This window comes from Lampris incognitus, chromosome 9 (genome assembly GCF_029633865.1).
Source record: "Lampris incognitus isolate fLamInc1 chromosome 9, fLamInc1.hap2, whole genome shotgun sequence".
Lineage (NCBI taxonomy): Eukaryota > Metazoa > Chordata > Actinopteri > Lampriformes > Lampridae > Lampris > Lampris incognitus.
In genome coordinates this window covers 50190809-50262897 of record NC_079219.1, presented here as the reverse complement: position 1 = coordinate 50262897, position 72089 = coordinate 50190809, and the positions used below count along the sequence as shown (strand labels likewise).

Here is a 72089-nt window from a genome sequence, read left to right as displayed (position 1 = left end):
GCTCGACACAACCTCTCCGTGGCATTCTTTATTTAGACTGACACAGCATCAAAGGCAGACCCGATGAAACAACCCAGAGCCGGCAGGCATCACCAATCGATCCCAGCACAATAGAACAGCACCAAATCAAATGCAGCACTGTCGATGTGTGCATACATAACAACGGGTTTCCGGAAAGAATACATTCTGACCAGGGCACAAACTTTGAGAGCAACCTGATTGCAGAGCTTCTCAAGTTGGCGGGTGTAGCGAAGTCCCACACGACGGCCTACCATCCTATGGGTAATGGCGGGACAGAGCGTTTTAATCGCACGATGGGGAATATGCTCCGTTCCCTTCCGCTTCAGCAGAAGCAACAGTGGCCTCAGCAGATCCATTCTCTCACGCTCGCGTACAATGCCACTGTTCACGAGACCACGGGTTATGCACCTTTCTTCCTGATGTATGGGCGTGTCCCAAGACTGCCGGTGGATGTTATGTTCAGGCAGGTTTTGCATGATCCTCTTGTTGTTGACTATGACTCTTATGCTCAGTCTCTGCTTTCCTGTCTAAGGAGTGCAATGGAGATCGCTCAGAAGCACTCCACGGCTGAGCAGCAGCATCAGGCGCGACAGTACAACAGACATGCCAAGGGCACTGTCCTGTCTGTCGGGGATCGTGTTTTGGTTGCGAACCAGAGTGAGCGAGGGAAGAGAAAGTTGGCTGACAAATGGGAGAACGGAGTGTACACGGTTGTCGGTGTCAACCCCAATATCCACGTCTACAAGATTCAGGATGCAGAGGGGCACACCAGAGTGGTGCACAGGAACCGTTTGTTGGAGGTCGACTTCTTGCCCCTCCCTGAGTTAGATCAGGGTGAGGAGTCCAGTACAACCAGTCAGTTGCTTGACTGCGCAGAGTCCGATGAGGAGGACAGTGCAGATGGCCTGACGGTCTCAGGGGATGCAGTGGGGCTAGCAGTCTCATCACTTGGAGACTCGCCTAGATCTGAGTGGGCAGAAGCGGAAGAGTTCATTCCGTCTAGTCTGGTAGTCAGTCCTGTGGGGGCCACTGCTCAGACTCCACCCAACACACACGCACCACACAACACACATGCACCACACATAGAGGCATCACACTCACTCGATGTTGGTGTTATATCTCACACTGATTCGCACACAGAAGCACCACACTCACTCGATACAGATGTTGCAGCTCGCACTGTCTCACGCACACAAGTAGAGAGCGATGGTCGGGTTAGGACACGCACAGGGAGGGTGGTGAGGTCAGTGAACAGGTTAATAGAATCTATGGCTCAGATGCCATTTCTACGGAGTGTGAGGGTTTGAACTTTGATGGAGGTTGGAGTCATTCAAACTAGTTTAATGTGAGTTATTAGGTGTCTATCAGACAGGGTTGTTTTGGGCCAAGTGCACGGTGTGGCGTATCAGGCGTCACATTGATCTAGGGGAATACTGAGACTTGATCAACCTCATTATTTTCTGAACCTCGTAACCGAGGTAGCTCCTAAGCTGACTGGAGGACTAGGTCCTTCTTTTCACTTGTGCCAGTAGTCAGTGATGGGCTTTTCCTTTCCTCTCTCTCTTTTTATCCTGCTGTCAGGATGTTGGTGAATTTCAGGAGGGGTGAATGTAACCACGTTAAAATTAATGTTTTTATTTTATTTTGTTTGAGTATGAAATATCACCAAATCCTGTCTGTGTGCTGTTATTTGTGTTTACTACATTTTATTTTATGTCATTATTTACTTTTATGTATGTTTTCCAACGACCGTCATATACGTGTACTGTCGCTTTAAGAGAGAGGTCTTGTGGGTACACGGAATAGGGAACGCGGGAGAGGCCATTTTTGTTTTGTGGGAGGAGTCTCAAGCAGCAATCGAGCCGAGCCACACGTGTTTCTTACCGTGGGACAGTTTTGCTGGTTGAGGAGAACGTAACCTTGAGTATCCCTGTAAGAAGATACTGCAAGCTGTGGGATAAAATACTTGTTTATCCTTTCTTACATCGGAGTCCCGTGGACGGTTTCTACTTCTAACGCACACGAGTGGAGTCCGGGCAGTGGTTGAACTTCGACCCCCACGTCCGTAAGAAACACCGCTCCCGCTGGAGGATTGGACGGTTGTCGAAGGGTTTGAAACCAAAATAAATGGCAAGGTGGGCCAAATAGAGTCCTGTGTGTCCCCCCTCCTTCCTTGATCATGATGATGATGATGATGATGAGAGACTGAGGGCCCCCCACAACACCTGGGACCCCACCGAAAATAGAACACAACGCAGAGCTAATGATGAGAGTGACGGGCATGCAGCAGGCTGACCAGCATAGAACAGCATAGGACTGCCCCCGTTACACCATGCAAGGACCCATACACATGTGCAATGTTTTCTTTTCTCTATTTTTACTTTTTTCATTTTATTTTCTTAATTTTTTTGTCATTATAATTATTATTATTGTCATTTTCATTTATTTATTCATCTTTAATACTCTTCTAAAATCTACTATTCACTATTTTCGGTATTTGTTTGTTGTTATCTCGGATATGTTTGAGTATTACTGTTATTATTGTAAACATTTTAGGAGCTGGGTGTGGGGTGTGTGTGTAATGATATAACGCCGTGTATATCCACTGGAACTACACTAGGTGTTATGTACTACCCGGACTGTTATTATGGTTACACCACTACCATGTATGGTTATTACGTCTGCCTACTGAGCCACGATTAAACCTGAGTTCTATAACCCGGTGTGGTCATTGATCCTCGACCAATACTACCCCAAGTATTACTTCATGGTGGCAGCGGTAAAGTACTCTCTATGAAGAATGAAGATAGACTGATAAAATTGTCCGTGGATAATTTCTGTCATCATTCAAGCAAGAGTGCGCCGGAGCTGAGCTAGCCGCAAAGCTAACTAGCTAGCTAGTAACAGGAGAGGTCATGGCATCGCATCTACCGACGATGAATTGGTCAGACCCGGACCTGAGTGAGGCAATTTCACTGTATAAACAGAAAATGACTCTGTATTTAGAAGATGAAGAAATAAATGGCGCAGCTAAACAAGCTAAGAAAATATGTCGTGGAATCGGAGATGAAGGATTAAAAAGACTGAACGCCAGTGGTCTCACTGATGATGAAAAGAAAAAGCCTGACAAACTATGGGACTTCTTTGAAAAACAGCTAAAGTTGAACGTAAATTTCAGAATCCATAGACTGCAACTGATGCAACACAGACAGAAACCAGATGAGAATATTGACGATTTTGTGACCAGAGCCAGAACACTAGCACAGGAATGTCAGTTTTCAGAACATAGAGCGAGAAATGCTGGCCATAGTCTATGGAATGCAGCGATACCATACCTACCTGTATGGGAAGTCATTCATTGTAGTTACAGACCACAAACCCCTCGTTACCATATGCATAAAGCCACTGCATGCCGCCCCGCCACGGCTTCAGCGAATGCTGATAAAAACACAAGGATACAACTACGAGGTCACGTATCGACCAGGAAACCAGATGGTCCTGGCAGACACACTCAGCCGACTACCCAACCCTGAGAACAACAGCAACATCGAGCTGGACGAGCGCATTGACGGAATAGAGGCAGACGTCGAGGATCCAGAGATGCTCACTGTTGCAATGATAAACTTCTCTCCCGAGAAACAGGACGCACTCCGCACGGAAACCACCAGCGACCCCAGACTCAATGCACTGAAAGAGCTGATCCACCAGGGATGGCCGGACAACATCAAAGCTCTACCAAGACAACTACGTGAGTACTGGTCATTCAGAGATGAGCTCGCAGTTGAAGCAGGAGTCATATTCAAAGGCAGACAGGTGCTCATCCCAGACTCCATGACTGATTCTATACTCGAACAGCTGCATGTAGGACACCAGGGCATCGAAAAGACACGGCGACTGGCGAGAGAAAGTGTCTACTGGATCAGAATGAACGATGACATCGAAAAAGTCTGCAGGTCATGTAGTGTATGCGTGGAACATCAGGATGCAAATCCAAAGCAACCTCTCAACCCACACAACACACCGTCAAAACCATGGCAATCCCTAGCTTCTGATCTATTCGAGATCGATGGACATCAGTATTTACTGATTGTGGACAGATATTCTAAGTTCCCTCTAGTGGATGAAATGCCCATGCCTGTGTCCAGCCGGGCAGTTGCACAAAAAATGGAAATGTACATGTCTCTTTTTGGAAGGCCTGATGAGATACATACAGATAATGGACCCCAGTACACAGGGCACGCGTTCCAGAAATTCACGTCTGACTGGGGAATCAGGCACGTGACAAGCTCACCCCACTATCCAAAAAGCAATGGATTCATTGAGAGGCATGTGCGACACATCAAATCCATTGTGAAGAAAACTATGAGACAAGGAGGTAACATACAAGTGGCCTTACTACAGGTCAGAGCAACACCCATCGACAGTAAACTACCATCACCAGCAGAACTGATCTTCGGAAGGCCAGTCACCACCCTGCTGCCGAGTTGAGGGGACCCAGGCAAGGAGGAAAACCGACTCCACCTGGAGCAGAGAACAGCAAACATGAAGGAACATCATGACCGCAGCAGCGGCAGAGAACTACCTCCACTCGGTCCCGGACAGCACGTATCTGTCCTAAACAAGGAAAAAGGGACTTGGTATCCAGCCACCGTCATACAAAAGTGCGATGAGCCAAGGAGCTACATTGTGCAAACATCGAATGGGAACAAACTCAGACGTGGCAGGAGCCACCTGCGGGAAATTCACCACCCCCATGCACTAAGGAGCGCAAGAACCCCCTTCACAGAACCTCAACAGGACACTCATGCAGCTGGAACTTCTTCCAGCCAAACCTATGAAACACACAAGACAGTACGCACAAGATATGGTAGAGCTGTTTCCAAACCAGCTCACTACAAGGACTATGAGTAGAGACAATCACACACAAAAGGAGGGCTCTGAATATGTTTATTGTTTTTTGAGATGGACAATTCTGAGTGTGTTGTCTAAAAAAAAAAAAAAGAGAGAGAAGGCAACCTCTGTGTAATGACTGTACAATGCTGATCAATGATTGTACCACATTGGAATGTTCTAGAGTATTTTGATACTGTAAAAATTGAAAACTAAACAGGGGGGATGTAGTGATATAACGCCATGTATATCCACTGGAACTACACTAGGTGTTATGTGCTACCCGGACTGTTATTATGGTTACACCACTACCATGTATGGTTATTACATCTGCCTACTGAGCCACGATTAAACCTGAGTCCTATAACCCGGTGTGGTCATTGATCCTCGACCAATACTACCCCAAGTATTACTTCAGGGTGGGGTTCGGGTGGATGGGAGGGTGTGGGGGGTATTGGGGTTCATTATTGGAGAAATCTCTGTCATTGTGTCATTGTAATGCTCTGTAATGACTCCTTAAAAAAATAGAAAAGCCAATAAAATGTGTCTATAAAAAAAGAAATAGGACAAGTAGTTGTTTTGATTAATATGCATAGTATATTGATGTAATTCCGATTGCTAGCTAACGCATTCGATAGTTAGCTAGATAACGAAGCTAACAATTGCGTTACGTTAGCTAGATAACGTTAGCCAACAATGTTAGCAATTGCGTTACGTTAGCCAGATGTCTAACAACACTAGCGAATGCCAGCTAACGTTCGCTATGGATGGTTAGAATGTGGGCTATTTTTCTAACGACTCGACCCTCATTAATCAGTTATTATCGGATACAGAAAGTCACTGCCTGAGTGTGTAACAATTATGGTAAGATTTACAGAAGCCCATCGAGGGCAAAATAACCTAGACTCAATGGCAAACAGATGCCCCTTTGAGCAAACACTGTGAGCACAATACACAGGCTCTGATAACATGGTGCCTTATGTAACCACAGTTTAAGCACACCCATAAAACCTTCCATTATCTACTACTGGGACAAATGAGACGGGCTATCTACCGAAACTTACAAACACACACAAACTCGCTTTGTAGTATAGGGCCCAGGTGAAATAGCAGTTAAGTCAACATAGGCTTTTAGTATTCAATGTCTAAAAGTAAAATATCTTCAAAACCTATCAAGCCGATCCCTAATGTGATGTGTACTCAATTGAGAAATTTGGCATTTCTTCTCATACAGTCAAATCTTAGAATTACCAGTGCAGTTGTGCACACAGTCTAAGATACATATGACAATGAGACTATTTGTTTTAGCCATAATAACAGTGGGATATCCCACTCTATTAAGGGTTAATATGCATGTACAAACAGAATAAATTGGGTTAAATATAACAATGATCTTTATTAATGTGACATTGTGCGCAACATTTGACATCTTCACATGGTAAACATCTGTGACCAGGGGCTTGGTGGGGGTCCCCGGGGTGGAGGGCTGGATGGAGGGCCCCCGAGGCAGACCCACATTTCTAACCATTACATTCATGTTGTCTAACCATGTAAATAAACCAATACACATATTTGTACATGTCGTTATCAAAGCACCTCAGTATTGTGTAGAGACTAAACTTAACCAAGGCTACTGTGTGAAAGAGCACGTTCACATATGCTTATGTGATGTGAATAACGGTCAATGAACAGGCTTGTTAAACTAGTTAATGTCAAAGAATAAAATTAACACACTAAACAATACATTTACACATGTAAGTCACCCCTGTAACAATAGGAACTATTGTTAGGAACCATTGTTTAGTTCCTTGTTTACACAGGGGTCGTTTAGGTTGTTGCACCTGGAATAACGGACCGAGCGTGATGCATAACCTTACGTGCCGAAGTTATTATTAAAGTTTATAGCCCCGTGGGGTGGAAACGAGTTGTAACGTCTCATTAGTAGAAGGTAACAACACACTTTAACATGGTGGCAGCGGCGGACGACTCGGTTTGAAGTTTGGTGCGGAAAAGTTTCTAGGAGCGGGAGAGCGGTTAGTGTTCCTAAGCAACGTTCAGTATATGTTAGCATTAGCTGCTAGCGTGAGACTGCCGTGTGACATGGATGGGCTTAAACCACCGCAAACGTTATGTCTGGACTCAAGCAACCTTTCGAGGACATGGAAGACCTGGAGGGACGAGTTTGCTCTGTATGTGGATTTAGCCATGGCTGACGCCGATGACAAACAGAAGGTGAAACTGTTCAGCTATCTTGTCGGGGAGAGCGGCAGGGAACTTATGGACACGTTACTGGGCGACACACCGAAGGATGCATGGACGTTAGATGACGTTATCGAGAAGTTTGATGATCACTGCGACCCCAGCGTTAACGAGACTGTGGAACGTTATCGTTTTTTTACAAAAAACCAGGGCACCAGTGAAAATATAGACCATTATGTCATGGAACTGAGAGTGTTGGCAAGAACATGCAACTTTGGGACAGTGAGAGACTCGCTCATTCGGGATCGGATTGTGTGTGGCGGTAACAACACAATCGTAAGAGAAAGACTGCTCCGAGAGAAAAACCTGACACTGGACACATGTTTGCAGCTGTGCAGAGCCGCTGAGCTCTCAAAGGACAATGTGAAAACCATCTCGGGATCGATGGTGGAAGAGGTACATGCAGTGCAAGGAGTGACCATTCCGCCTCCTCAAACGTCTGTTTTCCGAGTGGCCCTTCTACTGCCTCCAAAGTCTGTTTCCGATGCAGTCTGTTGCTGTGTTGCCGGCCGCTCCTGTCGTGTTGTTTTTTCCTGTGCCGTTGGCCGTCTTTGCCAATGGGCATTCTGTTCCAGAGCTGTCAGTTGCCCCACTACCTATGAAGCCTTCTCCTCCAGCGGCTACCCGTCGCCTCCGAAGTATGCTCTCCAAGCGGCTGCCTCGCTGCCTCTGATGCTTGCTTCTCTGAGCGGTGGCCCTTCCGCTGCCTCCAAAGCCTGCTCCCCGAGGGTGGCCTGTTGCCCCCTCAAGCCTGGTGCCCGAGCGGCGACCCTTCCACCACCTCCAAAACCTGGCCCCCGAGTGATGGCCCTTCCGGCCCTTCCGCTTTCTCCAAAGCCTGGTACCCAAGCAGCAGCCCGTCCGCCACCTCCGATGTCTTGTCCTCCAGTGGCGGCCGTTCCGCTGCCTCCGAAGTCTGGTCCTCTAGCGGCGGCCCTTCCGCTGCCTCCGAAGCCTGGTCCCCGAGCAGCGGCCCTCCGCCTCCTCCGAAGCCTGGTCCCCGAATGAAGGCCCTTCTGCCGCCTCTGAAGCCTGGTCCCCCAGCGGCGGCCCTTCCGGCCCTTCCGCTGCCTCCAAAGTCTGGTCCCCAAGCGGTGACCCTTCCGCCACCTCCGAAGTCTTTTTCCCGAGCGGCGGCTTTTCCGAGACTGCCGAAGTCTGTTTCCCTTCCGATGCCAATGAGGTCTGTTCGCACAGGTAATGGGGACCCTTCTGCCGCCGGTCAAGTCCAAGTTCAAGGCCAGTACCCCGGCCCTGGAAGCCAAAATCACCCAGCTAGAAGAGCAACTGGACAGAGACTAGGGGGAGGCAGGCCGCCTCCAAGTTGGTTAGAAGCACCAAGAAGAAGATGAAAGAGGTCATCCTGCAGGTGGGGGGACGAACGACCCAACACAGAGCAGATCAAAGACCAGGTAGAAATGTTGAGCTCTCATATGAAGTAATTGAAGAGGCAGCTGGAGGAGGCTCAGGAAGAAGCACAGAGAGAAATTTGAATCAATATCTCGAGGGACAAGTTGTGAATTATTGGTATTATTGCAATAAAGAGGCTTTCTGCAAAAAAATAGCTGAAAGAACCTTTTTTTAAATAATTCTTTATTTCAAACTATCAACATACGTATATAATAACAAAAGCAGACAACAGAATCAAACGAATAATGTATAGAATGCAACGACGAGCAATGTCAAACAGAAACAAAGAAAAAACACATCTAGGATAAAAAGAAAAACACCCGAGTATATGACAGGAAATTGACTTAAAAACATTAAAGACATTGCAAGCGTTTATTGCTTTGATAGTTTTTTTCTTTTGAGAGGAAGAAATCGTTGGCACATATTGTCCCATTTCTTTCATAAATACAAAGAAATGAGGTTTTTTGTAAATTTACATTTGTGACTGTGGAATTTGGCAAGAGGTGGAATTAGTTTAAACAGAAAAATGCACTAATGTCTTGCTCACTACAATCATAGCAACCGAATATAATATTTCTATAATAAAGGGCAAAATGTTGTGGTTGCACCGCCCAGAGCTGCCTCCCTGGCACGTTCAAGCCACTCTCCCAGCTCGGACGTGCTGGAAACATCCAAGCGCTCGGCTCGCGCTCTGAGGAGACAAATGCTGTGCTGCACCAGATGTTTGCCATTATCCATCAGGCACATCTGCGGCAATCAGGCAGCCCTCTACAAGAAGAAATATGTCTATTTCTTGTATATGTCTATAGCTGGGTTCCCCGTTCCTACCTGGCCGACCCCGCACCTCTGGAGTAGTTCTATCGGGCCCACCCCAACGCTATCAGACGGTCGCCCGGTTTCTCCCGTAGGAGGGGGGGTCCTGTTGTGGTTACACCGCCCCGAGCTGCCTCCCCGGCACGTTCAAGCCACTCCCCCAGTTCGGACGTGCCGGAAACATCCGAGCGCTTGGCTCGTGCTCTGAGGAGACGAGCGCTGCGCTGCACCAGGTGTTTGCCATCATCCATCAGGCACACCTGCGGCAATCAGGCAGCCCTCTACAAGAGGCCTGCCAGTACGTCTCTCCGTGCTTCGACGTACTGAACCCTGTGGTAAAGCTCTGACAAGCCCTCCAGCGTTCCTTGCCCTCTTGCTATCCCGTTTATTCCCAGTGTCTATATTCGTGTCTCTCTTTTTCCCCTCCCAGGACTCTCCCTCCGCGACTTCCACGGCTCCCCGCGTCTCCCTCGCTCCTCGCCCCCAGCGATCTTCACGTTTTCCCCCCGGACTTCTCCAGCGATCTCCCTCCGTGTCTCTCTACCTGGACCCCTCCTATTCGGACTTGACTTCCTGGATCTCGGACCCGGACTTCCTCGGACAACCCCTTGCTCTACGGATTCGGACTTTGGTAGCCAGGCGCACATCGTCTCAACAACGTCCACCTGAGACTCACCTGTCATTATCCCCTGTGGTAGTGTTGTTTGTTTTTCTTCCCTGCATTAAATCGCCCTTCGGGTTATCCCGGTGCTCTGTTGTCTGTCTGTCCTTTTGGGTTTTGCTACACTGGCCTCTGGTCTTCATTCGTGAAACGTAACACAAAGTCTGAGAAAATGCTGTTAACCATAAAATGATTAAAATCTTTCCAAAACTTATATGTAAACGTACAAGACCAAAATAAATGGGAGCAAGTTTCAGCATGTAATTCACAGAAAGAGTAATTTACATCTTTGTCACTCTTTAACTTTTGTAAGAAATTTTTAGCTGGATAGAATCTGTGGATCAAATTAAATGAGGAACAGAAACGATGCTGGAGGAACAGAAACGATGTTGGCCTGAAACAAAGCTCTTATTCTGGAATTCATGCCTCTGTGAAAAGAAAAGCAATCTTTTCCTAATGGAGATTGAATTGGGTCAGGGGTGACATTGACAAGGGCAGAGAGTGGTCAACATTCCGAAATAACAGGCATATACCAGAGGGGATAGCGTCAAAACTACAGAACATTCTTTTGGGGTTATTGGTATATTACACCTCGCAAGAAATTCTGAGTAGTTGTACAATAGCCCTTCTTTATTAAACAACTGACTCACTAGGATAATGCCATTGTTAAACCAATAATCATAAAATAATGACTTGTTCTTATGTACAATATCACAGTTGTTCCAAATATAACATCTCTGTGGTGAGAGAGTGTACTTGTAAATCAGCGCCCAAGCCAAAGGAACCTGTTGGTGAAAATTTGAAAGTTTGAGTGGGATTTTTTTAATATTATAGTTACAAAGCAGAATGAATTTTAGACCACCTAAATGTGAAAAAAGTGATGAGAGATGAAATTCCAAATAGTAGGGTTTTTTAGATATTATTTGATCCAGTTTATTTTGAATGTATTGTTAAGCGAGCTGAAGTCTATAAAATTTAGCCCACCATTGTTGTATGTATTTAGAATGACAGATTTTTGCATATAGTGGGTTTTGTTTTTCCATAAGAAATTGTCAAGCATCCTGTCAATAGATTTACACACCGAGCCATTAACAGACACTATGTACAAAAGTATTGGGACAACTGGCCATTACACCTACATGAACTGTTATGACATCCCATTCTAAATCCGTAGGCATTAATATGGACTTGGTCTCCCCCTTTGCAGCTATAAAAGCTTCCACTCTTCTGGGAAGGCTTTCCACAAGATTTTGGAGTGTGTCTGTGGGAATTTTTGCCCATTCATCCAGAAGAGCATTTGTGAGGTCAGGTACTGATGTTGGACGAGAAGATCTGGCTCGCAGTCTCCGTTCTAGTTCATCCCAAAAAAGTGTTTGATGGGGTTGAGATCAGGGCTCTGTGCGGGCCAGTCAAGTTCTTCCACGCCAAACTCACCCAACCCTATCTTAATGGACGTTGCTTTGTGCACTGGGGCACAGTCATGCTGGAACAAAAAAAGGGCCCTCCCCAAACTGTTCCCACAATGTTGGAAGCATAGAATTGTCCAAAATGTCTTGGTATGCTGACGCATTAAGACTTCCCTTCACTGGAACTAAGGGGCCTAGCCCAACCCCTGAAAAGCAACCCCATACCATTATCCCTCCTCCACCAAACTTCATGAAATCTTCAGCATCTGCTACAATGCCCATTTTTGTGTCTGTGTCTGGTTAGACACAGTCACAAACATGGGCATTGTAACAGATGGTGAAGGATTTGTGAATGGGAAATAGGCTAAATCAGTCCTCTGTTACCTACTTCAGTGAAAGATAGTGGTAAATTGTGACCAAAATCAACTTTATTTTTTATCAAAAAAAGTTAAAGAATGCCACTTTAACCATCAATTATTTAAAACACAATTTCTATTGTGTTAACATACTCTACTGTAAAGATTGTATAATGATATTATACAAACAGTCTACCATACAGATTGGGCAAGTTATATTGTATTCACATACTATACAATACAGATTTTTTTTGGGGGGGGTCAAATATTATAGCCTTTTCATAGCCTTTTCATAAAGGAAAGGTTACATAGTAAGGCTTTAGAATTAGATGTCAGTCTCCCTACAGAAACATTATTTTTTGTAGATATGAAGTTTCATTGTTTGATTTATATGGGAAAAGTCAGAAGTGAAACTACTGTAACAAAACAGGCAGAAACAGCACATTCACCTGGACTATCTAACGTTATGTACCCCTGCTTATTCATGCATTTACTCCAAGTCTCTTTAATGATAATCCCCTTGAGATGCATCATCTCGTTTTAGATAATCATGGGCTAACAATGCATAGAATAATGCAGTTTTCCGAGTGTGTAGCTGACATAATGCTTGCTTACAGTAACTGTATGTCTTCACAGACAGGGTTGTAGTAGTAACAACATAAGTGGCTAACCGATGCTTGTTTACCCTCCACTACACTCTGATTAAAGCCTTATTGAGCAGAAAAACATATGGAAAAGCACATATATTGATCCTCGCTTGTTGAATTAGCTAAAAATCTAAATACCTGTCTAGTATGTAACGTGGATTACGGTAACAAGACGGTAGCTACCGGTAGTAGCTAGTCTGCACTTAGCACAAAAGTCGGCGCAAAACTTCGATTTTCAATGCATTTCTTCAATAGCAACTTACCGTATTAACTGCAGCCACCTCTTCTTATCTTTGTCTTTCGGAGGAAAGCGATAGAAAGACAGTTTGGTCTCAGTTTTACTCTCTGATCGATTTAAACAAAAGGGGACACAGCAGTGAGGCATATTGTCAACAAGTCGATGGAGCCGGAAGCAAATTCGCGCGCGCGCGCCTACGCAACAGGGACGTGCCTACGTCATAGCTTAAGACGCGAGTTGGCACAGTGCAGTCAGGCAAGTAACCTTCTCCTTCGCCAAATCCAGACTCGTCCATCAGACTGCCAGACAGAGAAGCATGATTCGTCACTCCACCGAACATGTTTCCACTGCTCCATCCAGTGGCAGCGTGCTTTTCTTTCTTTTTTTTATCAATATATTTTATTGATTTTTCAATAATAACAACAAAAACAATATGCATTACAACAATACCGTCTGGGAATAAAAGCAAAAGAGGAAATGTAATACACATTGTGCGTCTGTGTACCTAAGCTTAGTATACAGCATATGAAATATCAAACAATTTCTTAAAGATACATTCTAATAGCAAATATGTATAAAAAATGCTAAAACAACAATAAAAGAAAACCATAACACAGAACAAAAGTTTCTCTTTTCCTATACAATTTCTCCTACATTCTATATGGGTATCCAATGCTCAAGATACATCACCTTGAAAAAAAATCACTTTGCAGGCTCCCCCCCCCCCCCATTCATCTTCTGGTTCATCTAAAATATTTTCCAGGTCATTATGTTGAATAAAATGTATAAACGGGCCCCATGTCTTTTTAAACATGTCCTGTTTATCTTTTAGTATATGGGTGATTTTTTCCGAGGGTAGGGTTAAAGACATTTCCCTAAGACTGAAGAAGAGGGGAGGGGACTGAGTCAAGGGAGCATGTGGTGGGGCAACTGGATGTGATGAGGTTGAGGACCTCGTCAGGGGAGAGGGGAGTGAGGTGGGATAGGGTGGGATGTGGAGAGGTGAGGGAGGGTTCAGAGAGTGGTCTAGTGTAAGGAGCACTAACCGGGTGGTGAGAAAAGGAGGATCTGATGTCGTTTACCTTCTTGTCAAAGAAGTTAGCGAAGTCATCAGGGAGGAAGTAGGAGGAGGAGGTTGGGGTTGAAGAAGTGTAGAGAAGGTTTCAACGAGTTTCTTAGGATTAGAGGCAGAGGATAGGATTTTAGAGCAATAGAAGGCAGCTTTAGCAGCAGAAAGGGAGGAGGAGAAAGTGGAAAGAAGAGATTGGAAGTTGAGAAGGTCCTCTGGGAGTTTGACGTTTCTCCATTTGCACTCTGCCACTCTCAGGCTCCGTCTGTCAGTATGTACTGAGTCGCTCAGCCAAGGGGCAGGTGGAGTTGGGCATGCAGGCCTGGAGGTGAGGGGACAGTGATTGTCCAGAGAAGAGGAGAGGGTAGAGAGAAGAAGATCAGCAGCAGTGTCAGGGAGTAGGAGAGAGAAAGATTCAGGTGTAGGGAGGATAGAGGTAACAGGAAGAAAGATCAGTGGCGGAGAGAGAGCGGAGGTGTCTACGTGTGGAAACCATGTGGGTAGAGGGAGAGGCTGAGGGGGGAGAAGAGAGGGAGAGAGAGCAGGGCATGAAATAGTGGTCAGAGAGCTGGAGGGGAGTAACAGAGAGATGGAAATAGGACAGTGTCTAGTAAAGATAAGGTCCAGCTGGTTGCTGGCTTTGTGGGTAGGAGGAGAGGCTGAGAGGTGAAGGTCAAAGGAGGAGAGGAAAGAGAGAAGAGGATCTAGCTTGTCAGTGTGGATGTCTAAGTTACCGAGAAGGATGAGTGCAGAGTCATCAACAGGGAAGTGTGAGACAAGTGTGTCAAGCTCTTCCAGAAACTCACCAAGGGAGCCTGGTGAGTGGTACACAACCACACTGGTGAGTTTGGCTGGATAAGAGATAGTAACAGCATGAAATTCAAAAGAGGGCGGAGAAAATTGTGGAATGGAAACAAGAGAGTATTTCCATTTCGGGGAGATTAGCAGGCCTGTACCACCACCTCGCCTCCCAGCTCAGGGAGTGTGAGAAAAAGAGGACACATCTGACAGAGTTGCGGGTGTGGTAGTGTTTTCTGGCGTGATCCAGGTCTCAGAGCAAGAAAGCTGAGGGAGAGCAAGGATGCATAGCCTGAGATAAACTCAGCTTTCGACCACTTGCTAAACGTGAGTAGAGAGAGTGGGATAGATGAGATTGATAGGGTCACAGCACCTAGGAGTGACCTACCGTCTATGCCAGCCCTGGGAAGAGGAAAGGACAAGAATGCAAAGGAAACACATAGTCTATACTAGGTACACAAAATACAGATGACTGACCGGATCTAAAAAGAGCAGTCCTTGCTTGACGAAGTCTTGGCTTTAAAAAGTTGCACTTGCCAAGACTTCGTTCACGCTAGCCTTCATTCAACCTAGACCTGTTTGCCCTCAGCTGATTGCTAATCGTCTGCCAGGAGTGCAGGCCACAGCCTGGCCACTTAACACCCAATTGGCCAAAGAGCTAAACTGAAACTAGGCCTATTGCCCAGAAACTGGTCACTTATGTAAAACTCTATCAAACCTCACACAAAACTATTAAAACTGCAAACAGCAAGTTACCAAGGAATATATTTATAAGCTAAAAGGATAACTAAGTCAAAACAGCTAGGCAACAAGAAATATTTAAGGACACAATAGGTGAAAAACAGCTACAGCTAGACTAAGACAGGTACAGCTAGAATAAGATCCCACTAGTTCCCACTAGGATCCAGCAGCAGACCTATAGAGAAAAGCACTAATACTCAAGCAGCTGGAATAAAACTAATAGCAACTTGTAAAACAAGAAAGATGATACTTACTCTATTCTAGATGAACCAGCAATTCAGAATCACTCCAGAAGTTAAAATGCACACTGAGATCCATACTGCTTATCTCAAGATATTTTGGTAAAAATCCTTCCATCCCTCTGGAAGGTAATACTGCTTGTTTCAAGAAAATGTACTTGTTTCATGATTATAAGACTTAATGAATTTTAACTAAAAGAAATCCTAAAACAAGAAATTTGATTTGAGATAATTCTTTTTTTTTTGGGTCAATGTCTTGAAACAAGCAACATTATCAGCTTGTTGGATACAAAATAATACAACAGATATCTTGAAATAAGGATTATAAGACTTAAATAAAGACTAAATAGCAACATTTTTTGCCTTTTACATAATTCTACATGTAGCATGCCTATAAACTCCACAGTAAACCGGTTAAGTTTTACACCCTCCAACTGCTTTAATCACCCTTATGTGCTAAGTTACAACTGAGGTCATCAATTGTGTATGTTATAAGTCCTCGCCTGTAATTTAAAGTGTCCACACCATAACTCCACATTCCTCCTCTTCTAGATGTAACACAAAATACATTACAACAACACAAACAACAGCTATGTTGCATAACTTGAGTGGCACAGATCCCTTAACACAACAGCATGAGTGGGGTACGGCACATAACAGGAAACTGAAAAACTCACACGCCAGAAAAAGATGAGACGGCATGTGTAACTAATAAGGTACAGAATAATTAACAAGGAAATTCAGTAATCAATCACTGGAAGAACAATATTTCTCAGAGTGCACGCATTAGTTTCATCAGTCACTGGGGCTAAGTGGTGATGTAATCACGATAACGCTGGTTGGGGTGGCTGACTCTTTCTGAGTAAGTCACCACAGGTTGTCTACCACCTGAATCACTTGAGGGGATTTCTGGTGTGGCAATGGACGGTGTGAGTGGTGCGGTGTCAGCGCAGATAGCTGTTGTATCAGGTGCTGCTGAAGCGGGAATTTGTGGCAGGTCATCCTCAGAGATGGATGGTGGGGGTTCATCAACTCTGAGAAGATGTTGCCGATTCCTGATGTAGTTGGTTCCTTGGGACGTTATTATGTAGCTGTTAGGCTGAGGGGCTGGGCCCTCTACTCTTGCTAACCTATCAAAACTACGTGCAGTCTGCACCCTGATGGTTTGACCTGGACTTAATGCAGGGAGGCGTCATATGCTTTCCCCCTTATCCTCTTTTTTGTGATAGTGGTTTTCATGGAGCATGGCTTTGGTCACTGATATGAATGTTCTGGTCTACATGGACAGAGGGCACTGAGTGGGAGAGGGGAGTCCGTCACAGGGAATGTGCGAGCGTGGGGGAGAGCAGCTTGGATGTCCGTGCCATCACGGTAGCACTTTTCCAGGAGGTGCTTAGCGGATCGTACAGCACGCTCAGCTAGGCCATTTGATCGCAGGAAATGAGGACTACTACACATGTGTCTGAAGTCCCATGTGTGTGTAAAGTCTGAGAAGTCCTTACCAGTGAATTGGGTCACATTGTCAGTCATGAGGGTATGAGGAACAATATGTGTTGCAAAGTGTCGCTTCAGCTTTGCAATGACTGTGGTGCTTTTCATATCAGAGAGGTAGTCCAGCTCCAACCACCCCAAGTAAGAGTCCACAACCACTAAATGCATTTTGGCATACCATTCGAATATATCTGCTGCCATGAATGACCACAGTAGGTCTGGGATTTCATGAAGGTGCAGTGGTTCCTTTGTGTGGTGAGGTGTGAGAGCACTGCAGGCCGCACAACGAGACACCTCCCTCTCAATGTCTGTGTACACTGAGGGCCAGTACATGGTTTCCCAAGCTCTGTGTTTGGTGGCATCAATACTGGGATGGCCTTGGTGCAGCTGGCCAACATAGAACTTTTGCAGTTCAGGGGGTATTATTAGTCTTTGTCTAGTAGAAGTCCATCTTCAACAGTCAACTCTTCCTTTATTGAAAAGAAGGGATGCAGAGCATGGGGTAATTCTTTTGAGGTGTTAGGCCAGCCGTGCAGGATAACGTCAGAGAGCTGTTGACACATTACACCCCTCTCCACGGCCTCAAGGGTCAGTGCTCAATCCTCTTCTTTTCTCAATATACACCACCTCACTTGGTGCAATCTTCCGCTCTCATGGTTTCTCAAACCATTGCTATGCTGACGATACCCAGCTCTCCCTATCATTCCTGCCAGATGACCTCACAGTCTCGGCACGAATATCGTCATGCCTTGCTGATATATCTGCATAGATTAAATAACACCACCTTCAGCTTAACCTATCTAAGGCTAAGCTCCTTGTCATCCCAATCAGTCCATCTTCACTACAACAGATCAGTACCCAGCTTGGATAAACTCAACTCATGCCCACAAAGGCTGCCTGAAACCTGGGTGTCATGATTGATGACCAACTAACCTTTAAGATTCACGTGGCCTAAATTGCTCAGTCATGCCGATTTGCCCTGTACAACATCAGGAAAATTAAATCCTACCTGTCTGAGCATGTAGCACAACTCCTGGTACAGGCTCTTGTATATCACGCATTGACCACTGCAACTCCTTCCTGGCAGGTCTCCTTGCATGCACTTTCAAACCTCTGCAAATGATCCAGAACGCAGTGGTGCATCTGGTCTTCAAACAACCCAAAAGACCACACGTCACTCTGCTGTTCATATCCCTCCACTTGCCCCCAGTAACTGCCTGCATCAAATTCAAAACCTTGATGCTTGCTTAGAAAACAGCAACTAAAACGGCTCCTGCCTTCCTCAACTCCTTCATTCAGGTCTGCACCAGAGGGGACCTTAGTGACCTTTCGGACTTTAGAGAAGGCCCAACATATCAGCATTTTAAATGCTATATTTAAAGTCTTTCATTTAATAATAATAATCTCTTCTAACTCTAATTTTAGCCCTAGTTTCTATCAAGTTTGCTTCAGTAATGAAAGAGTTACTGTCCTTACACCATAAAAATCGAGTTATCCAGTCAGATTTTGTTGTTGTCTCTTGGCAGAGAAAGGATTAGCTGGCTGGCTCCCTTATTGGTTAGGACTGCTAGAAGTCCTTGTGCTTGTGTTTTTATTTAGAAAGTGATGGGTGAATCAGCCAATCATATTTTGGGACAAACAAATATCACCCTAGGACGTCTAGAAGTCCAGACCTATGCAGAGAAGGGCTCACTCATATAAAATAATGATGTGCGGTTGCTGAGGAGTCATTACTTGTGACTGACCAACTCTTTCACATTGGCGATCCAAATCTACTGGTTCACTGAAACCAATCGAACCACAAATCACTAACGTTAGTCTGTGTATCAGACGAGTGCGATGAAGTTTAGTTTAGTTAGAGAAAGAATTTAACGATGAAGCATTGCTACAGGAGGAGATGAGAATGGCGTTGTAGCTAGCTTGTTAGCGTTACCCTTCCCAAGATGTGCTTTTGGGGAAAAACAACAAGTGATTGGAAATGAAAGGCCAACTCCCACTCTTGTCTCACCTTTGCTTCATCACCTCACCTTTCTGGTGTTGACCATCCCCGTATCCACCTCTTCAGTTGAGTGGTCTTTCTTGGCCCTGAAGCGCATCAAGACGCACACCAGAAACACAATGGGACAGGATCGACTGGGAGCTTTGGCACTGAGGTCCATAGAAAAAGGCCTTCTGATAGAACTTAAATCCAAGGACAAACTGCATGATGCTTTCATTGCCCACTTCACAAAGAAGGATCGACGGATGGACTTTCACAGTGTCACACAATGTCACAATTTCATTTAGCAGACGCTTTTATCCAAAAGCGATGTCCATCTGAGCATTAATACAACACAAGCAAGGGTCTAGTCAGGCAACAACAATATACACTCACTGGCCACTTTATTAGGTACACCTTGCTAGTACCGGGTTGGACCCCCTTTTGCCTTCAGAACTGCCTTAATCCTTCGTGGCATAGATTCAACAAGGTACTGGAAACATTCCTCAGAGAGTTTGGTCCATATTGACATGATAGCATCACGCAGTTGCTGCAGATTTGTCGGCTGCACATCCATGATGCGAATCTCCCGGTCCACCACATCCCAAAGGTGCTCTATTGGATTGAGATCTGGTGACTGTGGAGGCCATTTGAGTACAGTGAACTCATTGTCATGTTCAAGAAACCAGTCTGAGATGATTCGAGCTTGATGACATGGCGCGTTATCCTGCTGGAAGTAGCCATCAGAAGATGGGAACACTGTGGCCATAAAGGGATGGACATGGTCAGCAGCAATACTCAGGTAGGCTGTGGCATTGACACGATGCTCAATTGGTACTAAGGGGCCCAAAGTGTGCCAAGAAAATATCCCCCACCCCATTACACCATCACCACCAGCCTGAACCGTTGATACAAGGCAGGATGGATCCATGCTTTCATGTTGTTGACGCCAAATTCTGACCCTACCATTCGAATGTCGCAGCAGAAATCGAGACTCATCAGACCAGGCAACGTTTTTCCAATCTTCTATTGTCCAATTTTGGTGAGCCTGTGCGAATTGTAGCCTCAGTTTCCTGTTCTTAGCTGACAGGAGTGGCACCCGGTGTGGTCTTCTGCTGCTGTAGCCCATCTGCCTCAAGGTTCGACGTGTTGTGCGTTCAGAGATGCTCTTCTGCATACCTCGGTTGTAATGAGTGGTTATTTGAGTTACTGTTGCCTTTCTATCAGCTCGAACCAGTCTGGCCATTCTCCTCTGACCTCTGGCATCAACAAGGCATTTTCGCCCACAGAACTGCCGCTCACTGGATATTTTCTCTTTTTCGGACCATTCTCTGTAAACCCTAGAGATGGTTGTGCGTGAAAATCCCAGTAGATCAGCAGTTTCTGAAATACTCAGATAAGCCCGTCTGGCACCAACAACCATGCCACGTTCAAAGTCACTTAAATCACCTTTCTTCCCCATTCTGATACTCGGTTTGAACTGCAACAGATCGTCTTGACCATGTCTACATGCCTAAATGCATTGAGTTGCTGCCATGTGATTGGCTGATTAGAAATTTGCGTTAACGAGCAGTTGGACAGGTGTGCCTAATAAATTGGCCGATGAGTGTAAGTAAGTGCCAAAAAAAACAGCTTCAAGTCCGACTTGAACCTGGTTGAACCTTAAGAAAAAAATCACTTACTCAAAGACTTTATATTCAAGTAGCCTAATAAGGTCAGCTGCCTAATTTTATTTTACTCCAAATTAAAGCTGGCATATTCATTTTACATATTGTGATGGCACTTCATAGCTGGAAGGTTTGGCATATTTTGCATATAATTGTATTGTGACTTTGCTCATGGCATATTCTGCACGTGAAGGTTGGTTTTATCGTTATTTCTATTCTTTGCTCATGAACTGCTCTGACTTGGTCTGGTCGGTTTGTAAAGAAGAGGTTGTATGATGCTGGATGCTAGCGCTGTCCGTGGTGATGTTGTAGGCCAGAAGCGGAGGCTATGCCATGTGCCTTTTCATTGTTTTCCAAGTATGGAGAGAGACAAAGGCTATTTGATATCCAATAGATTTGATATTGGTGGATCTTGAGGCGCTGAGTTACTGGTTGTGTGTGTGTGTGTGTGTGTGTGTGTGTGTGTGTGTGTGTGTTAGAGCTGTGCATCAGAGCTGTTGACATATTAAAAATACCCCCAAAAATTTGGCTGATTACAATGTCATTGCGCCGATGACGGCCCACTGCCAGACCCCACGGTTCGCTACTGGACTCAGCCCCACTCATTACGCTCTGCCAAAAAAGGCGCCTGGCATTCTGCCACAACAGGGCCCTAAGTCACTAGCCAGACTCTTGTCTTCTGTAGTTCCCTGGTGGTGGAACGAGTTACCAAACCCCAGTCAATCCGCTGAGCCCTCTCCATCTTTAAGAAGAAGCCAAAGACCCAGCTCTTTCTTGAACACCTCCACACCTGATGGTATTAATAAAAAAAATGCTCCTATGCACCCTGTGTACATATGTACTCCATTATTATCATTTATTTATCTAACTGTCTGATACCCTTATTGCATTCTTTTGATGTAGTTGTATAATTATATTGAACCCGATATGTGCTAATACCCTGTTTTTCTGTAACATTTTCTATTGTTAAAAAAAAAGAGAGGTCTACATTGATTTTGGTACCCGCTCCAGTTTTTTTGGAACCTCGACAATGGTGGTACCAGAAAAGTGGTGACAGTTACCAAAATGCCAGTACTTTCCAGTAACGGGAAAAAAAGGGCGAGGCGAGTCGGGCTGAGCCGGTACCATGTATTGGAAAAGGGGCATAATAAGTAATCTCTTCAGTCTCAACTGACTGCAGGTATCCCCGCCCTTATAAACAATACAGCTGCATTACGACTGAAACCAGCAACCAGTTTCATATGTGACCATTAACTAGAGTTACAATGGCCATGTGTACTATTCACAGAGGATTTGGGAATGTTTGCAATCACAGCATTGTAAGATAGCGACAGATGTACTCTTACACACCTTTAATTTGTACACTTTTCATTTCTCTAGGTAAACTGAGGCATTCACAAGCCTTCAAAGGGTACATATACATCCATGTTATGTTATAAAAAGAAGATCGCAGTGAGCCGGCATTGACAAACTAGTAGTTGTTATTAATGCTGGTTCATTTCCACACCTAAATCAAACAGACACGTCGTTAATTTTACTCTACTTCTGTGTTTATCCTGCTCTGCTTACATCATTTGGCCCCAAGATCAGCTCAGCACTTATGGAAGGTCCTTCACCTTCAGATGGTGTCAAACTCACAAAAGTGCTGCAGGCTTTAGCTTCTTTTTAAAGCCAAACGGTTTTTTTTTCTTCTTCTTTTTTTTGGAGATGGTGCTCTTTTAGGCGATGACAACTTTAATCTCCTGTGCCACACTAACTGGTTTTTCTGCGGTCCACAGGGATACGGACTCTCTCAGCAGAGGGATACAAAAGCATGGCAGTGAGCAGGAACAGCAGAACGGTTAGAGGAGTCTGCAGGATGGCCACGTAAAGGAGCCATGGTTGTGGGTAGTCTGTCTTCTCAGGCTCTGGACAACAAACACATATGGTATGACGTTAAACCATGGATTAGGTCACTCACACACACACACACACACACACACACACACACACACACACACACACACACACACACACACACACACACACACACACACACACACACACACACACACCGATGTTACATTCTTTGTAAGTCAGTCCTTGCTCCTCCTGCAGCTACTCGATCAGGCTTGTGCCGTGAGTGATAACGCAGTTATCCTGGGTAAACAAACATGTTACACATTTCTCCTTCAATCATATGTAGGTAGAAACTTGGTTAACTGAAAGTTACTCAGACTCTAGCACAACCATAAAAGCCTTACCCTTTATGAAGTCAGGAAGTTTTGACCCGGTTCTAATACTACTCGTCAAGGCCATGTGTCGTAAATATACAGTTACACACATCACACACCTCAATATAGTTACACACATCACACAAAACCAGTCCTTCCACTGTCTTTATGCATGCTCAATAATCAATGATAATAATAATCAATAACAATCCAGGTAAGAAAATCAAAGGTGAATCAGTTCATCTGGACACAATGTTTATTGACAGATACGCTTCATCAGTCATCTAAGTGACCACTTCAGTCTCAGCTGACTGCAGGTATCCCCACCCTTATAGACAATACAGTGGCATAACGACCCAAACCAACGATCGGTTTCATTATGCATATGGGCATGACCATTTACTAGCGCTACAATGGCCATGTGTACTATTCACAGAGGATTGGGGAATGTTTGCAATCACAGCATTGTGAGATGGCGGCAGATGTACTCTCAAGAGGGAGTCAAAGAGGCCATCTATGTGAACAGGGAACGACATCCCTGAATGGTGAGTGGGGGGGCTAAGAGTCCTTCTGTTACCATCTTCCAATGCTGTCACTGCAAACATTCGCCAATCCTCTGTGAATAATACACATGGCCATTGTAATTCTAGTTAATGGTCACGCCCATATGCATATGAAACCGGTCTTTGGTTTCGGTCGTTATGCCACTGTATTGTTTATAAGCGGGGTGGAGGGGGGGGGTATCTGCAGTCAGTTTAGACTGTAGTGGTCACTTAGATGAGTGATGAAACGTATCTGTGAATAAACGTTGTGTCCAGATGAATTGATTCCCCTTTCTTTGGCAGTCTTCCTGCTATTGTGCACTGCACCCGAAGAGTTGTAAATTGGGCTTTTATTTGGTCAAAGGCGCTATAATGGCAGTTGCTGAGGGACAGGAATCCTCTTTCTTTTTCCTCCCCCTACCCGGTTGGTTGTTGCTGTTGGGGATTTGAAACAGAAACTCTCAGCTCACAAGCCCACCACTAACCATTTAAAGCAGTAGCACATGTAGGTGTACAGGTGAGTGTACACACACACTCACACACACACACACACACACACACCATATTTTCTTAAGGATTTATTTTGGGGTCAAAATCCTATTTCCCTAACCCCATACCCTAAAATTAACCCTGACCTTAACCTTAAATTGAAAAAATAACCCAAATCTAATCCTATCCTTACCCTTCACCGTAAGCCTACCCAACTTTAGGACTAGACCTAAGCGTAACCATAAGCCTGGTTGTAACCCTAGCCATGTACCCCTAGCTCAGAAAAAAAATCATTTGGGATCAAACATCGTCCCCACTAGGTAGATGGTTTTTAATTTGACCATCTTTAAGAGGATATTTGGTCCTAACGAGTGTAGATAAATGAAAACACACACACACACACACACCTACCTAAAGAATAACACACTACATGAAAGAATTATTACCAGGTGGGTTGTGCTGAAAAGTCCTTCTGTCTATCAGCGTGTCGTTCAGGTGGAGTTGACATTCATAGTCCCCGAATTTGCTCAAGGGAACACTACCAGCGAGAGGAACGTACGGCAGATCTGAAACGTTGTTTCCTGCGATGGAATCGATGGTTTGCTTGAGTCCATCGTGGGTCACAGACAGAACAAAGCCAAGGTCGTGGGATACCCTCACAGCACATTGGAGCTGGTTGTCATGCTCAGCAGTGGCGTTGAAGAAGATGGCGTCTGAAAAGCAACGTGACAAAACAAAGATGGGCGTGCATGCATTAGCACACAAAAATACACATTCACTATAACATATACGTATGCCATATTAACCATGATACAACACACCTCATGAATAAGGAACAACTAATCACAGAAATGCGGGGGGGGGGGGGATAAATCAGCATGTTTACCGAACACCCTCAGCACAGTTCCTCTCCCTTTTATCCTTCCATATCCTGCGCTTTTTGTTTTGATGGACAGTTTACACTGATAAACCCCACTGTCCTCCCACCGGACGTCCTTCAGAAGTATGGACTTGTTCTGGGCTGTGGCATTGGTTTCCAGTTGCTCCACCCGTCCCTCATACGGTTCTCCCTTGGGCCACAGTCTGGGTGGGGGGTCTCGATCGGAACTTAAGAGCTCCCAGTAGAGAATAGGTATGTTGGTGGGCTTGTCTTCAGAGGAATAGATAAGTTCACACTTCAGGGTGACATTATGACTCAGTGGTGACACAACTACTGGAATCTGCTCAACTTTGATGAGGGAGTGACTTCCTGTGACAAAAGAGAACAGAATCTTTGTCAATGGGGCCATTTTAGGGTCATTGTATGTTCAACTATCAGCCCTTACCCACTGTCGGAACTTAACAACCCGTACCCTGTTTCCAGAACATCTAAGAGCTTGTGTTCTGGTACAGGTTCTTGTTTTTGTTTCTGCTATATTTCAAGAGCCACAAAGCTTGGAAAATACCACACAAAAATCGACGATCACATTGCCAGTGCATGATGCTGTTGTCGTGCACAGCAAACAATAGTGGACCTCCCGCCACTGTTTTCAAAAATGGTGGTTGCAGCTGGCGCGTAGTGGTGATGGTTCAATGACGGATAACTTGACTGATCATTATCGACGGTGCCGTTAGCTCTGCCACAATCTTCTCGCTACTCTGATTCGTTATTTCCTCCTGAGCAGGGCCTGAATTAGAATCCAGGAGCTATCTCTCAAATCAGGCCATCGCCGATGGAAACAGAATCAGAACCCTAAATTGAATGAACCCGTGAAGTTTCAGCATGTTAAGTTCTGACAGTGGGTAAGGGCTTAAAAAGTGTGTCAGGCAGGTTGAGCATCACATGTGCTTAACAAAACATGTATACAGTGTGCTAGGACCTTACAAACTCTGACAGATGACACAGCTCCCTTTCCACCTCACCATGCAAAGCTGCGTTGTTGATTTGTTGGGATTCATTTTACTCCTGGTGGGAATATCAGAGCAGACCCTATTCCACTAAAAATCTATGTCTTTCTTTCATATGTTGCATGGAACACTTACAGTGACACAAGCTATTCTTCATCAAACAGCTATAAACGCCCTTTAAGCAGGTTTTTTTTCCAGTCAAACATGATTCACAAGGTCGTTCCCTCCTTGATGCTAGATGGTGTGCTGAACAGTGATATCCGGCGGTGGAGTGTGCGGTTGGAATACCAACCTGCATAAACACAGCAGCTCTCAATAACACATTGTTGTCAGACTCTGTTGCCAGATAGCACCGCTAATCCTGATGTTGATCGTACATGGTATCGTTGTTTTTTAAACAGCGTGAAGCTTGTGAATTTTTGATGCATCACAAAACTGACAGAATCAAATAATTTTTCCAGTATCATTTAACCCCAGTCACCACAACTACTGCTGCTGCAAAAAAAATTAAAAATCCAACTATTACAGAAATTGCTATAATTTTAATGGTTCCATTTGGAATTGTAATTTATTGTTTTAAGGTATGTACTATATTTGTCTGATAGAAACCATAAGAGCATGTTGTACTCTATTGGAAACCATCAGGATCTGGTTAACGGTTTCTGATGGAAACCATGAAAACCATTCGATCAGTGTCAAAAACACACAAGAATCTGATGGTTTTAACAGTTGCCTCTGTTGAAAACCTTCAGGATTCTTCTAATGATTTCTGGTGTGTTTTTTTCCCCCAGCAAGGTTGAGCCAGGGTTTTGTTTGATGACCGTTATTGTGTGACCTGATTAAATTAAAATGAAGTGCAACAGAGTCGGGAGCAATAATAAATATTAATTGGATATAAATGCTAAGGCCAATTTTCAGACTGTATGTATATAGGTGTAGCTTAATTTTACCAGAGAAATTACCACAAACACTGATTTCAAGCGTTGTTCAGGTTTTAGTAAAGAAAAAAAAAATATCCTGACCCTGAGACCCTGAGAGCAGGAAAACGGTTTGGATAATGGATGGATGGAGGAAAACAAATGTTTGCGTTCCTGGATGAATTTGTAATAGACGATAGACATTATCAAGTGGAAGCAGATGTTAGTGTGAACAGATGTCATTTCTCACAAGTAAAAAAATAGCTGCTTATAATGTTTTTACAAAACCAAGAATGACCAGATAAAAACTAGAAGAACTGTAAAACCAGGCTCCATATCTCGAGCAACCCCGAAAATAGCACGCTGATCAGCTTGCTGTTCACAGACATTTTAAACCAGTCACTGAAACTCTGGACCATTCTGGCCCATTTCAAAAGCTCACCCATAGTAACCATCTCAAAACAGCCTTGGACCACAGACCTAAATGACTACCATTGTCCTGACCAGTGTGGTCACGCAGACCTTTAAAAGACTGTAATGCCATTTGTGTGTGCATTAATGTTTAATATGTGGAATATCCACAAAGTTTTATACATGAGGCTCCAGGTCGTCGCTGGTCCGCTTCACCCTCCACACCAAATATTCAAAGCTCTCATTTCCAAGAAAATGTACCATGTAATTTAAGCAAAAAGCAGGCATAAGGACAGTGCCTGAAGCAGAGCCGTGTCCCTCTCTTATAGACATTTTACAGGAGGGACATGCAGAGGAGCACTCTGAAATAACATGCAGAATATATTGAACACCACACAAAATAGTTTATTGTTAAATGCAACACCCAATCAAAGTTCCTTCTCCAGAAACATCCATTCATTTTCTCATGACACCCTGGCAGGGCTTGAAAGCAATAATCAAAGGGTCAAAGGGTGTCCAGGTTAAAGTCACACAAAATTTAAAGAATCATGTAGATCGCTATTTCTTGGCGTTATCACACTACACCTACGTATATATAAATGGAAAATTAAACACAGGTTGACTGCACAAATCTCACACTTTAAGTTATTTATTGTAAGTTATTTTATCTAACTGCCTTTAAGAACTGTGTCAAGGTTCACCTGAGAGCATGAAGCAGAGGAAAATCCAGGAAACGCCATGTTTTCTCCAGATGATTGCGCGATGCAAGATAATCAACAGGGCCTTGAGCATTTTGTATAAGAAAAACAGTCCAACGTTGTTCTTGTTTTGGCAGCCTGCATTGGAGTCTGTGGTCACAAAGTGCACCACTTCCTGTGTTCATACCTCATAACTATGCCAAAAAAAACCAAAAACTCTGCAGAGGTGTCATTAATGTAAATATGACTCAATATATAACATACATGTGACTCAAGACAGATTATCAGAGACATATCAGATGCATCAGTTGCATGTTTGTAAGATATCAAACCACATAAAGATGAGATAATGAGCTGTTATTTAATACAACTTTGATATGGTTTATAATAGTGGTGGAATAACAGCATATAAATTTGATGTAAAAGAGAAAATGTAGCAAAAGTATTCGACACATACTTCATATATTAATAAAAGTAAAGAATAGTCTATTTTTAATGAATGGATTGACTGTTAATAGTAACAGTCATGTTCAGTTATTAAAGTTTAAGCCTGAAAGTTTCATTTAAATGAGCATACAATATTGAGGACCACGGAAAAACATCTGAAGGTGATGATATTTACGTAGGGGTGACAACCCATTGGCAAAGGAAATATTGAATAATGTCAGTTGAATAGTCAGAACAGGAAATTTCAAGGTAAGAGCGACTGCAGGATGGCAGAATGTGGGCAAAAACCGAACTTGTAACTGACAAGTGTTGTCTGACAGAGGCAGAGGAAAATTATGTGTTAAAGACATGGTGATGACTCTTTTTAGTTCAAGTTCAAGTACTTTACTTGTCAAATGCACAGAAATACAGAGTAAAACATGCAGTGAAAGGAAGGGGGCTACTCCGTCTGTCACTGTGTGAAAAAAAAGACAGGTCTAGTATATAGAGATAAAAGACAAAAGATCAGTGCATTCTTAAGTCAAAATAAACAATAAATAGAAAATAAAAAACCTAGCTGTCTCAAGTATGTGAAAGGTCGTATATGTTGAGAGTTCTTATGGCTTGTGGATAGAAACTTCTCTTTAGTCTCTCTGTTTTGGCCCTAAGACTACAGAAGCGTCTACCAGACCCCAATAGTCTGAACAGTCCATTGTTAGGGTGAGAAGTGTCGCTCATGATCTTCTTGGCTCTTGTCTTCACCCTTCTGGTGTAAGTGTCCTGCAGGATGGGGAGGGATGTTCTGGGGGGGGCACCACTCTCTGCAGGTCAACTCAGTCACGGGCAGAACAGTTTCCATACCAGGCGGTGATGCAACCTGTTAGGACGCTCTCTACAGCTGAGGAACAGAATGAATGAACAGCTTTCAATGTGGGAAACGAAATGTGGATTTCCTGAAACTAGTAATTTTACTGTAAAACAGCTGCCAAAAAAAACCCCCATACAATATACTATACGCTGAAGGGCTCCATGCCTGAACTCCAAGACATACACCACTACTGACCCAAAAGCACAAGAAAAGTCAGCTCCAATGTGCCCAAACCCATATAAATAAGCCAAAGAGGTTTTGGGATTCTGTTCTGTGGAGCGAGGAAACAAAACTGGAACTTTTCGGGCCTATGTATTAGTGGTCTGGAGGAGGAAGAATGAAGCATATGCTGAAAAGAACACCCTGCCTACAGTGAAGCATGGCGGTGGCTTGGTGATGCTCTGGGGCTGCTTCGCTTCCTCTGGCACTGGAAACCTGCAGAGTGTGGAGGGCAAGATGGATTCAATCAAGTATCAGGAAATCCTAGGAGAAAACGTCATGCCATCTGTGAGGAAACTGAAGTTTGGGCGTTATTGAACCTTCCAACAGGACAATGATCCCAAGCATACCTCAAAGTCCACCAAGGCTTGGTTTCAGAAGAAGTCCTGGAAGATTCTTGAGTGGCCATCACAGTCGCCTAACTTTAACCACATAGAAAATCTCTGGTGGTATTTGTAGAAGGCGGTTGCAGCACGCAAACCCAAGAATATTAGTGAACTGGATGCCATTGCCCATGAGGAATGGGGTAAGATTCCTCAGGAACGCTGACAGAAGCTGGTTATGCATCACGTTTGCAGCAGGTCATAACAGCAAAAGGGTGCTCTACTAAGTACTAAAGATGCTTGTCATGAAAGGGTTGAATAATTTTGAGACTGCAGTATTCATAAAAAGTGACATTTTGTGTTGAATTTGGAGAAACCACTAGTAATATTAGTTGTGTTGAGCTATTTAAATTGTTCTTGTTTGATTTGTTTATTGCAAACACCTGATAGTTTGTTAATTTTGCCAATAAACCTAATTTGCAGTGGAGGTTAAATAATTTTGATTTGCAACTGTATATAAAGTAAGAGTGTATTTTTGTATGTTCGCTTGAAACTCCAGAAATACTCATTGTAGAACAAAAAGAAAAGTATCTTTAGAATCGGCACTTTCCAAGGATTGCACAGTTCGAAAAAATATTTCAAAAACCAAGTAAAAAATTTGATTTACTTGCGAAATTTAGTTTTTTTTGTGGCAAAATGTGGCATCTTTTTGATATTCAATGCCGTACGTTGTTACGTCATATCAATCAAAAGAATTTTTCCACCTCAATGCCAGGGTTATTAGTGAAGATCGTCACCCTGGATTCGAGGTTGCAAGCTTGAGAGTGATGAGCACTCTTAACTTATCACAAAGCACGTGACAATTTTTTTGTTGCCACAAGACATGCAGCATGGTTAACCCTGAGGTGCTTGAGTACTGAGCGATTAATACATACATTGACAAAGAAGCTTGATGAATGGATTGAAAATTATGACATTTGATAATTTTTGTTAATAACATTTGTTTATTCGACATTCGTTTATCACATGTATCATATCATGAATTCCCGAGTGGCCGTCTTGCTTCCTCCAAAGCCTGGTCCCTGAGCGGCCGTCCCGCCGCCTCCAAGTCTGGCCCCAGAGCGGCCGTTCCACCGCCTCCGAAGTCTGGTCCGCGAACGGCCGTCCCGCTGCCGCCGAAGCCTGGCCCCCAAGTGGCTTTCCTGCCGTTTTCAACTTCTGGTCCCCGAGTGGCCATCTGCCTGAGATCCCTGGCCCCAGTCAACCTCCCCCAGACCCCCTCCATCAGTCCTGCTTTGTGCTCCTGGTTTGTTCGTTTGGGACGTCTGGAATCTGTCCTTTGGGGGGGGGGGTCCTGCCATGGGTGTGTGATCTGGGTTATCAGGGCTTGCCCATCCCCATCCCCTGATTGGTGTTTCAGTTTACCTGTGCCCGTTTGCCTGTGTGACCCTGATTTCCTGGCTTCACTCACCTGTTCCCCTTTCTCTGATTGGCTGCGCGGTTCCTGCGCACCTGCGCCCAATCTCCCTTCCCTGCTGTCTGTACCTGATGTTTGTACCTTCTGTCTGTAAGTTCGGTGTTTGATTAGCTTTGTTCTAGCCCAGATTGTCTCCACTGTCTGCACTTGGGTCTTCTTCCTGCTCCCGGCATGACAGGTAGTGTTAACGACCACAGATGTGTAGACTCGCTAACCCTTGGCTAACGGGTCGGACCCTTTAGTCGACAGGTTAACGTAGTCGCGCGTTGTGCGGGAGAACCGGGTTCGTGTACCGGCTGCGGCGGTTTCCAGCTGCCCCCCGAACTCACTACAATATGTTAACACTGTAGGAGCATCAGGCATTGCAGTACGAGAATTATATACCACACCATTGCTGTCACGTAAGATGGTGACGGGGGGGGGGGCACTTTCCTCTGTGTAACCTTTCTTCGGCACTATTTATAGTGTATTTACTATTGTGTCTCTAGGAGCCTAATTTCTTAAGTGTGGTAGATGGTACAGCCCATTAGAGTTACTTTACATGACCTTATTCTGGCTAAATGATGTGGTGCCTCCGTTTGGAATAACAAAATACCCCCTATTTTGTGTAATTATCTCCCAGGAAATCTAAGTATAAATTCTTAGTAGAAAGAAAGAAAGAAAACTCTAGAAATAGAACATTGCGCCTATACATATTGTAGCGAAGAGGCTACCCTGTTAGAATTGTGCCCTCCTGTTTTACCCATCAGGCACTGCGTTCAGATTGTTAGTGATGTTATTAAATGTTTTGCAAGTGTTTTATGTGATTTTATGCGTTTATGTGATTACTATTTAGTGTGGTATATTTGTAGCTATCATTCCGTTATGTTGTGTAACTTTGGTACTGAAACGATGATCAACATTGTTGTTCAGGTAGATCACCTCCTTGTATTGTTTTGCATGTCTTTCAAGTTCTTGTCTCTGCGTGAGTTCAATAAAGGATACTGAAAGGGTATCTTTGTCATTACTTCCAAGTTCGCCACACTGGTGTCGGAAGTGGGATCGCAGCTAATACCCACAAACCGAAGATGGCAACGTCAAGAAGTACATTCGACGAGGAGCTCCGCGAGATTGAGGACTTTATTGGGCGTCTTGAAACAGAGCTTGCCCGGGAGAAGAACATCGACATTCAGAAGAAGATGCACCGCGGAGGAAGGGCTCCCCGTCCTGCGGGGCCCGGCACGGCTGGCTGGCTCAGGGGCTCACATGTCCGCCGGCCGCCGCCGTCTCCGCCGCCGGCCATCCACTACCAACAGCCGCCATTCCGTCACCGGTCACCACCACCACTTCGCTGACCAACGTCACTACAACCCCAGCACACTCTGCTAACGCGATGCTGCCACCACCAATGATCTTCAAGCTCCCCCGGTATGCTGGCATCACGGCCCTGGAGGCATACCTAGCTCAAGTAAAACAGGCAGCAAGACACAACCAATGGAGCACCCAAAACACTGCTGCTCATGTTGCCCTGGCGCTCGAAGGGACTGCACTGCAGGTGTTGCTCGACCTTACGCCATCAGAACTGCAGGATTACGAGACACTGGCCGCTGCTTTAGAACAACGCTTTGGTCAACGGGTCTCTACTGACAGTGAGACCGACTGGCCCGCTGGCGGCGCCAAGAGGGAGGGACCCTGGGAACCTATGCAGCAGACGTGCACTTCTTTGCACATCGTGGCTACCCCACCTTTGATCCAGCAGCTCGTGACGAGTTAGCCCTGAGTGCCTACATCCAGGGGCTCACCCCAGAGAGCTTGAAGGAGCACCTCCACATCACGGCACCTACGACCTTCAAGAGCGCGTTGGAAGAGGCAGAGAGGGTGACGACTGTAAACTACTAATAAGACACGTTAGTCCCTAGCTAACGGTTCTGACCCTTTAGCCGAGCGGTTAGTGATGTCGCCTTGTGGTGCAGTACAGCCCGTATCGAATCCCGCACCGGGCAAGAAAATAACCGGTTACATTGGTGGCAGCGGTGGGATGGTGAGACTGTAAGGCCATCGGAAGCGTATGCGCCCTGAGGCGTGAAGGAGCTGCTATGCTAAAGCGCGGGGCGCGCTTCCCGAAGGAGGGGGTAATGTAACGTGCATGGATAAGTAGACACGCTGGCCACTCGCTGGCAAGTCTGATCCTTTAGTCTAGCGGTTAGCAATGTCTCCTGCGGTGCGGGCGATACGAGTTCGCTTCCCGGCCGCGGCAGTTCCTGTGGATGCGTTGTCCCCCGAATTCGCTACAGTATGTTTCTCGCATTAATCAAAGGTTAATTTACAGGTAATAAGCTACAGTTGACATTTTAATGATGACCACTTTACAAGCACGTTTGAATCAAATTAACGATGTAATTTAAAGCGTGATAGCTCATCAATTTCAAACAAAATATTAGTTTTAATGTTCCTACACATGCGCATAGAATATGTGTGACGTTGGAATATATGTATATCTATATATAAAAGTAAAAATCTGAAAATATTGGTTAGTAGTTACCAGAAATCGCGGCTAAGCAGTTCATTTAAATGACCCGCCAAGCTTCGTTTGGAACTATTCGGCGGCTGACAACGGCTGACAACCTCTCTCGTTCTGACCCCTCATTGACGTAACTCTCTCTTTCTAGGGCTCTGCATCTACCCGGGTAGTATGTTTTTGTATTAAGTGTGGTGTGATCTCAGCGCTTATCTGCCCGATGAAATGAAGACGTGGAGTAGAACAGTTCCGGTTGCTGGCGAGATGTTCCTCTTCACGCCCTCTGCTTGTCTGCCGCGCGTCTGTTGGCCATTTGTCCAATGGACTGCCCCAAATCATCTAAAAAATAATAATAAAAAAAAACAACCTGCATAGCAGGGCAACATTCAATGACTTATCAAACTAAACATGACCAGATCTGACACTAATATCACTCAAAAATCCATACCCATGAACATATTGTCACGCCCTGTCTGAATAGTTAAGTTATTTTTTTGTTTCTCCCAGTGTTCTTTGTCTTGTACTTCGTTTTTTTTAAAAAAAATTTATTAACTCACCTCTTGTCTCGTTTCAGGTCCTTTACTTCCTGCCCTCATGTGTCTCCCTCCTTTGTGATTACCTGCCCTGCCCTAATGTGTTGCACCTGTGTCTCATTGTCTCCCCTCCTCCGGAGTATATAGTCTTGGTGTTCCCCCTCCTTCTGTGCCAGTTCGTCTTGTTCCTTGTGACAGCGTTCCAGCATTTTTTCCCTTGTGTGAGTTTCTTTAGCCCTATAGTTTCCTGACCTGTTTTTTGCCTTTTTTGACCCTGCCTTTTGCTTGCCGATTTGGACACTGTTGCCTTGTTATCTGATCACCTGTGTACCGACCTCTTTCTGATGAAAAGGACTGATTTTTGTGAACTGAGACTTGAGTCTGCGTTTTGAGTCCAAGCCTATCGTTCAGCTTTGACACATATAGCAGCTTGCAGTTGGTATACATTCAATTCTCTCAATCGCTGCACATGTGAAACATAGCTTCTAATAACACTTTCGTTAGTTTAACTTGAGATTAACTCCGCTTGGTTTTTTTGTTTACGTTGGTACATCTCATCTACTTGTGAAACAAATCCATATGTTTGCTAGAAACGCACACGGCGAACACTTAGTAAGACACTCACCGGAGTAAAGAAAACAATTCTCGAAAATCCCCCTCAGAATTTCAACCCCATTCTGTTTGTTACTTGCTTAGAGGTGGATTCTGTGGAGAAAACCCTTTAACTAGTTCTTTAATTCTGTTTTTTCTTTGAGCTCGCGTTTCAACTTCAAGTTACTAATCTACTGTTTTCGACTTCGCTCTTCCTCTCACTGAGAAACGTAGCAGTAGGTTTCTCTATCTGCAGCACCACCACTGCCCTCTGCTGGGCTACAATAATATATAGGTGTGTGGCAGGAATGAGAAAAAACACAGGAGACCAAGGCGAGTTTGATGTTTATTCCTCAACTCCAAAAACCAACTGCAGCAGGAACAACCCTGCACCGGCGAGCCCGGGAACGTAAACCACGCCCCCAGCTCACAGTCCTGCTGGGTGAGAGGCATAGCCCCTAGTGTCCGCCACACAGCCCCCCCCCCCCCCGAACACCCAGAAGGGACTCCTGGAAAGAAAATTTGTATCTCACTGGAGGCTTAAGCAGCCTGCCATAACGGTTGCGCCGTCCCTCAGCCGAAACAGTAGGTGAAACACAGTCCAAAGCCGGCTGAGAAGCAGAACGCTGAACCCGTGAAGACACTGCCGGGGTCCTGGAAGGAGGACGACCCCGACGGGGAACCTGGGCCGGAAACACAACTTCGCCTGCCACCCTGTGCGCCGGTTTAAACCTATCAAGCGTGACACGCTCCCTACGCCCACCCATATCTAGCACAAAACCTTTAGGACCCGTCTCAAGAACCCGAAATGGGCCATCGTATGGGGGTTGGAGGGGCGAGCGGTGAGCATCATGCCGTACAAAAACAAAACGAGCCGACATGAGCTCCGCAGGCACGAACGACCGCGGAAAACAGTGGTGAACGGGGCCTGGAACCCGAGTGCTATCGGACAAAAAAGGATAAACGGCCGGACGGGGTCGAGGAGCGGAACTCCCAGGCAAAAATTCCCCAGGGACGCGGACCGGCTGACCGAGCACCAGCTCAGCGGGTTACGCGTCGAGGTCCTCCTTAGGAGCCGAACGCAACCCGAGCATAACCCAAGGTAAACGATCCACCCAGTTACTATCAGAGAGCGCAGCGCGCAGCGCTGCCTGGAGCGACCGGTGAAAACGTTCACACAACCCGTTAGCCTGAGGGTGATACGCGGTAGTGCGGTGTACCTGCACACCCAAGGATCGCGCACGTGCCGACCAGAGCTCTGACACGAACTGGGGGCCCCTGTCTGAGGTGATATCTGACGGAGTGCCGAAACGGGCGACCCAGGAGGAAAGAGAAGCGCGTGCAACATCCGAGGATGTTGTGGAGGATAGAGGGACAGCCTCTGGCCACCTGGTGGTTCGATCTACCATTGTGAGCAGGTGCGTAAAACCCTGTGAAGAAGGTAGAGGGCCCACCAGGTCCACATGCACGTGGTCGAAACGTCTGGCCGGGATCGGAAACGGTTCAAGGGGCGATTTAGTGTGCTGGTGGACCTTAGCGCGCTGGCACGCTACACATGCAGCTGCCCACCCCTTGACGTCCTTGCGGAGGCCAGGCCAGACGAACTTGGAACCGACCAACTTCACCGACGCCGGAACTCCAGGGTGCGAGAGGGAGTTAATCGAATCGAAAACTCGACGGCGCCAGGCCACTGGAACAACGGGGCGGGGACGGCCGGTGGAGACATCGCAGAGGAGGGCAGGACTGCCTTCCTGCATCACAGCGTCCTCTAGCTTGAGACCGGTACGCGTTGACCTAAGGGCAAGGACGTCCGGGTCGCTGGGCTGGTCGGCAGCCATAGCGGAGAAATCCACACCGAGGTGCACAGGACACACAAGCACACGCGACAGACAATCAGCAACAGGGTTGGACTTCCCGGCCACATGCTGAATGTCCGTTGTGAACTCGGACATCGCCGCTAGGTGGCGCTGTTGACGAGCAGACCACGGCTCAGTCACCTTGGACATGGCAAAAGTCAGTGGCTTATGATCCACATAAGCCGTTAATGGGCGACCCTCCAGCAGGAAGCGGAAATGCCGGGTTGTAAGGTGCAGTGCCAGCAACTCCCGGTCAAAAACGCTGTACTTGCGCTCGCTATCCCGCAGTTTGCGGCTAAAAAATGCGAGTGGCTGCCACGCATTCGCCACACGCTGTTCAACCACAGCCCCCACGGCTATGTCAGACGCATCGGTTGTTAAAGCTATGGACGCCGTGGGTGTGGGATGGGCGAGGAGGGCAGCGTTAGCCAGGGCGCACTTAGCTCCGTCAAAGGCCTGGACCTGTTCGGGAGTCCAGTCGACAGGGTCGTTAGCCTTCTTAAGCCGCAGGGCTTCGTAAAGTGACTGAAGGAGGTGGGCAGCGCGAGGGAGGAAACGGTTATAGAAATTCACCATGCCCAAGAATTCCTGCAATGCCTTAACAGAGACTGGGCGGGGAAATTCCGCCACCGCTTGCACCTTAGAAGGCAACGGGACCAAGAAGTCGATCACCGGCAGTCCAAACTGACACTTGGCCGGGTTGACTATCAGGCCGTGTTCGTCCAGACGACGGAAAACCTGTTTCAGGTGCGCCAGGTGCTCTTCAGCTGACGGACTGGCCACTAATATGTCGTCGAGATAAACGAACACAAAAGCAAGGCCACGCAACACCGAGTCCATCAGCCTCTGAAAGGTTTGCGCTGCCCCCTTCAAGCCAAAAGGCATGCGCATGAACTCAAAAAGCCCAAACGGGGTGATCACTAAGGTCTTGGGCACGTCCTCTGCACGCACGGGAACCTGATGATAGCCGCGCACCAGGTCCACCTTAGAGAAAAAAGTGGTACCTGCCAGGCGTATGGAAAAGTCCTGTATGTGTGGGATGGGATAGCGGTCATTGGCGGTGGCGTTGTTCAGGCGGCGAAAATCGCCGCAAGGCCGCCACGACCCATCCGCCTTGGGCACCATGTGAAGCGGCGAGGCCCACGGGCTGTTGGAACGCCTCACTATACCCAGACGCTCCATGATGGCGAACTCCTCCTTAGCTATAGCCAATTTTACCGCGTCGAGGCGCCGCGCGCGCGCAAAAACTGGCGGTCCCAGAGTGGGAATGAAATGTTCTACCCCGTGTTTAGTAACCGCGGTGGAAAAGGCAGGCGTAGTCACCGATGGAAAATCCGCCAGCAAACGCTGAAAAACATCCCCTAATGCTAAAAAGTTAGCGTGTGTTAACGGTCCGGCTCCCCCTGTCTCGCACGGAACAGTGGCGAAAGACACAGCATAAATTAAACGGCGGTTTGCAACATCAACCAGCAGACCATTAGCACACAGAAAATCCGCGCCGATAATAGGAACAGTAATGGCGGCCACTACAAAGTCCCACTCAAAATGGCGCCCGTGGAAGCAAACAGTCACCAACCTTGTGCCAAACGTCGCAATGGACGAACCGTTAGCTGCACTTAACTGTGGGCCGCCGCCTTTGGCCGACCTGACTGTCTTAGCAGGAGGGAGTAGGCTCTTTTGCGAGCCTGAGTCCACCAGAAACCGTCTTCCTGACATCGTGTCCTTAATGAAGAGCAGCTCACTACGTCCGCCAGCGCCCACAGCTGCTACTGAGCGCTGGCCCTGGAGTTTCCCGCCGCCTCAAACGTGCACGGAGGGACGCAGCGCCTCGCTTTGCCGCCGAACCGCTGGCGGAAGAAACAGGCCGCTCCCGCGCCGTCTCCGGGCAGTCACTTCAGCCACCACTGCCGGGTCCGCGTCCTCCGACGTCGGCTGCAGAGGCTCCGATGCCACACTCTGCACAGAGAACCGTCTGGTAGCCAGCAGGACCCGATCAGCCTCCTCAGCCAAACCTCGGCAGTCACCAGCGGCCAGACACGGGGAGTTAGCCAAAGCCGCGCGCACAGGAGACGGGAGCTGGCGCAGGAAAACGTGCGGGAAAAGGAACCCACCTTCGTCTGAGCCTAGCAGCGACAGCATATTGTCCATGAGATCCACAGCCGTCCCGTCGCCCAAACCGGATAGGGAAAGGATTCTATCTGCCCTCTCTGCGGCAGATAGACTGTACCTCCGGAGCAGAAGATGTTTGAGGGCGACGTATTTACCGTGTTGCGGAGGGGCGCGCAACAGCTGCATGGCCCGGCGTGTGGACTGCTCATCCAGCGCAGCGACGACCAGATAGTATCTGGAGTCGTCCGCGGAGATTCCACGCAGGTGGAACAGCACCTCCACATGCTGGAACCACGAAGCCGGGTCGCTCTGCCAGAACTCTGGGAATTTCACAGCCGCGGCGAGAACGGCCGGCTGTGAGAGTTGGGGCGGCGTGGCCGAAGTGGATTCACACTCCTCTTCTGCTCCAAACATGTTCAATTCGGGGTCACCAATGTGGCGGGAATGAGAAAAAACACAGGAGACCAAGGCGAGTTTGATGTTTATTCCTCAACTCCAAAAACCAACTGCAGCAGGAACAACCCTGCACCGGCGAGCCCGGGAACGTAAACCACGCCCCCAGCTCACAGTCCTGCTAGGTGCGAGGCATAGCCCCTAGTGTCCGCCACAGGTGAAACATATAATTAAAATATACCTAGAAATGAGAAATTAGACTGTAACTAACCTAACCCTGCTTGTAGGTTATTTTTGAGTGGGTTACAAAAGTTTTCCTAAAAACCACAACCATGCTAGTGACCGAGCTAGCTAGATACAGGATAGGAGCAGGATAGTGTTAGCATCCCTTGTTAGTGTAGCATGGTTAAAAATGTCATAACCAAAATATGTTGTATAATTACAAAAATGATCACCACATTATTATTATTATCTTCATTGCTAACATTTTATTTTATTATATCATCAGGAAATGCTTATAGTAGCCCCTCCCTGTTGTGACCTAATTTCCTTATAGTAGCCCCTCTCTGTTGTGACCTCATTTCCTGTTAGTAGCCCCAAAACGTATGTTCCCCTGATCTCTGCCTCTTTCCCGCTCCGGACATGTAGAAAGAGGTATGTGTTCATTTTTGTCTGCCCCTGTAATTTATTTTATCCATTCCTAATGTGTCTTATGTCTAATGTGGGCCCCAATTCTTGCGTAGGCTACAGTAGGAGCTGATCTGAAGTTTCCTGAAACCTGTCCTGTTTTGTTTATATGCGACAGGTATGTTTTATTTCTTTTTGTATACAATTGTGTTGCTAGCTGCGCGCTGTTTCCCGCTCTGGACATGTAGAAAGAGGCTACAGTAGGAGCTCGTTAAGCATATTTGGTAATATATGCAGGAGCAAAGTCATGTTAAATAGCATATGTTACGTACAGTGATGTCATAATTATGCGCGTACATGTTAGGATGCATTTGTGAGCATGCGCAGAAAATAAACGGTCGGCGTGAGTTCCCAGACCAAAAGAGACGATGCCGGTGTGTAATTTTTCTCCCGGGAATGAACCACATTAAGACAGAGAAATGTCTACTGCTATAGGTTATGGGCCCAGTCATGCAGGCCAAAAGTGGTTCAGATTATTATTCGACGGTGATGAGAAAAATTACGAACTCTGGGAAACGAGGTTTCTGGCGCACATGGAGCTGCGCGGCCTCAGAGAAGTGACAGTTGGAGTCCCAGATATAGATGAGGAAGACGAAGCGGCGCTCGCAGAAGATGAAGCAAAGAATGGAGAAGCATATGCCGAGTTAGTGCAATGTCTAGACAACAAGAGTTTATCGTGGGTAATGAGGGACGCTAAACGAGACGGAAGAAAAGCACTTGAAATTTTTCGCGAGCACTATGCGGGCAAGGACAAACCCCGTGTGGTGAGTTTGTACTATGAACTTTCCTCGATCCACAGAGCTAGCAATGAAACAGTCACCGACTACAATATTCGAGCAGAAACTATATTCACGTCATTGAGAAGAGCAGACGAACATATCCGTGATGGGCTGCAAATAGCCATGGTAGTAAAGGGGCTACCGGACTCTTTCAAGCCGTTCGTCGTGCACGTCACCCAGACAAATGACACTGTGACTTTCAGTGAGTTTAAAAGTAAACTACGCAGTTATGAGAGCACTGAAAAATATGGAAAGAGTGACGTGAATATAGAGGAAGACAACGTGACGAAGACCAGCGGGACAACGAGAGCGCGCGGACGAGGAAGAGGAAAGAAAATGGACCTAGCTGATGTCGAGTGTTATACGTGCAGTAAGAAAGGACACATGGCTAGGTCATGTCCAGATGAATACCAGCGGAGAAGAGAGGAACGAAAGTGGGACACACCACAACGAGGAAGAGGGCGCGGTTGAGGACGCGGCCGCGACCAGGTAAAGAAAGCTGATGGAGAAACGGAGGCAGAGCCTACATCGTTCTGCTTTTTCAAGATGAGTGATTGTCCAACACAAAGAGGAAATAAGAAAGGTCTTATGGTTGACTGCGGTGCCACAACGCACATGATCAACGACTCCTCCAAGTTTAAGACAGTTGACAAGAGCTTCAGACCGGGAGATCATGTGATCGAGCTTGCCGACGGGACCAAAGTTACCGGGATGGCAGAGATGAGAGGTGAAGCTGAGGTCTACTTGCTGGACAGCGAAGGACGACAAGTGAAAACGAGGGTCAAGCAAGCACTCTACATCCCATCGTTTCCACAAGACATCTTCTCAGTCAAAGCAGCTACAGCCAACGGAGCTGAGGTCCGCTTCAGGGACGGTGAGGACTGGCTGATCAGCAAGGACGGTACCAAGTTCAAAATAGATGTGTATGGTAGGCTGTATTACCTTAGCACAGTAGAAGATGAAAATGTTGATGAAGTGAAAGGTTGCCATGACATCCAAACGTGGCATAGGATACTTGGACATTGTAATTTTGATGATGTGGCAAAGTTAGAAAAGGATGTTGAAGGAATGTCGATAAAAGGAAAACATGACAAGTCTAATCAAAACTGTGAAATATGCACACAGGGCAAGTTTACGCAGAGCAGAAACAGACAGACAGACGCTAAAGCTAAGACAGTACTAGAACTAGTACATACAGACTTATGCGGTCCAATAGAACCAGCTGATAAAGATGGATATACGTATGCAATAGCATTTACTGATGATCATAGTGGGATGATTTTTCCATACTTTATCAAAGCAAAGAGTGACACCACCAAAGCTACTGAGAAATTCACAGCAGACGTAGCTCCATATGGAAAGATAAAGTGTATAAGATCCGATAACGGCACTGAATTTACCGGGTAGGAGTTCCAGGCTTTACTCAGGAGTAGAGGGATAAGGCACGAGACAAGTGCACCCTACTCGCCTCACCAGAACGGAACTGCCGAGAGAGGTTGGAGAACCTTATTTGAAATGTCAAGATGTATGCTGTTGGAGAGTAACCTCCCAAAGCAATTATGGACATATGCGGTACAGACAGCGGCTCAGATCCGCAACAGGTGTTACAGTAAGCGGCTAGAGCAGACACATTACTGTGTTTTCACAGGCAAAACTCCTAAGCTATCTAACATGAAAATATTTGGCTCTGAATGCTACGTCTACAAGCAGGATAAAAATAAATTGGATTCTAGGTGTACAAAGGGGATCTTTGTAGGCTATGATAAATATAGTCCAGCCTATAATGTGTATTATCCTGAGACAGGCAAAGTCTTGAAACATAGACTAGTGAAATTCATCACCAAGGGTAGCACAGATAGCCAGACTCAGACAGATCGTGACATGGTGGATGACAGTGAGAGTTATGAATATACACCACCAAAGACTAAAATAGTCAACCAGGGTCAGGGACAAGCTAAGGAGGGTAAAGAGTCCAGTTTTGAGGAGACTGCTGAGGCAAGTCAGATCCAGACACATAGTACTCAAAGAGAACAGGGAGAAAGGGAACGGAGGTATCCCACTAGAGAAAGAAAAGCTCCAGACTACTTAAAAGAGTACCAGTGTAAAGCTGAGTGTAACAATGATGAGAGTGAAAATGTAGATTATTTCTATAGAGTGACTTATGGTGTACCTAAAACATTCAGAGAGACTATGGACTCTAAGAAGTCAAAAATGTGGGCTGACGCAATGAAGGAGGAGATGAACTCTTTGACTGAGAACGAGACTTTCACCCTTACCACACTGCCAAGAGGCAAACAAGCAGTGGGAGGTCGCTGGGTATACGCAGTGAAAGAGAGCCCAAATGGATCTGAGACTTGTAAAGCCAGATATGTTGCAAAGGGCTATGCTCAAGTGGAAGGGATTGACTATAAAGAAACTTTTTCACCGACAGCTAACATGACCTCTGTCAGAGCATTGATGCAGGTGGCTATACAGGAGGGTCTTACCCTACATCAAATGGATGTTAAGACTGCTTACCTCCATGCTCCTATGGACTGTGAGGTATATATGGAGCAACCGGAAGGTTTCGAGGTCAAGTCAAAAACAGGAGAACACTTAGTGTGTAAACTAAACAAGTCATTGTATGGTTTAAAACAGTCCGGGCGTAACTGGAACATGTTACTGCATGATCACCTTATAGAGAATGGTTTTGTACAAAATGATGCTGATCACTGTGTCTACAGCAGAGAATCTGAGAAGGAGAAAGTGATTCTGTTAGTCTGGGTAGATGACCTTATCATAGCATCCAGTAACAACGCCTCACTCAGTGATGTAAAAGAAATGTTGAAGAGAAGGTTTAAGATGAAAGATATGGGTCCACTTAAACACTTCCTGGGTATCGATTTTACACAGAATGAGGGAGAGATCAAAATGACTCAAAAGAGACAAATAGAGAAGATGCTAGAGAAATTTGGAATGTCTGAATGCAAACAGATCCACCCCATGTGAGCAAAAGTTAAATTTTGACAGTGAGGGTGAAGTTATTAACTCAACAGGATACAGAGAAATAGTAGGTAGCCTGATATACATTATGACATGTACAAGACCTGACCTGAACTGGGTGGTGAGTAAACTGTCACAGTACCTAGCAGAACCAAAGCAACAACATTGGACTGCAGCAAAACACCTACTGAGGTATTTAAAAGGTACTGTAAACCAAGAACTACACTTCCAAAAATGTGAGAAAAACCCACAGCTTGAGGGATACAGTGATGCTGATTGGGCAGCTGACCAAAGTGATAGGAGGAGCACAACTGGATACTGCTTCAGCCTAACTGAGAATGGTCCAGTTATATCATGGAAGAGTAGAAAACAGCCAACCGTGGCACTATCGACCTGCGAGGCTGAGTATATGACACTAGCAGCCACAACTCAGGAGAGTATGTACCTTGTACAGTTACTAAAGGGAATAGATAGTGGTAACAAGCATGTACCAGTGAAGATATATGAGGACAACCAGGGAGCGATAGCTTTGACTAAGAACCCGGTGTGTAGACAGAGGAGCAAACATGTTGATATTAAGTATCACTTTGTACGGTCTGCACATGCAGAAGGGAAAATATCTATAGAATATTGTCCCACTGCAGACATGGTAGCTGATGTCCTTACCAAGCCAGTGACAAAGACCAAGTTTGAGAGGTTCAAAGGATATTTGTTTGGAGAATAAATTGAATTGGCAGATGTAAATGTTCTTAACACTGCCAGCATGCCAAAATTTTTTTTTGAGCTCTGTATTGTTATTATTTTTTTGTATACCACTGTAGAGAGCTATGAACATGCCTTTGAGTGGGAGTGTTAAGCATATTTGGTAATATGTGCAGGAGCAAAGTCATGTTAAATAGCATATGTTACATACAGTGATGTCATTATTATGCGCGTACATGTTAGGATGCTTTTGTGAGCATGCGCAGAAAATAAACGGTCGGTGTGAGTTCCCAGACCAAAAGAGACGATGCCACTGTGTCATTTTTTCTCCCGGGAATGAACCACATTAAGACAGAGAAATGTCTACTGCTACAGAGCTGATCTCAAGTTTCCTGAAACCTGTCAATGTTGTGTCCAGGAAAACTCGGATCACGACTGTGAATCAAACTGTGTTTATTGCTGCCACAGTAAACGTTATATACACGTACAATATAGTATCAACCACGTCTTGTGTTACTGCCGTAAACCGACTGTAGTAAAACTTAAAGCTGCAGTGTCCTAGACTACAGTCACACTGTTGTGACTTATACACAACATTTTCTTCCCCCCTCTACAGAAATCACCAGAACAGTGAACATGAATGAACTGTATCACAACTAGGTAAACTGGGTGGACTACCAGTTACCAGCATAGCCATGTGGATTATTCTGCCACGTGACAAGCCACGCTCTAACTAACCTAAACGTCAGAAGTCCATAACATAGTCTTTCAGATAGCCTGGTGGAGCCCGAACTTGAGCTGGCCGGGCCTCATGATCAGCTGCGGGGCCCTCACCCTCAGCTGGGTGTCCCTCTGCGGGTTCTGGCTGTGCTATGGGAAAGTCACAGTCTGCCGCCATGGAACCCCAGTTCTCCGAGGCATTGGGGTGTGTGGTGTTAGGTGGAGTTACCTTGTGAAGTCGGCTGGCATGCCACCGTGACCCATCAGAGAGGCGGAATGTCACTGCACCTAGCTGACTGGTGACCTGCAGTTTTGCCGACCAGAAGGAGAGCAATTTGTGACCCCGGTGCGGCCGACGGACCCGGACCCAGTCCAGAACTGTGAACTGTGGCGCACGCACTTTACGCCTCCTGTCAAACCGCTGTTTCATCTGACGTTGACGGCCAGCGACCCTGCTGCTGTGCTGGACCAGCGTTACCGATGCAGGTGCGGTAGCCAACTGTGCTCGCAGGCGATCCAGAGGAAGTTGGAGCTCCCGGCCTATCATGAGGTGGGCTGGTGAGCTGCCTGTGGTTGAGTGTGGTGTCGCCCGGTAGTGCAGCATGGTGTGAAGTAAAGCAGCTGAGAAAGGTAGACCGTCAGCCAGATGTGCCCTGATGCCGTTTTTTAGTGTTTGGTTGAACCTTTGTACACCCCCATTGGCTTCTGGGTGGTAAAAGGCAGTGTGAATGTGGTTGATCCCTTTGTCTGCCAGGAAAGCTGCAAACTCAGCTGAGATAAACTGCGGGCCGCTATCCATAGTGATTCTGTTAGGGATCCCCCATCTGACGAACAGAGAGGCGAGGAAGGCAGTGACCACCTGGGTCGTGACCGAACCCGCAGCGATCACTTCCGGCCACTTAGAGTGGAGGTTGTATGCCACCACAAGGAAGCGCTGACTATGCGGGACACCGTGGAGCTCCCCACAGATATCCACCTGGATGTGCTCCCAGGCAGTGGCAGGCCAGTGTACTGGTTGTAGTGGGGGGGGGGGGCTGGCGGGCCGGTCTTCCCACTAACGAGGCAGGCTGTGCAGTCTTTTACCATGGCCTCAATGTCCCTGTCAATGCCCGGCCACCACACAAGGCTCCTGCAACGCTGCTTCACCTTCACAATGCCCAAATGACCTTCGTGGGCCATGGCCAGGATATGTGCCCGCAGGCCGACAGGGACCACTGTGCAGAGCCCCCGAGCCACTTAGACATCATGCCAACAGGACAGCTCCTCCCTGACCCTCCTGTACGGTACCAGCTCCTCAGGGACCGTCAGGGGCCAGCCCTCCCAGATGAAGGTACGCAGTTGGGAGAGGAGGGGGTCCGCCTCCGAGGCAAGCTGGAGGTCCTGGAGAGAGAAACTGCAGCTTGGAGTGGGACATGCAACATCTGAATGAGGTCTGGCTCCGTTAGGTCTGGGCCTGAGTCTGGTGCGGGGCCAGGGCTAGCTCTGGAAAGAAGGTCCGCCACTACGTTATCCTGACCTGGGGTGAACTGAAGGGAGAAGTCGTACTGCTGGAGCCTCTCGGACCAGCGGTGGACCCGCAGTGGTTTGTGTCCTGACCCCGACAAAGCTAGTAGGGACGTAAGGGCCTGGTGGTCAGTCCGCAGCGTGAAGTGCCTCCCATACAGGTACATGTGCCAACGCTCACACGCCCACACACATGCCAATGCCTCCCGCTCCCGCACGGAGTATTTCTGTTCAGCCGCAGTGAGTGAGCGAGAGGCGAATGCAACAGGGCGCTCGGTGTCGTGCTGGAGCTGGGACAGCACAGCGCCCACTGCTGTGTTGGAGGTGTCACAGGTCACTATAGTGGGGCTGTTAATGTCAAAATGTGCCAGCACCGGGGGAGATGTAAGCTGTTCCTTAAGCTGGCGCACAGCTGCAGAGCAGGCCGGGGTCCATGTCCAGGCCGCATCCTTTTTTAGGAGTTCCCGTAGTGGGGTTGTGGTTGAATAATACTGAGGCAGGAAGCGCAAGTAATAGGCCGTCATACCCAGGAAGGAAGCAAGCTGGGTCGAGTATGTGGGTTTAGGGAGGCGTTGTATTGCCTCCACATTAGAAAGGAGCGGGCTGACGCCATCAGCAGTCAGGTGGAAACCCACAAACTCGATGGCGGGTACTGAGAAGGTGCACTTCTCGCCATTCAGCGTGAGATTGTGGCTGGCGAGGACATTGAGCACCCTAGTGAGGTGCTCATCATGGACAGCTGCAGTCGGGCCGTGCACCACAATGTCATCCAGGTAGATGACCACCCTAGGAATGCCGGCAAATATGGTGGACATAATTTTCTGAAAGCAACTGGGGGCAGAGCTGAGGCCGAATGGCATACGTGTGTAGCGGTAAACCCCAGTGTGTGTCACAAAGGCAGTGAGGTCATGGCTGTCTGGGTGTAGTGGGACCTGCAGGTAGCCCTGGCGGAGGTCGAGTTTTGAGAACATGGAGGAGCCATGAAATTTGGCCGTCAACTCCTCTACTGTCGGTAGTGGGTACTTATCCGGAATCACCGCCTTGTTCACTGACCTGAGATCGATGCATGGACGCAGCCCTCCTGACTTTTTCTTTGCCACCACCAGGTGGGCGATGCGTCCACGCGCTCGATTATGCCTGCGTCTAGCAGCTTCCCCAGTTCAGCAGTTACGTCGTCACGCGGGGCAAGAGGTAGGCGGCGCAGAGGCTGGATGACTGTGTGCACCTCAGGATTCAGGAGGGGCTGGTGGACAAAAGCAGTTAGGCAGCCCAGGCCGCTGAACAGAGAAGGCCAGCGCTGCTGCCATGACAGGCCCACAGCCAGGATGGTACAGCCAGCATTGTCCATGAGAGAGAACCCTAAGTCACAGAACAAATCCAGACCCATAAGGTTAGCTCCATGATGGGACACCTGGAAAGTGAATGAGGTGAGGGCTTTGGTCCCATACCGAATTGAAAAGTCTACGGTACCCACCATACCAATCTTGGAATTGGCATAGCCGTACAGGTCCTCCGCATCAGTCCTGATGTGCCGCAGGGAAAAAAACCATCGGACTGTGGACACGTTCAGTAACGACTTTGAAGCCCCTGTGTCTAGCAGGAGCGGCAAACACACCCCGTCCAATTCCACAGTGCACCACTTGAAGGGCCGGGCCTGGGAGCTTACTGAATGAATGGTCGTTGGCGCCGGTGGGCGGGAAACACTTTGCGTTTGAGGGGAAGCAGCAGGGTTGGAACGACAAACCCTCGCAAAGTGGTTTAACTTGCCGCAACGTGAACATGTCTGTCCTTTGGCCGGGCAGGTAGGGCTACGGATGGGGTGATTTGAAGAGCCGCTATTACTGCATGCCGTGCATGTTGGCGCTCTCTGGCACCCAGCAAAATTCACCTCTGCGTTGCTCACCTCGGTTTCGGGTAGAGTCGAGGCGGGCTGTACAGTCTGTGTTGCCAGCATGGATAGTGGGGAACATGCTAATTGAGATGCTAATCCAGCTGCAGACTCCACCTGGAATGCTATTTCCACTGCCTTCGACAGAGTCAAATCATCAGGGGACATGAGCAGTTTCTCTCTGACTTTATGGTTATTGGTGTGTTCTGCCAGCTGGTCCCTTATTAGTTCATCTTCCAGAGCCCCGAATTTACAGAGGCTAGCCAGACCCCTCAAGTCAGCTATGTAGTGATGTACTGATTCACCCGCGCGCTGCTGGCGCTGACGGAAAACAATGCGCCGGAGTATGACGCTCTGTGGAGCGGCAAAATGTCCAGCGAGCTTAGCAACACAAGCCACGTATGTAGGAGTGGATCCGAGCGTCCTAAAGATCCACTGACCCTCGCTGCCCAAGCTGTGTATCAGCAGGGCTCTCTGCCGTGAGTCTTCCACGTCCACCAAACCCGCAGCCGCGATGAATGTCTCGAACGATTCATGCCAGCGAGTCCAAGGAACTGGTGGTTCGCCGGGTAGAGCCAGGAAGGGAGAGAGAGGTGTGAGTGAAAATCCCATCCTCGTCGCCAATGTTGTGTCCAGCAAAACTCGGACCACGACTGTGAATCAAACTGTGTTTATTGTTGCCACAGTAAACGTTATATACACGTACAGTATAGTGTCAACCACGTCTTGTGTTACTCCCGTAAACCGACTGTAGTAAAACTTAAAGCTGCAGTCTCCGAGACTACAGTCACACTGTTGTGACTTATACACAACACTGTCCTGTTTTGTTTATATGCGACAGGCGACAGTGACAGAATACAGATCCTATGCATGAGAGAAGTTGTCCCATTCTTTCCTACACAACGCAACTGAAAAAGTACACTGGTCACACTTGGTGCCGTATGACCCGGTGCAGCTGCTGAAGGATTGTGGCTTGGGAGACATTGATGTTGATGGCTGTGAGGTAACAGAGTTGTAGGAGGAAGTTGGCTGAACTTGTGCTCTCTTACAAGGATGTCTTCTCCAGGTATAAGCTGGACTGTGGAGAAGCGAAGGGGTTCGTCCACCGAATCCATCTGTCTGATGACCGCCCCTTCCATCTCCCTTACCTCCGTGTCCCCCCCGGCCACTATCAACAGCTGAGAGAGGTGCTTGTCAGACATGGAGATGAAAGGCATTATCAGTAAATCGATCAGTGAGTATGCCTCACCCCTCGTGATGGTCTGGAAAAAGAACGGAGACCTGAGGATCTGCACCGACTTTTGATGTCTCAATGCCAAGACAGTCAGAGATGCTCACCCGTTGCCCCATCAGGTGGACTGCCTCGCTGCCCTGGGAGGAAACGCCCTGTTCAGCACCATGGACCTGACTTCAGGGTTCTACAACATCCCGCTCCATGAGTCTGACAGGAGGTTCACAGCCTTCACAACACCCCTCGGCCTGTATGAATATAATCAGCTCCCCCAAGGTCTGTGCAACAGTCTGGCATCTTTCATGCGCATGATGCTTAGCATTTTCGGTGACCTCAACTTCTCCAACCTCCTCTGTTACCTGGATGACCTGCTGGTGTTTGCTCCATCGGAGGAAGAAGCACTGGGGCGGCTGGAGGTCGTCTTTACCAGACTCAGAGCCAATAACCTGAAGCTCTCACAGAAGAAGTGTAACTTTATGAGGAAGTCTGTGAGATTCCTAGGTCATGTGGTTGATGTCAGTGGAGTCTCTGTTGACCAGGAAAAGGTCACTGTCATCTCCGGGTTCCAGAAAGATGATCTGATGGAAGCTGATGGCTGCACCCCCTCCCAGAAGACGATTAGGTCTTTTCTTGGCATGACGCTGTACTATCAGCATTTTATCCCTGGTTGTTCGAAGATGGCAAAGCCTCTCTTTCCTTTGACTGGAGGGCAGAAGCACAAGCTGAAGGGCTCTAGAGGCTGCAGGAGAACGGGGACGTTCCGCACACTGACTTCCCAGGACTGGGATCCGGCTTTTGAGAGGGCTTTTGAAGGCCTGAAGTCTGCACTGCTTCACTCTGTCGTTCTGGCCCATCCAGATTTCAACAGGCTGTTCATCCTCTCTACTGATGCCTCTCTGGATGGTTTGGGTGCAGTGTTGTCCCAGGTCCCTGCCGGCGAAGACAAAGCCCGACCCATCGCATTTGCCAGTAAAGCCCTCAGTCGCAGCCAAGTGAAGTATCCTGCTCACAGACTCGGAATTCCTTGCTTTGAAATGGGCTGTGTGTGACAAGTTCAGCCACTGGCTCAAGGGCCACAAGTTCACCGTATGGACTGACAACAACCCGCTCACATACGTCATGACGAAGCCGAGGTTGGATGCGTGTGAGCAGTGCTGGGTCTCTAAACTGTCCCCATACTCGTTTGAGATCAAACATGTCCCGGGCAGACTGAATGTGGTAGCTGATGCTCTCAGCAGGACTCCCTTTGTCAAACCTCTAGGCCAGCGTCTCCTGTCAGAGCCCTACTCAGAGTTGCTGGAACAAGTGTACAGCATCGACGACAGTTGTGTGCAAGATGCATTCCATGTGACCTGTCTGGCTCAGTCTGCCGAGAACCACTCTCTGTGTGCTACTGGTGGCATGTCATTGTCTGAAGAGGATGTGTCATCTCTCCTCTCCTCCTGTGGTGATTGGGAGTCCGGCCCGACGCAGAGGGCTGCTTCCTTGGCTGGTCACCTTGGCGGGCTAGCTCCTCTTGGCCAAGATGTGTTCTCCTCACTCTCATCCGCAGACCTGCAGAGCCACCAGAGACAGGATCCTACCATCGGGAGAGTCCTACACTTCGTTGAGAGGAAACAGAGACCTTTGAGGCGTGAGCGGGATAAGGAGAGCATGATGGTGTTGCGGATTCTGAAGCAATGGGAGAAACTTACCATGTTGGATGGAACCCTGTACAGAGTCTCAAAGGACCAAGTGACCAAACACAGGAGTTTCCAGTTCGTTCTTCCAGACTCCCTGAAATTGCAAGCCTTCGGTGGCATTCACGACCTGGCTGGTCACCAGGGTCAGCTTCGTACATTGTTGCTGGTCCATCAGCACTTTTTCTGGTACGATATGGAGAGGGATGTGCTAAGCTATGTCAGGAACTGTCCCAGATGCATGCTCAGCAAGACTCCAGAGCCAGCAGCAAGGGCCCCACTGGAGACCATTACAACTTCGGCTCCACTGGAACTTGTGTGTATCGACTTTTGGTCTGCTGAAGACAACAACAACAAGTGTGTGGATTTTCTCGTCATAACTGACCATTTTACCAAGTTAGCACATGCCTTCCCCTGTCAAGACCATACTGCGAAGTGGGTGGCCAAGAAGCTGTGGGAAAACTTTTCTTGTGTCTATGGTTTCCCGCAGCGCCTTCATTCTGACCAGGGGGGTAATTTTGAAAGCGAGCTGATTGTTGAGCTTCTGGAGTTGTCAGGTGTTGGGAAGTCCCGAACCTCCCCATACCATCCCATGGGGAATGGGGGCACTGAACGTTTCAATCGTACTCTTGGTAGCATGTTGCGTTCCCTCCTGCTACAGTCAAAGCACAAGTGGCCTCGGATGGTCCAAACCATGACCTTTGCCTACAACTGCACGCAGCATGAGATGACTGGCTTTGCCCCATTCTATTTGATGTTTGGGAGGGTTCCGTGCCTTCCAGTCGATCTATTGTTCAAGAACGTCCTGCGTGACGAGTCAGTCTGCGACTACAATGAATATGTGAAGTCTCTGGCTGCCGATCTCCAGTCTGCCATGTTGCTGGCCCAGAGAACTCGTCTGTGGAGCGAAAACATCAGTCGGACCAGTACAACAAAAGAGTCAAGGGCTTACCTCTTTTTGTCGGTGACCGGGTCCAAGTGGCGAACAGAGGTGGAAGAGGCAAGCGGAAACTAGCTGACAAGTGGGAGCCGGATGTTCACACTGTTGTTGCTTCCAAGCCACAGTTCCACATCTACAGGTTCAGGGACTGCAATGGTCGTGTGAGGGTTGTCCACAGGAACCTCCTCCTATCAGTCAACTTCCTCCCTCTCGACAACACACTGGTTATGGAGGGTGATCTTGTCCAGGGTGTTGACACAGTGTCCCATGACCCCTCTACGCTGCGCATGCCTGATCCTGAAGCGGCAGTGTCAGAGCCTGACAGTGAGGCCGAGCATTCAGGAGTGGATTCATCCTCATGGCAGAACCCAAATGAACATGATCGCACTGCTTCCTGGGTCTGTGATCAGTCCAGCCATGCAGAGATGGAGAGTGTCAGTGACTAACCTGTTGAGTGCACCCCCTCCCCTGCAGTAGATGTCCTCCCCACCAATGATGCTGCTCATCTCACACCGTCCCCCATCCCCATGCCCCTCCCCTCACTGAAATCCTACCTCAGAGCCCTGAGAATAGTATTCGCTCTAGGTATGGCAGGGTAGTGAGGCCAGTTCATAGGTTGATTGAAACCATTGTTCAGTTCAGTCCACGCTTTACTGTTGCTCCACAGTCTGCCTCCTTTTTGTTTTAGGCCTAACGTGTTTATATGGATAGTGTAATGTAGGCCTACATTGCTGTTTGGTTCGTGTAATGTACACTGTGGAATTTGCCATTTCTTTTTTTTATTTGGTTGATTTCGTTTTGTGAGTCGTCGCCCCTTTGTGCCCATTTTGGTGAGGTGTAAAAGGCACCTTGTTTTGTCCATGGAGTGGTTTTAGATATGGTTTGGCGCTTTGCCAGTCTGTGGCCCTCCTAACCTTAGTAGGTGGCAGGTATTGCTGACTTTATTGTGGGTGTTGGGTTGTTGGGTGATTGCAATTTGTGATATGTTCCAATTTTTGTGTAATTCTAGGGGGGTGAATGTAGCATGGCTAAAAATGTCATAACCAAAATATGTTGTATAATTATACAAAGTATCACCACATTATTATTATTATTATTTTCATTGCTAACATTATTATTTTATTTTATTATATCATCAGGAAACGCTTACAGTAGCCCCTCCCTGTTGTGACCCCATTTCCTTATAGTAGCCCCTCCCTGTTGTGACCTCATTTCCTGTTAGTAGCCCCAAAACGTATGTTCCCCCTGACCTCTGCCTCTTTCCCACTCTGGACATGTAGAAAGAGGTATGTGTTCATTTTTGTCTGCCCCTGTAATCTATTTTATCCATTCCTAATGTGTCTTATGTCTAATGTGGGTGCCATTTCTTGCATAGGCTACAGTAGGAGCTGATCTGAAGTTTCCTGAAACCTGTCCTGCTTTGTTTATATGCGACAGGTATGTTTTATTTCTTTTTGTATAAAATTGTGTTGCTAGCTGCGTGCTCTTTCCCGCTCTGGACATGTAGAAAGAGGCTACAGTAGGATCTGATCTGAAGTTTCCTGAAACCTGTCCTGTTTTGTTTATATGCGACAGGCGACTGCGTCAGAATACAGATCCCATGCATGAGAGAAGTTGTCCTGTCTTTCCTACACAAAGCAACTGAAAAAGTACACCAGTCACATTAGCACTAGAAACGCCATGCATTTTTTAACACCAGTGAGCGCCAGAGTCGACGCCAATTGAAGTCTGTATCCTTTGTACTCGTGTTGCAATGCGAATTTTACTATTGTAACAACGCAGGCAGTTGTAGCATAAATAATTAGGAAAAGTCAAGGAAAGAGCTGTGTTACACAGCCCTCTATTCTACGTATGAGAACTGTGAGCAACTCTGTCCATTTCGTGATATCTCGCAGGGAGTGAAAGACAGAGGAAGCGCTCACTGGAAACCTGCTAACTACCTGATAAACATGGATTAATATCACAATTAGGTGAGTATTTTGACTTCATAACTCAAAATCTGTTCAAAACAACAACAACAACAACAACACACAGGTACGTGGATTTAATTATTTTAGGGTTTTAAACATGAGTGGTAGCGCAGTAACGTTGGACCAGGAAAACAAAATGGATGGAGTTGCTCACAGCTCTCACACGTAGTATAGAGAGAGGGCGGTGTAATGCAGCTAAAGGAAAGAGGAGATCGTGGTATTTACACTGCTGTAATAATAACTTTTAAAAATCACAACGCCAATACACTGCAAAGGAAAATCCACTGCCAGTTATCATCAACATATTGTTTATGGACTAAGTTATATTTTTCACTGCCTGTAAACTACGATAGCTTCCTCGCCTGGCTAACTTACGTTATGCAAAGTGATGACGCTGTGTTGGTCTACTCGTTTACATCTATTCACATGGCCTTGTGGACACAGGTGTATAATCTTAGCTTTATTTGGCACTTTTATTTAGTCAGACAAATATATACTGTAACGTGCACGGATAAATAGACTCGGTAGCCCTTGGCTAACGGGTCGGACCCTTTAGTCGACTGGTTAACGTTGTCACCCGTGCTGCGGGAGATCCGGGTTCGCGTGGTGGTTCCCGAGCTACCCCCCCCCCCAAATTCACTACAATACGTTAGGCTACATCAAAATACTTCAAACTTCTAAAATCCCGAAGTGCTCTCCATCTTTCAAAAGCCACACCGAGGTTGACTCGGGTTTTATTCCTTGCTCTCGGTCCACCTCCTTCTTGGATGCCTGCTTTTGTGCCAGTGTCTTCGGTACTTTTACTTCTTTTTTTTCTTTTCTTTTTGCTTGAATATGCAGTTGTTGGCAATGGAGGAATTGAAAATTTTCTAGGAGTCAATTCCAATGCTGCCTGAGCTTCCTTTTCCGCCATTGTGGACTGTGCACAGTGAACGCTCAGGAAACTCAGACAGCAACATGATTGACAAGAAGTAGGGACAGCCCCTCAACCTACCAGGGTGGAGAGGCCAAAGAGAGGCCCTGATTGGTCAAAGCTTACGGGAGCGGTAGCATTTTCAGATTCCTGAATACAGTGGCAGGGGATAACACTGAGATCCTGATTTATTCTCAGACCACTAATATTACTGATAGCTGAAAGGGTATTATGGCATTTTTACCAAATAAAACACAAAAAAAGTTACCAACTGTAGCTTTAATCAGCAAGTGGAGTCCATCCAGTCTGAAGCTGGCTCAAGGGTCCACTGGCTAGCAGGCTCTCAGGTTTACAGGTGAAGATGCTCTCTGAGAAGTTCTTAAAGGTCAGGACAAGTGTGCCTGTAGAGTTTTTATGAAGGTCAAGATCCCTGAAGGAGGTAGACCGATGGAAAGCTTCTGAATTTTGCCAATTCCTGCTTTATTCTGCCAATTCCTGCTTTTTTTTTGTGTCTGGGTCACAGCTGCACAACCACTACTGCCATAGTAGACTAGTTGTGATTCTAGAGTGTCTAGACACAAAAAAAAGTTCATACAATATTCCCGGGATATGTTGTGCTGTTGGCTGTAACAACAGTCGTTAAAGAAAGCCTGGACTACATTTTTATTCAATCCCAAAGGAGCTAGATTGGCGGAATAAATGGCTGGCTTCAATCAGAAGGGACCATTGGCAGCCAACTCCTAACTCCCGATTGCACAATCAACTCACTGGTAAGTTACGTTTGACTATAACTTAGCTAATTAATATTTATACCTTTTAGCACCTTCTTTCACTTGCACCTTAATAAAAAGACTTCAACTGCCAGGGTTGCTCCAATGTTCCTTTTTATGATGCTTCTCCTCACTGAGAAGCACTGGACTGCCGATCAGCAGATGCGCGCTGAGATCACCCTTCTTGTTAAATATACATTACAGTACTTACCTGCAGCATAAAGGTGAATAAGAGACAAATGTCTGAGAGAAAAAGATGAAAAGGAAATTACCTTGCTCAGGTTGGTCAATATCTTGATGGTATGCACACATGTACTATTCTACCATTCTTGCCTCTCTGTCTGCTTAGGAGGAAAAAATGACAACCCCATGAGCCCTGATTATGTACCCAGCCTGTTTGCACACACTTCAGCTGGACAGCGGCGGAAAAACATCTGTGCCAACGGCAGGTTTGAGCACACCCAGCAGATGAAACAGAAAAGGACTGAGACTCTGGCCCCTAGCAGTGACACTGACCATGATACTGTGGCCCCTTCCAGCACCAGCGATGACACCGACAACACCAGGGGAGTATAGGCAGACTGTGAGCACAATTACTCTCAAGCCACTCATAGCCCAGGCATCATGGAACCATGCTCAAATGCAGCCTGCAAAGCTACAGTCAAAACATTAACAAATGAGTGTGCTCGACTTAGAGCAGAGGTTCATAGTCTAAAGGACAAAGTTGGTCTGCTTTCTGTTAACTAAAAGGCATTTAAAGGAATTGGTGAAATGGTACGGGAACTCACAGGCCTTCCAAGCTATGGTAAATTAATGGTTGTCTTTACCTTTCTGTCAGGATTTCTGAAAGCTAGTCCAAGACTGACTCCCTTTCATAGCTTTTTGTTAACACTGATGAGAATGAGGCTCAATTTACCTCTATATTTTTTTTGTCTATTTATTTCGTATGTCTAAGACAAGTGTTGCCAGAATATTTAATAGTACATTAAATGTCGTGTATGTTAGACTGTCACCACTTATATTTTGGGCATCAAAAGAACAAATTCAGGTCAGACTGCCCATCTGTTTCAGGGATAACTATAGCAACTGCACTTCTATCATTGACTGTTTTGAAATATTTATAGAGAAGCCAAAGAACTTGAGAGCTCGTGCACAGACATACTCTCAGTACAAGCATCACATCACTGTAAAATACCTGATATCAATAACACCACAGGGTGTTATATCCTTTGTGTCAAATGGCTGGGGTGGACGCACAAGCGACAAGCACATCATAGAAAACTGTGGATATCTTGAGAAATTGTCACCAGGCGATGTCACTCTTGCAGATGGAGACTTCAATGTCAACAATCCGGTTGGCCTGTATTGTTCACAGTTGAAAATAACAGCATTCAACAAAGGCAAGCAGCAACTGCATCCACTGGAACTAGAAGCAACAAGGGAGCTGGCTGCCATCAGGATCCATGTGGAAAGAGTTCACTGGCCTGGTCAGGAACAAGTACACCATCCTTCATACCACCATCCTATCCCACTGTCTCGCTGCCAAGCAGGCACTCAAGGACAACCTACCTCCCTTGACAAGATGGTAAGTTTGCTGTGCTCTTTGTAATATTTGCCCGTCTGTGGTCCCCACAGAATAGACAGGCAGTAGTTGCATGTAAAATGTAAAACTGATACAAACCTCAATTCCAATGAAGTTGGGACGTTGTGTAAAACGTAAATAAAAACAGAATAGAATGATTTGCAAATCCTTTTCGACCTATATTCAATTACACTACAAAGACAAGATATTTAATGTTCAAACTGATAAACTTTATTGTTTTTTTGCAAGCTAGGACAGGGGCATGTTTACCACTGTGTTACATCACCTTTCCTTTTAACAACACTCAATAAGCATTTGGGAACTGAGGACACTAATTGTTGAAGCTTTGTAGGTCCTGGGTCTCTGTTGTCGTATTTTGCACATCATAATATGCCACACATTTTCAATGGGAGACAGGTCTGGACTGCAGGCAGGCCAGTCTAGTACCCGCACTCTTTTACTATGAAGCCACGCTGTTGTAACACGTGCAGAATGTGGCTTGGCATTGTCTTGCTGAAATAAGCAGGGACGTCGCTGAAAAAGACGTGGCTTGGATGGCAGCATATGTTGCTCCAAAACCTGTATGTACCTTTCAGCATTAATGGTGCCTTCACAGATGTGCAAGTTACCCATGCCATGGTCACTAACACCCCCCATACCATCACAGATGCTGGCTTTTGAACTTTGCGCTGATAACAATCTGGATGGTCCTTTTCCTCTTTAACCCAGAGGACACAACGTCCATGATTTCCAAAAACAATGTGAAATGTGGACTCGTCAGACCACAGCACACTTTTCCACTTTGCGTCAGTCCATCTCAGATGAGCTCGGGCCCAGAGAAGCCGGCGGCGTTTCTGGGTGTTGTTGATATATGGCTTTCGCTTTGCATGGTAGAGTTTTAACTTGCACTTGTAGGCGTAGTGACAAACTGTGTTAACTGACGATGGTTTTCCCAAGTGTTCTTGAGCCCACGTGGTAATATCCTTTACAGAATGATGTCGATTTTTAATGCAGTGCCGCCTGAGGGATCGAAGGTCATGGGCATTCAATGTTGGTTTTTGGCCTTGCCGCTTACGTGCAGAGATTTCTCCGGATTCTCTAAATCTTTTGATGATATTATGGACTGTAGATGATGAAATCCCTAAATTCCTTGCAATTGTACATTGAGAAACGTTGTTCTTAAACTGTTGGACTATTTGCTCACACAGTTGTTCATAAAATCGTGAACCTTGCCCCATCCTTGCTTGTGAACGACTGAGCCTTTCGGGGATGCTCCTTTCATACCCAATCATGACACTCACCTGTTTCCAGTTAACCTGTTCACCTGTGGAATGTTCCAAAACAGGTGTTTTTTGAGCATTCCTCAACATTCCCAGTCTTTTGTTGCCCCTGTCCCAGCTTCTTTGGAACGTGTTGCAGGCATCAAATTCAAAATTAGTGAATATTTGCAAAAAACAATACATTTTATCAGTTTGAACATTAAATATCTTGTCTTTGTAGTGTATTCAATTGAATATAGGTCGAAAAGGATTTGCAAATCATTGAATTCTGTTTTTATTCATGTTTTACACAACGTCCCAACTTCATTGGAATTGGGGTTTGTACATCAAGGTAATAAATGTGACATTTACCTGTGGACTTATTGTATTTGGCTTTAAATAAACCAACAGTAATAGAGTTTACTTTTAATACAAAAGCAACCTTAACATCTCCAGTTGTACATCATTCATTTCATAATGTCTCCTACCATTTAAAAGAATAACTATGTAGCGGTTAGAAATCATGAGTTGTCTGCCATCTAGCATATATACTGTTTTATATATATATATACAATTACTTTCTGCAAAATCTACAGTATTTGCATGTGTTAAGTGATGTCAGATGACTGCGTACAAACCATAAAGACAAAAGAAAAAACAGCAACAGCAGATCAGGGGCCTCATAACATTTATTCAAATTACAGCGTCCAACTTAGAAGGTGCAGGAGCCAGAGCCAGCAGAGGGTGGAGTGGGTGAAACCAACCATTTTCATCTCTGGTACAGAGGTTAAAAAGCTATGGAGGTGGAGGCAGTAACAATGTAGTATTCCTTCGACTTACATGTCCCGTGAACAAATAGATATGTTTTTTCTCAAATGCCATATCTTTGTGTCGTTCACCCATCCTGCAACTGCGTATTGATAGGCATCAGTACTCTTGAAAGCCTTCAGGCTATCTCCAGTGTATGGGGATGGGTTGTGTACAAGGTAAATACAAATGTCAGGAAAAGTAAGTTGGGGCAGATGCTTCGCGGAAGTTAAGGGACAAAATAAAGCTGAAGGCAATAAATAGGGATCGCTACCAATAATTGATGTTTTTCCCAAATATCGCTCTCTTTCTCTCTCATTTAAATGTGCAGTGTTGGCGGTCATGACAGCAATGACGGTCACAGTAGAAAACTGCCAAGTCACTCAGACACAAATATGGCAGCGAGCATTTTGGAAGTGACATATTTGGTACCCATGAATACCGGTCCTTTGCGCCTTAAAGACTTCCTACATACTGCAGTGTTCATACTGTCAAACAAGGCACTGCTTGAGAAGTACACAGAGTATGTGAGCGATACTCTTGTGTTGTTTGTTCAGCACTTTCGGAAGCTGTATGATGAGATGTACCTTTCCTATAATGTGCACAACCTTGTGCACCTTGCACAAGATGTCAAGGTGCATGGGAAATTGGACTTCTTCAGTGCCTTCAAGTTTGAAAATGTTATGCAAAAGCTAAAGAGGCTCGTCAGGAAAGCAGAATCTCCCTGCTCTCAGGTTGTGAAGAGGCTTTCGGAGAGAGCGTCTGCACAAATTCAGAGAGTGGAAAGTTTAGGTTTAAGGAGAGAGCACACATCTGGACCTCTGCCACCATTGTTTCAGTGTGCACAACAGTACACCCAATATAAAACAGATCTCTTCACCCTTAAATTGGGCCAAGCCAACAGCCATGTCCACATTCAGGGAAAGGTAGAAAAGATCAGGAATATAATTGTCGAGAAGGAGGTATACCTGGTCTACTCAACATTTGCCCAGCAAGAGTCCCTCTTTGAATACCCCACACCTTCCTCTACATTTGACGTACATTTAGTAAATGGCCTCTTGGACTTGACACAGCACTGCAATATTGGACTGGTAGAAGGGAAGGTTTTCCTAATACCTCATGGAGGACAATTTGTTGCTGTGCCCCTCATACATATTAACTGACCATTTAAACCCCATCCAACCCCACACCTGAACGACCCCACCCCCTGCCCATCCACTATCTCTCAGCCTCTTGCTTGTCCACCATCTTGCATGTGTAATTATGTCTGTCTGACTGTCTGTCCCCCTTGTTGCTGCCTCTCCAGACACCGAAGCCCCGTCCCCTGATCTGCCCCAATCTCCTTACCTGAACAGTAAGTAGTCACTCTAAAATGTTTTTATCAACTTACACTATCTTGTTGTAGGGCTGCACGATTATGGCCAAAATGATAATCACGATTATTTTGAACAATATTGAGATCACGATTATTTATCACGATTATTCACTGATTTTAGGGGAAAATGTTTTTATTGCCCTTTCCCATATAACAGACTGAGGCTCTAAACAGAGCACATAATATAAATAGATCACTGCCTGCAATTGTACAAATATTTGCATCAAAATAGGACTTTAAAAAAAGCAAAATGAGCAAAATATAAATAAAATTGTGCCCAAAATATAGGCTAACTAAAAATAAATATGCCATTACAGAATGTAACCAAATTAAAACAATTCAGGCCTATGCGGAAAAGGATAAATAACAGTATTCATAGGTTTTTAGCAAGGAACACCAGCCTGTCAACATTTTTCGGCTTGAGCAATGAGCGTAGGCAGGTCAGCACATTTCCCCCCGTGCTAAAAACCCTCTCGGAAGGGGAACCTGTGGCCGGAATGCACAAATATTTTTTTGCCAGTTTTGAGCATCGTGGGTAGAGTCTCTGGTGTTCCCTCCACCAGTCCAGCAGGTCCTCCTCACTGTCAAGGTGGCCTAATTGTAGGTAAGACTGTAGCTCAGAGGCTATAGCTTGTTGTTCCTGGGGGGAAGAGGGTCTTGGTGTGATTCCCTCAGTGGTCTTAAAGAAGCTCCCCAAGGTCTTCTTTTTCGTTGAAGTTGGATCATCCTCAGCAGTCTCAACGTGGGGATCAGTCTCCTTGAAAAGAGTATGGTAAATAAAATATGAATACCAAATTCAATCTAATGAAACATATTTAACATCCACATCCAGAAAGTAGATTACAGCACTTTATTTCATAGCACATTTTAATCCACTTCATTTCATTCATTTATAATAAATTCTGTATCTGTATGTAATCACAATAATTACTTACTACCATGCCTGCAGGCATAGGCCTCGTCATCTCAGAAGTAAGTCTGGCTGCAACATTGTCCTCACTGACGTATCTCAGTTTGAACCGTGGATCAAGAACAGAGGCCATTTCAAGCAGTTCTTGTGTCAGAGGGTCCTTGTATTTTTCATCCAGGTAGCATAGGATTTTGGTCTTGATGGTGCATGTTAGGTTTGGATCATCATCCTTCACTTTCAGGATAGAGGAGCTGAAAAGGTGGAGGACTAGCTTTACAAAGGAAACACTGACATACTTCTTACTGGAAAGCGCATCAGTAAACTCAGTCAGAGGGCGGAGGGATTTGTTGATGGCCTCCAGGACGTCAGTGTCCTGCCATGTGGGGATGAGGTGTCGGGCCTTTCTGTCAGTGGACAAGACATGAGCAATGGCCCTCTGCTGCTCCAGGACTCTTTCTATCATGGCCTGCCTCGATCTCCACCTTGTGGGGCACTCCATCTTCAGTGCATGCTCTGGAAGCTTCACCTCCCTTTGTGCCTCTGTAAGCTCCTTTTTACGCCTCCAGCTGTAGGAGAAACTGCTCACTAGCTTTTTACACAGGCCCACTGCACGGTCAATCCGAGGATCTCTCATTGCATTCTCTAAAAAAGAACATGAGAGAATTCATATGTTAAATTAAAGCACAGAATAAAACCTTATCTGCTTCTATACACATTTGATACACAATCCCCATCATATTATTGTTATATTACACAGTTAAATTGGTAGCATGCTGTATTAGCTAGTAAACTGAGACACCAAAAATGACATCCATACAGGAAACCCTGAGAAAATCTAGCTAGCTAACTACATCTAAATAAAAAGGCCAGCTAATCAGCTGATATGGCCATCGTAAAACAACCACAGCAATATCCCTAGTTTGCACTGCAGTTGTTCTAGATGTTATTTGCGATACTAGTATTCTCACGTTTGACTGTCTTTACATTAAATCAATTACCTACCAAGCCAACTAGCAAGTCTGCGTTAGTCTAACGACCTCACAGTAGCTAACTGGTGTAGTTAGCCTTAATTCTAAACCATAGCGCTTTCGCTAGCCTGTTTCAAGGATAAAACCGCTAAGCAGCCATCAAAATGCGGTGACCAACTGCGCATTTTGCAAATTCACATGCTGTCAACCAAAGCCACATACTTTGCTAGAACACTAACCAGAATAGTGCTAGTTTAGCTATCTAATAAACTGCCAACTAACGTTTTACATTTGTTATGGGTCCACAAGCTGGCTGACGTCCGCAAAGACTGCACCTGTTAAATACCAACGTTGCCCAGCTAGCGTGTGCATCCAAAAGAAACAAAAATAAACTGAAAATAGTCGTGTGGTTATCTGCAAATGTAGCTACTATTGTTACTAACAAAGTATTCACCTCCCACGCGCTACGTCCCCCTGGTGAAACTCCTCACTGTCAGGTGCCCTCCCGGATCAGCAGAGGGGATGGAGCAGTGACCGGGACGGCTCGGGAGAGTGGGGTAATTGGCCAGATACAATTGGAGAGAAAAAGGGTTAAAAAAAAAGAAGATAGCATTCAGGATAAGTAAAAAGCACATAATGGGCCTAATGAGATTTGACATGGAATAGACCTGATGTGGTTAACGAATTGATTGTTGACCATTCATATTGATTGATTGACTGTTTGATAACAGCTGCACTTAAACACAAGCCAACTTGTTCTGATAATGAAGACGAAAGAAGAAAGCCACTTTATTTTGTCATTGTACCTTACAACAAATTATATCCATCCGTACATCAAACCAAACCACTCATCCTGCTCTCAGGGTCGCAGGGATGCTGGAGCCTATCCCAGCAGTCATTGGGCGGCATGCGGGGAGACACCCTGGACAGGCTGCCAGGTCATCACAGGGCCCACACACACACACACACACACACACACACACACACACACACACACACACACACACACACACACACACACATTCACACTTAGGGACAATTTAGTACGGTCGATTCACCTGACCTACATGTCTTTGGACTGTGGAAGGAAACAGGAGCCCCCAGAGGAAACCCATGCAGGCACGAGGAGAACATGCAAACCCCACACAGAGGATGACCCGGGACAACACCCAAGGTTGGACTACCCCGGGGCTTGAACCCAGGACCTTCTTGCTGTGAGGCGACTGCGCGAACCACTGTGCCACCGTGTCGCCCAAAAATTATATTCTTACAATGAATGTGTTCTCTGCATTTAACCCATCCTATTGTATAGGAGCAGTGGGCAGCTGCAGCACCCGGGGACCAACTCCAGTTCTTCTTTCCATTGCCTTGCTCAGGGGCACAGACAGGAGTATTAACCCTAACATGCATGTCTTTTTGATGGTGGGAGAAAATCCACGCAAACACCGGGAGAATATGCAAACTCCATACAGAAAGGGCCTGGGACGGCATGGGGTTCGAACCCAGGACCTTCTTGCTGTGAGGCAACAGTGCTAACCACTGGGCAACTGTGCCCCCCCCCTTTTCTTTCTTTTTTTCAGAAAATAACTAATAGGCATGTGCATTTCAGAAAACTTTCAACGAGAAGTGTTTCTGATACTGAATATTCGTATCATTCTGATATGGTACTTAAAACATTGAATGTAATATGAAAGGCTGGCGTACATTCTGTTTGTTCTAAAAACGAGAGCCTGTTAACTCCGCCTAAATGCAATTATTTTGTCTCATTTATAGAGTATTTAAAATGTGTATATTGTTTTACTGATGAGAAGAAGGAAAAAACAGTGAGCTAGCCTGTTAACTAAATGTATTTATTTGGTTTCATTTATAAAGAATTTAACATGTATGTTTCAGTAACACGTAGATAAATTGAAGTTGTGACTTATCAAACGTATATCATTTGGGAATGGCTGGTTTACCTATTCCAGATAATATAAGGCGATGCGGAAATGACAGTAAAAAATGGTCAGGAACATTCATTTATGCACAAATTCTCTCTTCTTACAGTTTATAGATAAGGCCTATTATAAATTGGGTCGTGATGGTTTGTCATTTTTAGAAGTGGGTCCACAGAAAAAAAGGATGCAAAACACTGCTGGAGACAAAAACATCCATTCATTTAGAACACTGACATTTTAATTCTATTCAAGGAAATACCATCTTGTTTGAATGATCTGGCTGGATTATCATTAATCATTTAAGAGAGGGAGAGAGAGAGAGAGAGAGAGACCGACCCCTTTTGGCTTTGACCAGTTCTTTAATGGTCCAATTTTTCATTTACATTGAAAAAACAGTAGAATTAGCACAGATACTTCTTCTTCTTTCGGCTTATTCCCTGTTTCTCAGCAGCCACCACAGTGGATTTTACAGTTTCCATTGGTACCCTGTGAGGGCACCGAACCGATGGTGGCCATTGTTAACCCGGGCCAGGACCGATCTGGTATGGTCTTGTCAATCCGCATATTGATTTGGGAAAATTTTACGTCGGATGCCCTTCCTGACACAACCACCAGCCCTATAGACTGGGGCACAGGTAAAGCGCTGGGTGCCATCCCAGTATTGATGGACTTGCCTGTTGCCAGAATTAGCATAGATACTCCTATACATATGTTGAACAACAAGCCCCATACGCAGCAAAAACAAAGATACATACCTTCCCTTTTTTAGAAATTAAGAACAAGTCATTGTTTTTCTACAGTGCACAGAAACTCTCCATGTCCCCAAACAGAAGCAAATTCTTCCAAAGTTTTAAATCATTTTAAAATATGTGAACTCAATTTTCAGCCGAGCAGCCACTAGACCCCTGAAAATTAGTGTAGCATCTGTGGACTCTGTGCCTTCCATTTTGTTTTTCTACTGCGCCAAATACTCATTTTTGCCTGACCCATCAGAAAATTAACCAAGGACCAAAAATGGGCTGTGTTCGAAAACCTCTCCTAAACTCTTCAACCGGTTCCCCTCAGGGCTGTTGCCTCTCCCCGTTACTCTTCATCTTGTACACTAATGACTGTCACAGCAACCATACCAACAGACACATATTCACATTCACATGACTCAGTGATTGTAAGTGTTCTTGAAGGGGGGGAGGAACAACATGGACCTGTGGTCGATGAATTTGTATCTTGGTGTGATGAGTCCTTTCTCCACTTAAATGTTCATTCATCATTCATTCATCATCAGTCGCTTCTCTGGGGTCAGGTTGCGGTGGCAGTAAGCTAAGTAGGGCACGCCAGATGTCCCTCTCCCCAGCAATGCCCTCCAGCTCCTCCTGGGGGATTCCAAGGTGTTCCAGGCCAGATTGGACATGTAGTCCCTCCAGCGAGTTCTGGGTCTATCCCGGGGTCTCCTCCCAGTTGGTCATGCCCAGTAAACCTCCAAAGGAAGGCACCCAGGAGGCATCCTAATCCGATGCCCGAACCACCTCAACTGGCTCCTTTCGATGCGAAGGAGCGGCGGCTCTACTCTAAACTCCCTCCGGATGTCCGAGCCCCTCACCCTATCTCTAAGGCTGAGCCCAGACACCCTATGCAGGAAACTAATTTCAGCCGCTTGTATCCACGATCTCACCCTTTCGGTCACTACCCAAAGCTCTTGACCATAGGTGAGGGTTGGAATGAAGATTGACTGATTGAGAGCTTTGCCTTCTGGCTCAGCTCCCTCTTCACCACAAAGATTCGGTATAATGTCCGCATTACTGCTCATGCTGCAACAATCCACCTGTCAGTCCCCCGCTCCATCCTACCCTCACTGCTGAACAAGACCCAAAGATACTTGAACTCCTTCACTTGAGGCAACAACTCATCTCCAAATGTCATCCCACTTAAATGTGTCTAAAATTAAAGACATGATGATCAGCTTTAGAAAGACTCCTCCTAGTCCTGTACCAACCAGCATTAAAGATGCTGACGTTGAGCTGGTGGATAGCTACAAATATCTGGGGGTTGTTCTTGACAACAAACTGTGCTTTGAAACTCATGTTGCTTCCACATCAAAGAAGGTCCAAGAAAGACTTGTTTCCTGAGGAAAATGTGGACATTTAATGTGCCCTCACAGATGATGACTCTCTTTTATACAAGTTTTATTGAAACCGTTTTAATGTACTGTATCGTTGCTTGGTTTGGTAACTTGACTCTGGCCAATAAAAAACGTCTTGATAGACTCATCAAATGGGCTAGTAAGATTTCAGGGAGAAGTCAAGCCCAGCTTACTGACCTTTATAACAGGAAGGTGTTCAGAAAGGCTGTTTCCCTTCTGGAGTGCCAAGGACACCCCCTTCAGCCAGAGTTTGAGCTGTTACCCTCAAGTCGTTGGTTGAGGATGCCCTGTATTAGGACTAAGAGATACAAGGCTTCCTTTGTCCTCACTTCCATCCAGTTGTTAAATGGTAGATAGTATTCACCTGTTGTCTGCACGTCACTTGTTTCCTTGGTCTGTATATTTGAACGCCTTCGGTTCTCCTTGCCCACTATGTCCTGTTGTCAATTCTGCCCTAGTGTTTACATGTTTCGTTTTTGTATGAGAGTTTTATTATACTGGCTGCAAACTAATTTTCCTGCAAGGGACAATAGAGACACTTTGACTTTGACTTAAACCTCTGAGCCACCACTGCAGCACAGAGCTGAATCTGAGACAGCTGAGCCATAAGTGCTGTAGAGTTTCTTCATCATTACAGAAAAAACAGTGACTCCTTGCTCAGGGATCTATATGTGCCACATGCCTGTTCATAGTCACATCCCCATGTACCACCCTCCACTGCAGAGCTGCAGTGTGTTTCTTTATGGGGGTTTTGTACAGAGAATTCCAGCTGCCTTTGGGAGATGAACCTGGTGTCAATACACTCAACCACCTTGCCTCCTGTACACCGGCTAGTTATGTTCTGTTGAGAATCTTTACAGTGACTGCATACAAGGCCTGCTTTGATGTTCTTGAGAAGTCCTGTAGCTCTGGTGTTTTAAAAGACAGAAGGGGCCCGTTTTCTTCCTCCTGCTCTTTCACTGCAGCATGGATCATAAAGATTGAAAAACAGGCCGCATAACTGGCTGATCCTCTCCACAACCTGCTCCAAATGCCTCTCTGAAGAAATAAGGAAGTGCACTGATCACTTCCTCCAACAGCCTCTCCATTAGACAAAAATATTTAAAACCAGTCTCTTGGCTCAAAGTGGCAGCCATTTTCCACACACTATCTTAGTAAATCCAGCTTTTGTGAGGGATCGCCGTACACTGACGGAGCTGAGAATCCTGCAGTGTATCAGTGGGTTGCAGAACAGAGATTCATCCGCTACACTGCCATAGATCTGGGAGCAATCTCTCTTCTTGTTTTAGACTGTTCCCCAAGCTCGGAGGACAGCCTGATAGAAAGGTGTCGTAGTGAACTCCATGCCAGCTAGTTCCAGAAGGTGCAAGTGCTTGTCATAATTCAGGTTCGCAATCCTACAAAGCAACACAGATGCAGTTTCACTTCAAAGCAGGTCTCCCCCCCCCCCATTTTCTCCTCAATTGTATCCAACCAAGTACCCCACTCCTCTGAGCCATCCCGGTTGCTGCTCCACCCCCTGTGCCTGTCAGGGTAGGGCTGCAGACTACCACATGCCTCCTCCGATACATGTGGAGTCGCCAGCCGCTTCTTTTCACCTGATAGTGAGGAGTTTCGCCAGGGGGACGTAGTACATGGGAGGATCACGCTATCCCCCCCCCCCAGTTCCCCCCCAAACAGGCGCCCCGATCGACCAGAGGAGGCACTAGTGCAGTGACCAGGACACATATCCACATCTGGCTTCCCACCTGCAGATGCAGCCAATTGTGTCTGCAGGGACACTCGAACAAGCCAAAGGTGACACCGGGATTCGAACCGGCAATCTCCGTGTTGGTAGGCAACGGAATAGACTGCGATGCTACCCAGTTACCCCCAAAACTGTTGTTTAAGATATATAATAGTCACTGCACACTTTGGAAGGTGAAAAGCTGTGATACGACTGCAACGGTCAATCAGGCCCTGGTCACCTTCTTTTTTTATGAACATATTTTATTAGCATTTTAGGAAAACAAACATTTTAGGAAAATATAAAGCAATGCATTAACATAAATTGTTAATGGCTTCCTCTACCCCCCCCCACCACCACCACTTAGTCTTTTGAGCTCCTTATCTTAGGTCAAGGAAATATGACAATAATAACAAAAATATATTACTGTTAAGAATAATAATAACGATAATAATAAATGAGGTACGTTAGTGTAAAACAAAGAGAACAAGAAAAAAATGTATATAAACACACATACAAGCATAAATGAGAGCAAAGTGTACTGCGTATATGTATGGGCCATTACGGTGCATAATAAGTTGTTGGGAGTTTGAAGATTTTGGATGTGCTACCAAACTGTAGGATTTAGCCATTCCATTGTATTAATCGTCTCATCTGGGTAGTCATTCTGGGGAAAGGGGGGTCAGACTCTTTAACAGAAGAGATCAGAGGTTGCAATTTATCTGTCGAACCTGGTATGGAGAATTTGATCTTTTACCAACTCCAAAACAGACATGGTATCACGCAGCCAAGAAGTGGTAGGTGGGGGTAACGGTTTGTCCCATAGTAAAAGTGTTCGCCGATGGGCTATTGCAGAGGTGAATGAGATTATATTGGCTTGCTTTACTGACATATTTTTGCCAGGGTCACGTATACCAAATATAGCAGTTAGTAGGGATGGTTCTATTGCTTGTTTTAATATTACTGAAATGACTTGAAAGTAAGATTTCCAATACTCCCCCAGTCTCGGACATGACCAGAACATGTGAGTGAGATTACAAGGAGCCTGATAACATCTGTCACAGGTGTTAGCTATATTCAGGTATTTCCTGGCAAGTTTAGATTTACTATAGTGTGCCCTGTGAACTATTTTGAATTGTATGAGTTGAAATTTTGCACAAGATGAACAAGATTTTATTTCTTTCAGCGCCTTAGCCCACTGATCGTCAGGCATGATAATGTCAAGTTCTGTTTCCCATTCTGTTTTAATCTTCAGCAAAACTGGAAGTGTATCTGGAGCTAGGAAGTTATATAAAAACAACATATGCTGTCTTGTCATTTTTGTCACCATTAAATGGTTATCAATTCACGATGAGGGTGGGGCATCTAGAAAAGAAGGTGCGTTTGATTTGAGGAAATGCCAAATTTGGAAGTACCTGAAGTGGTCAGATTGCTGTAGGTTGAAGGTATTACACAACTGAGCAAAGCTGGAAAATGTGCCTTCACTATAGAAATCACCAATTGTACCTTGTCTGTCCTAAAAAGAAAATCTGGCATCAATCTTAGCGGGTTTGAACAGTTCATTATTACATATTGGGGTATTAAGGGGGGGGGCATGTTCCAGCCACGTTGTTTGATTTGTTGCCAGATTTTCAAAGTGGATATGACTATCGGCATATCTGTGTATTGTTTGGGTTTAAGTCTGTTAGCATAGCATACCAAAGCGTTTAAGGAGGAGGGGTAACATGAATGTGATTCCACCAGTTGGTTTCAGGACAGACAATGTGAAAGTTTTGCATGTTGGCTGCCCATTAGTAAAATTGCAAATTTGGTTATCCTAAACCTCCCTCCAATCTCCCCCTCTGTAATAAGGATTTTTGAAACCTTGGAGATTTATTGCCCCATATAAATGAGGAAAACATACTGTTAATGCTACGAAAAAAATGACCTATGGAGGAAAAGAGGCAAACATTGAAATAGGTACAGATATTGAGGGACAATATTCTTTTTTATACATTGTACTCTCCCTGCCAGTGTGATCTGCAAGCTGTTCCACCTTTGAAGATCTAACATTTGTTGTTGGCACAGAAAAATTGTTGTCAAATATTAGTGATATATTTCGGGAAATGTTGATTCCTAAATATTTAAAGGTTATTGGGGAAAGAGTGAATGGCAAATCAGACCGTGTAATATCCCCTGCCAGCTGATTGGTGGGGTGGGGGGTGGGGGGGTAAATCCTTTTTTCCTATACTGAGATTATATCCAGAGAAAGTGCCAAATGTTTTGAGAGTGTCTAAGAAATATGGAATGGGTCTTTTTGGATCTGATACATAAAGTAACAAATCATCTGCATACAGGGAGCCTTTATGCTCAATTCATTATTCCCATCGGTCATGTGACTTTCTGGTTGCCGCCATGTTGGATCACAACCGAGCTATGGATACATGTAGCAACAGTTTGTTTATTCTATGCAACGTGTGTTCTTGCTGCTTGTCTTTGCTCGAAAGTAGGTTTATAAGTTAAAAGTTAATTCTTACTTCGTAAAATTATTGCCTGCTGACTTTTAATATCTAGGGAACAAGTTCTTTTTTAAACTTTAAGTACCTGGCTCTGACAGGAGTAAACTTAAGTACCTGGCTCTGACAGGAGTAGGAAAAATTCTTCGAATTAGTTCCTATCGTTTTAGGTCATAAGCCTACCCGATCAAAAGGAGTTCATTAATCATGGTAAACTTTTTTACAGTCGTTGCGTGTTCAAACAGAATTGGAAGTGACAAGAAATCTTTGTTCAGATTACCAAAAGTTATCACACATCACGGTGAAGATACAAAATTAATTTCAGTAGAGATACGAGCTGTCTGGTTGGCTCGGAATAGCAGATCAGATTTGACCATGGAGAAGCAAACCAACACCAGAGTTTGTTCAGATCACTTCGTCTCCGGGAAACCAGCTGCTCTTTTCCACAAGGCGAACAAAGACTGGGCACCTACTTTAAACTTGGGACACAACAAATTCAGGCCTCCTGCAGATTCATCACTTAAAAGAATCATTAGAGGTCAAAAACGGAAGCAACATCAGGCAAACCAAGATGAAGGCAATCAGACCCCTGTCAAGTTACCGAACGATAAGGACGGATATATCGAAACCACATTGGTAACCAAGGAGGACGTTTCTTGTCAAACTGATATGACCTGTGAGGAGATTTATGACTTGGAAAGAAGGTATGAAAATGCGGTAGCAAAGCTTGATAAGTTATCCTTTACTGAAGAATGATTGAAGGAAGATGACAAAAAAATTGCAGTATACACAGGGCTCCAACTTTTCTCACCCTGTCTTCAGTATTTAGCCTTTTGAGCCATATATACCTTTAGCACAGAGTTCTTTATTGACAAAATTTCAGCAGTTGATGGTCCTTTTACTGCGACTGAGGCTTAATCTGTCTGTCGAAGATATAGCATACAAATTCGATTTATCCAAGTCTACCATATCAAGAATATTCCTACGGATGCTAGA

At 45.8% G+C, this 72089-nt stretch overlaps 1 protein-coding gene across 1 annotated transcript; it reads right to left on the bottom strand.

Moving 5' to 3' along the window:
- Positions 1–22029: 22029 nt before the first annotated feature.
- Positions 22030–27989, bottom strand: LOC130118634 (uncharacterized). The gene is made up of 4 exons (XM_056287074.1): positions 27845–27989; positions 24815–25177; positions 24375–24641; positions 22030–22591 (listed from the first exon to the last, which is right to left on the bottom strand). The coding sequence occupies exons 1-4, from the start codon at positions 27933–27935 to the stop codon at positions 22437–22439; spliced, it is 876 nt and encodes a 291-aa protein (XP_056143049.1). The 5' UTR covers positions 27936–27989; the 3' UTR covers positions 22030–22436.
- Positions 27990–72089: the final 44100 nt, after the last annotated feature.

Bases quoted from the DNA above. Each gene is read 5' to 3' on its own strand.
- LOC130118634 (XM_056287074.1), bottom strand. From the start codon at position 27,935: ATGCTCAAGGCCCTGTTGATTATCTTGCATCGCGCAATCATCTGGAGA. The intron at 25,178-27,844 runs GTGAACCTTGAC...CTTTTGTCACAG, and splicing joins CCTCTGCTTCATGCTCTCAG to GAAGTCACTCCCTCATCAAA. The intron at 22,592-24,374 runs GTAATAATTCTT...TTTGTTGTCCAG, and splicing joins TTTTCAGCACAACCCACCTG to AGCCTGAGAAGACAGACTAC.